At 34.7% G+C, this 70,462-nt stretch overlaps 9 protein-coding genes and 2 pseudogenes across 12 annotated transcripts; 7 read left to right on the top strand and 4 right to left on the bottom strand.

Moving 5' to 3' along the window:
• Nucleotides 1-3,290: 3,290 nt before the first annotated feature.
• Nucleotides 3,291-6,644, top strand: SK1 (shikimate kinase 1). 4 transcript variants are annotated; one of them, XM_048111143.2, is made up of 11 exons: nt 3,291-3,362; nt 3,873-4,211; nt 4,782-4,840; nt 4,991-5,045; nt 5,139-5,211; nt 5,363-5,450; nt 5,686-5,768; nt 5,846-5,975; nt 6,056-6,134; nt 6,223-6,287; nt 6,380-6,644. In XM_048111143.2, exons 2-11 carry the CDS (start codon nt 4,001-4,003, stop codon nt 6,413-6,415), a joined length of 879 nt encoding a protein of 292 aa, XP_047967100.1. In that variant the 5' UTR covers nt 3,291-3,362; nt 3,873-4,000; the 3' UTR covers nt 6,416-6,644. The 4 variants fall into 4 exon arrangements, with proteins under 4 accessions (XP_047967100.1, XP_047967102.1, XP_047967101.1 ...); XM_048111145.2 differs by having other exon boundaries at nt 3,308-3,366; XM_048111144.2 differs by having other exon boundaries at nt 3,326-3,466.
• Nucleotides 6,645-12,106: 5,462 nt separating this feature from the next.
• On the top strand, nt 12,107-14,837 carry LOC125212438 (uncharacterized). The gene is made up of 10 exons (XM_048112609.2): nt 12,107-12,323; nt 12,813-12,908; nt 13,061-13,135; nt 13,268-13,336; nt 13,507-13,583; nt 13,706-13,794; nt 13,925-14,054; nt 14,161-14,251; nt 14,356-14,421; nt 14,520-14,837. The coding sequence occupies exons 1-10, from the start codon at nt 12,177-12,179 to the stop codon at nt 14,637-14,639; spliced, it is 960 nt and encodes a 319-aa protein (XP_047968566.1). The 5' UTR covers nt 12,107-12,176; the 3' UTR covers nt 14,640-14,837.
• Nucleotides 14,838-17,002: 2,165 nt separating this feature from the next.
• Nucleotides 17,003-17,621, top strand: LOC125216371 (monothiol glutaredoxin-S1 pseudogene; annotated as a pseudogene).
• Nucleotides 17,622-18,580: 959 nt separating this feature from the next.
• LOC125209925 (MIZU-KUSSEI-like protein (Protein of unknown function, DUF617)) lies at nt 18,581-19,586 on the bottom strand. Its single transcript, XM_048109502.2, has one exon. The coding sequence runs from the start codon at nt 19,390-19,392 to the stop codon at nt 18,694-18,696; it is 699 nt and encodes a 232-aa protein (XP_047965459.1). The 5' UTR covers nt 19,393-19,586; the 3' UTR covers nt 18,581-18,693.
• Nucleotides 19,587-22,460: 2,874 nt separating this feature from the next.
• Nucleotides 22,461-23,197, bottom strand: LOC125210469 (uncharacterized). Its single transcript, XM_048110020.2, has one exon. The coding sequence runs from the start codon at nt 23,168-23,170 to the stop codon at nt 22,538-22,540; it is 633 nt and encodes a 210-aa protein (XP_047965977.1). The 5' UTR covers nt 23,171-23,197; the 3' UTR covers nt 22,461-22,537.
• A 6,389-nt stretch (nt 23,198-29,586) lies between these two features.
• Nucleotides 29,587-30,825, top strand: LOC125216550 (uncharacterized). Its single transcript, XM_048118293.2, has 2 exons — nt 29,587-29,953; nt 30,502-30,825. The coding sequence occupies exons 1-2, from the start codon at nt 29,744-29,746 to the stop codon at nt 30,727-30,729; spliced, it is 438 nt and encodes a 145-aa protein (XP_047974250.1). The 5' UTR covers nt 29,587-29,743; the 3' UTR covers nt 30,730-30,825.
• Nucleotides 30,826-30,935: 110 nt separating this feature from the next.
• Nucleotides 30,936-37,881, bottom strand: LOC125213329 (E3 ubiquitin-protein ligase RKP). Its single transcript, XM_048113812.2, has 11 exons — nt 37,594-37,881; nt 35,618-37,313; nt 34,418-35,248; nt 33,968-34,128; nt 33,425-33,563; nt 33,084-33,167; nt 32,443-32,724; nt 32,220-32,351; nt 31,935-32,134; nt 31,622-31,817; nt 30,936-31,539 (listed from the first exon to the last, which is right to left on the bottom strand). Exons 2-11 carry the CDS (start codon nt 37,118-37,120, stop codon nt 31,228-31,230), a joined length of 3,840 nt encoding a protein of 1,279 aa, XP_047969769.1. The 5' UTR covers nt 37,121-37,313; nt 37,594-37,881; the 3' UTR covers nt 30,936-31,227.
• Nucleotides 37,882-43,633: 5,752 nt separating this feature from the next.
• Nucleotides 43,634-44,696, top strand: LOC125216714 (acidic endochitinase-like). Its single transcript, XM_048118476.2, has one exon. The coding sequence runs from the start codon at nt 43,677-43,679 to the stop codon at nt 44,565-44,567; it is 891 nt and encodes a 296-aa protein (XP_047974433.1). The 5' UTR covers nt 43,634-43,676; the 3' UTR covers nt 44,568-44,696.
• A 10,079-nt stretch (nt 44,697-54,775) lies between these two features.
• On the top strand, nt 54,776-55,996 carry LOC125210470 (uncharacterized). Its single transcript, XM_089066737.1, has 2 exons — nt 54,776-55,112; nt 55,209-55,996. The coding sequence occupies exons 1-2, from the start codon at nt 54,776-54,778 to the stop codon at nt 55,994-55,996; spliced, it is 1,125 nt and encodes a 374-aa protein (XP_088922863.1).
• Nucleotides 55,997-62,633: 6,637 nt separating this feature from the next.
• LOC125211745 (cytochrome P450 71AU50-like) lies at nt 62,634-64,481 on the top strand. Its single transcript, XM_048111656.2, has 2 exons — nt 62,634-63,619; nt 63,739-64,481. Exons 1-2 carry the CDS (start codon nt 62,759-62,761, stop codon nt 64,348-64,350), a joined length of 1,473 nt encoding a protein of 490 aa, XP_047967613.2. The 5' UTR covers nt 62,634-62,758; the 3' UTR covers nt 64,351-64,481.
• A 3,630-nt stretch (nt 64,482-68,111) lies between these two features.
• On the bottom strand, nt 68,112-69,451 carry LOC125210471 (hypothetical protein At1g04090 pseudogene; annotated as a pseudogene).
• Between the last annotated feature and the right edge of the window lie 1,011 nt (nt 69,452-70,462).

Below are 70,462 nucleotides of genomic sequence, written 5' to 3' on the forward strand. Positions count from 1 at the left end.
CCCGTACCCCTTCGGTATCGTCCAAGATATGAATTCACCACACATAAACAACACACAATGAATGAAGGTCATTTAATAGCAAAAGATTGGGATAACCTACTTTGTTCACCTGACACTACCCTCAACATTGAGTTTTAAACCAACAAAACAATGTCAATACCAAGAAATTCGAAAATAAATTCACCAAAAAAAATAAGGTAATGAGTTCTAACACAAAATAATTAACAATTGAATTTGCATAAAAAAAATCATGAGTTTGAATAGAGAGAGAAAGAGGCACCTACCACCATCTGGGAAGCTTCGCAGTAATTTGGAAGAAGGTTGGATTGCTTCTTTTGAAAGGAGAGAGAACACTATTTGTTACGTACTTATTAAAGAGAGATTAATATGTACCAAAAGCTGCAAAATAACGACAACTATATTTCTCTTCTAGGAGGGAAGATGATTATAGTTTTGGGAGGAAGAGAGTAATTTAATTAATTTTATTTTGAATCTTATAAACGATCGTAAATGTCAGCAAAACTATGTGTTGACATTTTTAATACACTTCGTTGATGAGTTAGCAGATTTAACAACTTAAAAAAATTAGCAATTGATCACACTCTTGTGTAGATATATAAAGATATCTTTCGCTAAATCAAATTCTGCTAAAACAAATGCTAATGATATATATAGAACTAAACACAATAGGGCTGTGTACTTGTGTTAGTGTGCTATGTAGTTATAAATGATGTGGAATATAATCCATATTAGATAGAAGGAATTATGTTCAGCTTGTTTTTGAGCTAAAAATATGCTTTTTCTTTAAATGGATGATAATTTGTTGAATCTTGAAAATGGATGTAAATATGTTTTTTCTTTAAATGGATGATAATTTGTTGAATCTTGAAAATGGATGTGTACTTTTCCAGTTAAATGAATAGAAGCTTGAATAATTAGAATATGAATCTTTTAGTTAAAATGAGTTCTGAATGCATGGCTGTCCCACTTCATTTGTTAGCACTTAGCAACTTTGGAATGATTAACTTATAACAGTACCGGGGGAAATATATATTAAAATAGTATATCATCTATTTATCATTCTTGAAAGCGGAATATATCTTTCCAAAATTAATATATTTCAAAGAGAAAAAGGTATATGGAAAAGGTAAATCATTTTTCAAAATAAAAACTAAGTAGTACAAGAAATTGCATTCCCCAAATTACTACTGTCTACTGTAATGTAATACTAGTAGTACTATATAAATTATAAACAATATATTTAACAAACAATATAAAATGGTAAACACTATTTGAAACATAATTAGCTCAAAGTACTTGGCTTTGGGAGCAGAAGAAGTGAATTACGAGAGGAGTGGGGTGAGTTAATTTGGCGCTAGTTGTCTTTTCAATAGGCTTTTTCGGAGCAGAAGTAAATTTATTTCATCAGTGTTTGTTGTTGAGATTTTATTAAGATTTTGTGGTGTTTATTTCTCCCGCCAATAAAAACTGTTTTTTTATTTTTCATTTACCTTTTGTCCTCACTTGTTGAAGAATGATTTTTGATAAAAAAAAAAGGTAAAAATAACAATTATTATTCTTTATTAGTTAACTTCTTCATTTACCCATCTCCTTAGAAAAACTCTATAAGGGAATCTTGAACAAGGGAATGGATGTTTTGTTAGTTATAAAGGAGTCCATCTCACTTTATTTTCACAAAAAAAAAGTACTACATTCTTTGAGTTTCAAATGTGGCACTAATGTATTTCTCTAAGTAGAAGAATGAACCTCTCATTTCCCTGTTGTCCATTCACCTATTTGTTCAACTTCATTTGGCTAGTCGTTTGAGATCAATAAAATCGTGTCTAGTTTTATAGTAGTATTGGTTCTCCCACATCCCTAAAAATAATTCATTTTTGTCATTTTAGTCTGTCGTTTATAATAATAAATCCACTTTCATTTTTAGTCTATTTTTTATAGAATGGACTAATAATATTTTAATTATTTTTTTATATTATCAATTTAGTACTCCCTCCGTCCCATAAAAGTTGAGACAAAACTTTTAGGCACAGAGATTAAGAATTTATAATAAATAAATAGGAGAGATGAAAAAAGTAGGAAAGATAAGAGAGAGTAAAGTAAATGATGGAATAAAGTAAGAGTGATTAGATGTTTTGTTTTTTGTTAAAAAAGGAAATGACTCAACTTTATTGGGACGAACTAAAAAAGAATACGACTCAACTTTTATGTGACGGAAGGATTATTAAAATTCTTATCATTTCAACTTCTATATTGTTAAGGGACGATCCGATTAACTTTCACTTAACAAGTGAATATTTATTTTCATGGGATGCAAAAAAAATTATATACAAAAGAAAATGGAAATAAAGATACTTTTAACTCCCAACATTTACATTACTTTAGTAGTAGCTTCTAGTTGACATCTATTCACTATTGAAACTTAAAAATTACTTTTCCATAACACACTTTCTTTTTTCTTTATCCAATAAAAGATACTATCACATTTCTAGTTTCAGAAAAAAAAGTAAACTACCATTAATACATTTAACTATATTTTCTCTCTTTATATATGATTCTATTCAACAATATTTTGTAAATCTTGTGACAACTGAGTATATATACTCATGGAATAATCAACCTAATTATACTTTCTCTGTCCCCCAAATTTTGACACAGTTTATTATTTCTGTCCGTCCCTAAAAATTTGACACACTTTATTTTATTTTTTATTAGTAGTGTACCTCATATTCCACTAATTCATTCATACTCATATTTTATAATAAAACTAATAGTACTTTAAAAGTAGGACCTACATCCCACCAACTTTTTCAACTCACTTTCCATTACATTTATTAAAACTCGTATCGGGTCAAAGTGTGTCATAATTTGGTAGACGGAGGCAGTAATTATTACTCCCTCCGTCCCCCATATTTTGTCCCCTTTTGACCGGGCACGGGTTTTAAGAAAATGTGTTTGACTTTGTATTAAATGGAGATGTGTAGTGGAGTATGGGTCCCACATTGAAATTTAGGGGGAAAGTGAAGGGTATTTTGATAGTCTATTTTAGGTAAATTCCAAAGAGGACAAATTTTGTGCGGAAAAGGAAATAGGGGACAAATTTTCAGGGACGGAGGGAATAACTTAAAGAAATAGCACTACTGTACACGTTAAATAAATAATTAATTAAATTAAAGCATAATAATTTTAAATTGAGGAAAGAGCAAATGACACACGTGAGATTTGACTATTGATGGAGGAATATATAAATACAACTCCATTTAAAACATTTGATAAATTTTGTGATGCTACCTACCCCATTTCTCATCTCAAGATTCTCAACTACAACATCGTCTCATTTTCTGGTAGGTAAAACATTATTTTACACTCTTTTTTTCATCCCTTCTTCAATTCATTCACATTTATCTATTGTTTCTATTCATTCACCGCTATTTCAAGGAAAAAATTGGTAGGTGGCCTCTGTCTATTTTCGATTTCTGATGTAGTTTGTCATATGGGTTATAATAGTTGCCTCAAAATTTTGATTATATGAAGTTTTATGGTTTGTGTTGGGTGAATTTATTGAAATTGGATAGCATGGGATGCTAAAGGCTGGACCTTTTTTGGGGGTTTTAGGTTATGTATTACTTTAAGGTGAGATTTTCAGATTGAAGTTTATGTCATTTGCAGAAGATCATCTGAAACTTTGTTTTTTTAGGATTGAAGTTTATTTCATTTCGATTATATGAAGAGTTATGGTTTATTTTGCACAAATTTCTTGAAATTGGATGCTAGGGATTGGATTATTTTAGGATTTTTAGTTTAGGTATTTAAATTGAGGTGATATTTCTGATTTAAGTTTATGTCATTTGCAGTATATCAGCCGGAATTTTGTTTTCTAGGATTGAGCTTTTTATCATTTAAAGAATAGCTCAGATTTTGTTAGTGGCTTCATTTTCTTGGGACTGTGATTTGGTTGTTTTGGGAGAGGGAGTGATAGATCATGGAGGCTCGAGTTTCATCAGGCTTGCAATTACCCAATTGGGTAAGCGCGGAAAAGATTGCAAGAAAGCCGGCTGGCTCGTTGCAGCTCTTCCGAAAGTATGGGGGGCAACGGCTGTATCATGTGCCAGTTACTCGTTGTGCACGTGCTAAAGAACGATTCCATGGATTTGTGACTTTGAAGGTCTCGTGTGTTTCTGAAAACCATAAAGGTAGGTAGAAGTTCACTCTCTGATGGTTTAGTTTACATGTCTGCTGGTTCGTGTGGATTCGTATTGGTGGTTTTATTATGGGTTTAAGTGTAGAACTTAACTCTTTCGTGCCAAGATATTGTTATGATTCATTCAAGTATCTAATTAATAAAATTGTGATAACCAGTGATGGGTGTTCCCATTCGAACAACAAGAACCTAACGCCTTGGAAGTTCTGTTTAGCAACTTTTTAAATTTGAAAATTCATTGCACGACACCCCACTACAGGACTTTTCTGTATCCTTTTCTTCCCAACATAGATTACCTTTTTCGTACTATTGATTACAGATACGGATTGTTGAATCTGGGAAGAAGTATATTTGACTTATCATTCTATATATCCTCTCTCTCCATGTGTATAATATCCTCTCTCTAGTCTCTCTCCATTGTTGGAGTGCTCGTTTGACATTTCATAAGAAGTTCAGTGTCTTTTTCCATCGTTTAAATTATAAAAAGAAACAAAGAAATTAATTTCTGACTCCCTCATGCATTGACTGCGCACTAAAATCTTACAGTGTTCTCTGTCTTTAGCTTCGGTGCTGGAATCTAAAAGTTCTCCAGCTTTCCTTGAGGAATCAGAAATCATAAAGGCAAGTTCTTGCATTTCATTTACTAATGCCTGAATTCACGAAACCACTTTAGTGGAAAATCACTGCCTTGAGCTGTATGCAAATAGATTAAGCTTTGAAAATGTGGCGTTTTCTCGATACTTGGAACTTGAATTGGATATTGCTATGCAGAGTAAAGCCGAAGAGGTTGAACCAAATCTAGATGGACGTTCCTTATATCTTGTTGGTCGGTAAACACATCAGATACCTGACAAAAATATTTCAGCTTGTTTAGTTCATTTGCATTTGCATTTCAATTGAATTTTTTTCTATGTTACAGGAATGATGGGATCTGGGAAAACAACGGTGGGCAAGGTTTTGTCAGAAGCCCTTCGATATTCCTTTCTTGATTGGTTAGCTCCTCTTATCAGTTCCAAAATGAAAGGACACAGACACACAAACAGACACAAACATAGGAAACAATCATTTGTTGTCTTTTTCGGCAATCCTTACTGCAAATCTTGCCATACTTAATTCTGAACTTCAGTATTATTACTGTTTCAGTGATGCACTGATAGAGGATGCTGTTGGTGGAAGTACTGTGGCCGATATATTCAAGATACACGGGGAGAGCTTCTTTAGAGATAATGAGGTTAGCCAGCACTAAACCATTACTTTTTCCTATTATAAATTGGGTTGTTTCCAGGTCCTCATACAATAAAAAACTCGAGATTTTGTTTATTGTGTTCTTTCAACACTTTATAATGCATCTATACATTTCCCTGAGAATGCTCTCTCGTCTTGTGAATACACACATACAAACACACAAGTTAAGGGCTAAATCTTGTCCATTCTCACTAACTAATGGTTAAAATTTTGATTTTTAGACTGAAGTGCTGAAGAAGTTGTCTTCGATGCATCAATTAGTTGTTTCAACAGGCGGAGGTGCAGTTGTACGCCCAGTCAATTGGTAATAATACGTGAAGCTCTAGACTTTTTTTTTATTCTTGAATATGGTGTTAAATAGTCTTTGCTTCTTCATGCTAGGAGACACATGAGAAAGGGTATTAGCATTTGGCTGGACGTGCCTTTGGAAGCCTTAGCTCGAAGAATTGTAGCTGTTGGAACTGGTTCTCGTCCCCTGTTGAATCATGGAGATGGAGATCCTTACACTAAGGTAGGGTATCACTTTTGTCGATATCATAGAAAAGGGTCAATAACTGAAACGTGTCACAATCCACTCATGATTTCGTGTAGACCATGAAGCGACTATCTACCCTTTTCGAACAGAGGGGTGAAGCGTATGCCAATGCTGACGTGAGAGTCTCTCTTGAAAGTAAGCTCTCATGCCACACAGTTCTCGTTTGATATTTCATGTTCCATGAAATGTGCCAGATTTTTGACAACGTATGTGTTCTAAACAGACATGGCGGCCAAACTTGGATATGAAGATGTAACCGACATTTCTCCAACTGCAATTGCCATTGAGGTCTGCCCCACTTCTTCCTCTACTATATTTGCCCCGTCTTTATCTTGCTTGTTTGCTTAATGTGGCTAATATGAAGCGATGCTCGTTTACAGGCGCTTATACAAATCGAGCATTTCTTGACGGAATAATTGAGAAGTCATCGTGTTTGAATGTTGTTGTATATTATTATGTGAGGCAAATGTTGTGTCGATTTTTCAGCTGCTAGACATGGCATGAATAAATGGGGGAGACCTTTGGGCTCCATCAAGTAGAGTTTGGCTCATGTTTGTTGTAGTGAATTTTAACTTGATATTGTTTCCCTTTGTAATTGTTATCAACTTGTATTTTCATTAAATTTTGCAGAATTCTGATCTCAAATGTCAGTAAATTTCATGCAAATACAGCGTTAAAATAACTATTCGCAGAATATGAGCAATAACTAGAATTCATTCTCTTTTCCAATTTATACATCAAGAAACATGCTGGTGTGAAATACCATAATAAACACAACAAAAATTGGAAACTTTTTTTTTCATATGTTTAGCTTTGGTTCTTAGTCACTAACCTGCATCAAATCATACAAAACATCGGTACGGTAAGGTAACAAAGAACTTCAACACAAAAATAACGAGGAAAGGGGAAAATGGGATACGAAAAATTATACTCCATCTGTCCTATAGAAATATGTCATATTTTATTTTTCGTCCGTCTCATAGAAATACTTCATATCCATTTGTAGCAATCTTTTTCTCCATCTCTTATTTGCTTTTACTTTATTATTTATGGCCCCACTCTCCACTATATAATTTCGATTATTTTTTATTTTTTCTCTCTTACTTTACCAATTATGCATTAAAAATGTGTCAATCGTATGAATCATTTTCTCTGTCAACCCTAAATGGCATATTTATAGGGTCACTACTTTCCTATCAATCTTGGAGATGCAAAATAACTAATAGGTTTAATTAATTGAATTAATACAAAAACATGTATGTTGGATCCAGAAGCTCTGCTTTTTCTCCATATTTGACCAAATCCAAACGGTCTATTGCTTTGTTTATTACCGCTTTAGTTAGTCTTTTTAGAATTAGAAAAAACATCATTCTGTTATCTAGATGGCGAACAATTACTAATTTGAGGTATTCAATGCTAATTAGTCCCTATGGATACGATACTCTAGCTTGCTTTAACTACGATAGCTTTGTACACTTACGAAATTTTGTTTGCACAAATTTAAGCGAGTCAAGTAGCAACAATCAAATGACAAAGGTTGTGATCCTAACGCCCGGCAACTGCATGATCAATAAGTAAACTCTAATATGTCGATAAATAAGGAATTGAATGGAATATCCTACCACAACCAAGTAGTGCATTTATACCATAGTATGAAATTTCATAATTAAGTACAGTGACTTCAGTATACCCGTGATAGGTCAATATCAATCAACACCTATCAATGTGGGTCCTGGTATATATCTACCATCGCTTCATATAATGTTATTGTTCTTCAATTTAGTTCTCCATATGTAACTATCAAAATCTCTTATATCGATTCCTTTGACCCTCTTTTATTTTCGTGCGATTTTCCAATATATTAGTATAATAAAGTACGCCTAATCATAATCTGAACTATAAATTTGAATTTAAAAAAATTAAATCCAAATCCATTCATAATTGAAAAATCTAAAATCCTTGTAACCAACTATCAATTGAATAGAAAAATATGGAAAAAATTCCATAATTTAAATAAAATAATTGAACTACTATACAAATTCCATAAATTAAATTAGCAATATTCAAAAAATATTACTTGAATATAATTTTTTATTAATAATTTTTATTTTCAGTTTTACAAACTAGCTAGTCCCACTGTCCCTAAAAATTTATCACCTATTGACCCCACACGAGTTTAAATAAATGTAATAGAAAGTGAGTTAAAAAGTTAGTAGAATGTGGGTACAACTCTTATATTATATTAGTTTTATAATAAAATGTGGGTGAGAATGAGTTAGTAGAATTTGAGGTCTACTATAAAAAATGGTAAAAGTGAAATATGACAAATTTTTGCAATGGATGAAATGGAAATATGTGATAAATTTTTAGGGACGAAGGGAGTAAATATTAGCATAGCAAAATTCTTATTTTGATGAAAAATTATTCATACACATGCACATGAAAACTGGGTTGCTAACTCGACTAAGTTGATCTTGGATACTAACAGAGACGAAGCCAGAAATTTTACACTGGGGGGCCCAAAACACTATTATTAACTGGTAGATATTTTTCAGTCGGCATCAATATAGCCGAAAGCAGCTGCGACTTACAGTGCACGAGTAGGCAATAGATTAAGATGGCTATGAGAGGGAAAGAATTAGAGATAAAGTAGTAGAAAACAGTGATATGTATGTGTACTATCGTTAAAAGCAACATAAATATCAAAATAGCATATAATGTAATTAAAAAGCGGTTGTGACACCTTCAAAATTGCTATTAATAAACTACTAGTACTATATAATTCTCCCTCCGTCCATATAAAATGGTCCCTCTTTGTGGAAGACATGAGTTTAATGAGAAATTGGTAAAGTCAGAGAAAGGAGATAAAAAATCAACAAAGTAAGAGAGAGGAGAGAAAAAATCGATAAAGTAAGAGAGTGAAAGAGAAAAAAAGTAAGGGATAGAAGAGAAAAAAGTGGATAACCCTTTTTGAAATGAAATTATTTTTTAGAAACAACCTAAATGACAAAATGAAACTATTTTTTGGAGACGCAGTGAGTATATTTTTTTCACATATCTATAATTAACACATAAAGAATTCTATTAATGAATTAGTATTGTTTAAAATAAAATTTACTGATTTTTTTATAAAATAATTACTTGAGTATCATACAAATGTTATACTCCTATAGATATTCATTAAAATAATAAAAGAAATGAAAGTACAACAAACAGTGACTAACATTAAATTAATCAAGTTAGGTACCAATTATTTGATATAATTGTCTTATGAACATAATCCAAATTTAGAAATGGAAATATAATTAGTACTAATATGTAAATGAGAAGTCTTTTGGCTGGCAAAGTATGTGAAAAGTGTGGGGTAGTTAAAATATTTGAATTGTGCCAAAGGAAAGAACACGCAAAAAATACCGACTTGTGCCTTTTGTGGGATTCAAACACTGAACAACAGAGAGAGACCGCAAGCCAAACCAACTACGCTAAGGTCCAATCATGCTAATGGTATCAATTTATTATATATATAGGTAAAATTTGAATAGCTGGGGGGCCCAGTGGCCCCCCAAGCCCCAATGTGGCTTCGTCCCTGGATACTAAGGTCGTTGCTGGTTAGATCTACGAACAACTTCATCGCTACAACAAACATTGTCAATGAGTAAGTTTTGAGAGAGAAAAGCTCACATGACGTCCAAAGTCTTCTTAAAAAGAGACTACTAAAAATATCCGCAATGTAGCACGCATATTGTAGAAGGTCGTAGCTGTTGCAAATATATAAACCTATCCTTCCTATAGTTGAATCAGATTTGTTTTGCACCTCCTCGAATAACCGAGTGCAATGATGCAGTTCCAGCACATTGACGATAATGCCGAAACACTAAAAAGTTGGTTGTTAGGAAATTTACAAGAAATTCGCACGGGGCTTGCAAAATTGACCGAAGAATTGTGGGACACCAAGTTCCAAGCTTGCATTCTCAAGAACATCCACATTGTTGGTCTTTGTCCGTTGTGACTTTGATGGATATTTCGATTGCACCAATCAACATTGCAGATGATGAGGCTAACCAACTATAGGCTAGTGTTGTAAAGCTCATTGTGAAAACACAAGACAGAAACAAGGAGTCGAAAAGTATATTCCATTCACATTCTTATAATTAAGAAACTCAGGAATATACTTTGTGTTAACTTACTCTCTTTACTAAAGTAATAATAACAAGTTAGTTTCTGACCACTTATTATTATTACCTATATACATTAATTTATTTACAATTTATACCAATATAGTTCACCATTACAATTCATTGAACACTAATAATAATGTGAGTACACTATCCATAATACTATTTTTAATTATTATTCTTCTCCCCTTCTTATCATTTTAAATGCAGATATCTTTTTAGGACAATGGAGTATAATTTAAAATCATAATAAAGCCAACCATTTTCTTTACATATTTCTCCACCAATTGGATCGACTAATCGTTCAACAACAATATATATCAACTCTGTAACACCCTTTACTCATATTATTAAAACTGAATAAGTAGTGTTTGCGAAACATATATCAACTCTGTAACTTTGCACATATATCAACTCTATAACTTGAAATTCGCGCAATGTTAACGAAACCATCTGAGGAATCATCGGACATTGTTTAAAAGGAAAAATCATAATTTTGTTATTTTTCAGACTTCTTATAAATTATTTCGTGATTTTGTTTTATTTTCTTTTGAGCCTCTAGGATTTCCAAATCACCTATAAACAGTGGATATTTTTTTTCAATAAGTGGAACATTGTTAATATTAAGAAACTAAGATTTTTGTGTTTGCCATATCTATTATGTCATTCTTGTGACACTTTTGCATTATCAAAGTTGTTATGTATTGTATAATTATTCTAGTCTTCATAGAATCCAAAGATTTCATGAAATGATTTACATAACATACACATGAAAACAAGGCTACTAAGTTGCCTATGTTTATCTTGGGTGCTAAGATCATTATTGGTTAGATCTACGAGCAACTCCATTGCCACAACTAATATTGTCAACGATCGAGCGAGTGTTGTGAGAGAAAAACTTACATGGCGTCAAAAGTTATTTTCGCAAGACACCATTGAATATATTAGCAACGATAGCAAGAATGCAAAAGTTTCTTTGCACCTCCTTGAATAAACGGGAGCAGTACTGATGCGTCCCAGCACATGATGCCGACGACGCCGAAAACATTGGCTGTTTTGGAATGATTTGAAATTGGCATAGTACTTATAAAACATACTAAGGTGCGAAACTATCATTTTATTATTCTTTGGAATTTTAAAAAATTCCAAAATATTTTTTTTTATTTCATCTTAAGTCTCGAGGTCTGTAAACCACTTATAAACATTGTAATGCATCATTTTTCATTTTGTCTTAATCATAATTTATATATTTACTATTCAAGAAACTATAGTTTCTGTGTTTTCCATATCAGTTCAGTCATTCTTATTTCACGTTTGCCTCAATAAAGTGGTCATGTTTTGTAGTACAATTTCTCTATCCTCCATGAATCCCTAGGATTTCATGAAATGATTTATATACATGCACATGCAAATTGGGCTTCTAGCCCGGTTATGTAGATCTATGTTTGTTTATACTCCCTCCATCCTAATATATTAAACCCACATCTTTTGAGCACAGGAATATAGGAGGTGGTGTTTCGTGGTGTGGAGTTGATAGTAAAGTAAATTTTTACCATAAATAGAAATGACTCAAATATGTTAGGACATCCCAAAATGATATACGAATCTAATATCTTAGGACAGAGGGAGTATATTTTTTCCGTCTTATTATGTGATGCGTAACTTTTTTGGGACGTCACATTTTTTTATGACAAAAAAATAATATTTTATATTTCTATTACTCTATTATTTCTCCTACCTTCTATCTCTATATTACTTACTCCTATTTTAGTCTCTGTTCATTTAATCACTAAACACACTTACCTAAAAATTTGTGCCCAAAATAAATGGGACGGAGGGATTACACGAATGAAAATTAAATTTTTAGTTAATGTGATAAATATGAATTTGATAGAAGTGATGTAAATTACGCCAACGGTACAGCAAACTGGCGCCAAGGCTTATCTGTTAGTATAACTGGATTTGATTTGAGTGATACAGAGAGAGAGAGAGAGCAGCAGCCATGTCCCATTCTCTCTCATCCTTCGCAATCTCTCTCTACAAATTCAATCCGGAATCGCTGTCCAGATCCGGTCGATTTCTATTCCGAGCTTCCTCCTCAACTGCTCCTGGCATCGATTTTTCCTCTCTCGAATCCGCCATTGCTAAGGTTCCTTTCCTTTTCCTTCTCTGTTGCCTTTTGATAACACACACTGATTCCAATTTGTGTATGGGCTGGTTGATTGCTGGAATCTCCAATTTCAAATTCTTTGATTTCTCGAAAAGCATTTTGCCTTTACGTCTAGGTTTAAGTGCCAAGCGTTTACACACATTACTCGAATTCAAACTTAGTAGATTGAAATTAGTAGTAATTGAAAGTTGATGATAGGTTAGTAGAAAGGTAATGGACAAAATTATTGTTTAGGCGATATAAAAAATGTTAATTAAATTATGAAATCAATATCTGTGGATCAATAGTCATATAGAGATTGATTGTACTGGCAGATTTTCGTTTTCAATGATTGAGCAATGTGTTTATGATACTCTTCCTAACATTTACAGAACAACATTGAAAGGCCAAGGTGAAAAATTTCTGTGTGAGTTTATACATGTATGGCTTATTGAATATTTTGTAATATAATGGTGTGGTTCATGGCAGAAAGATAGTGATGGAGTGAGAGAGGCACTTGATCAGTTGAGGGAAGTCGGTTGGGCCAAAAAATGGAGTTCTCAGCCATATATATCGCGTCGTACAGTGAGTCTCTAACACCAACCTCACTAATTGGTTTTGATTTTCCTGCTTAAAAATAGCATAGGGACGAGCAAATTGATGGTCGGACTATTGATGGCATTGTTAATGTTCATATCATGGACAAGAGTTTTACCGGCTTAACATTTTCATTATAGACATCTCTGCGCGAGTTGACAACTTTAGGACTGAAGAATGCAGAAAATCTTGCCATACCTAGCACCAGAAACGACGTAAGTTCAATGGAACTTGTGCCTTGTTCTGTTTTTTGAAGTATAACCATTTAATTGGTTTCTGTCTCAATTATCAAAGCTCGGAATGGACTTTCTACATGTATCTTGAGTTGATTTTGTTCAGTGATGCAGGCGGCTTTTCTCTTTACTGTCGTTGGTACAACTGGATTTTTGGGTATTCTTGCTGGCCAGCTTCCTGGGGTAGCTTCTACTAACCTTCCCATACAACTAATATTTTTGTTCATTTTTCGTTTGTGTTTCTCGGGTATGGCATGATCTGCTGATCATATGCGTAGGAGATTAAACATTTTAATCATAACTTTGAGGTTTGTTGACATTTTTGGTATGCAACTGACTCACTTGATTCTTAGGATTGGGGCTTCTTTGTGCCATACTTGGTCGGGAGCATTTCTTTGGTAGTTCTTGCGATAGGGAGTATCTCCCCGGGGTAGGTAGTCGAACATCTTGCTATTTCACAAGATTATACAGATCATATTAAACTGTGAAATGAAGAAGCTTTGCGAAAGGTTTTGCCAAGTCTTTACTTTCATCTTCGTCGTGTTTACATAGGCTGCTTCAGGCTGCAATCGGAGGATTTTCTTCGTTCTTCCCAGATTACAAGGAGAGGATTGCTAGACATGAAGCAGCTCATTTCTTAGGTAACAAACATTTTGCTGAATCCAAAAATTCGTAGACACGACACACAAACATACAGAGACATTGACAGCATTCGCATTTATGAGTTCAGCTGTGACTTCATCGATTTAAGACGGGCTTTCGTATGTGCAGTTGCATACTTACTCGGTCTTCCCATCCTCGGGTATTCTCTGGACATCGGGAAAGAGAATGTCAATCTCATCAATGAGAAGCTTGAAAAGCTCATTTACAGTGGACAGCTCGATGCCAAGGAACTAGACAGGTAACCTATTTTCTACATTCCTCTACTCATTTCTGATGTCTTATTTCTCAAACCTATCATGTTTAAAACTTGACAAGAATCTACATTTTGTTCCACTCCTCTTAAGGTTGGCCGTAGTAGCAATGGCCGGACTGGCTGCAGAAGGTCTGCAATACGACAAAGTGGTCGGACAGTCAGCTGATCTTTTCTCCCTGCAGGTTCGACACCACCACACAAAACAAAAGATACAAACGAATCACACTACGCCAAAATCTACCTAACGCATTTTCAATGGTCTGTTTTTTGGTTTTTGCTCCGGCAGAGATTTATAAACAGGACTAAACCACCGCTGAGCCGAGATCAACAGCAAAACCTCACCCGATGGGCGGTAATGTCCCCTCTTCATCGACACTTTATAACATATACGTTATAATTTCCCATTGAATTTCTCTCTTGAGTAGATTTAATTATATGAATATTGTGCAGGTTTTGTTTGCTGCGTCATTGATAAAAAACAATGGAGCTCTGCATGAAGCTCTGATGGCAGCAATGTCGAAAAACGCAACGGTTATTGAATGCATTGAAGCAATTGAGAAGGCTGGCTGAGTGAATTCAGCCATATATATGCATGAGTTTTTTTTTATCAAAGGCAAAAAATTTGGCTAATGTAAATATCATATGATCCAACTACAGTTTTGTCGGATCACGCGTGTCTGAACTGACCCGACCCGCACCCGGTTTCGTGTATCTTCTGTTTGGTGGTTGAAATGTCGATGGAATCGAATCTTGTTGGAAAATTCTTCATATCTTGCAAATTTGCCGTCCAATTCTTGAAGGTAAGAAGATATGCTGTCAATTGATTTTATAAATTCCGTACAAGGGAATATATCTCTTTCATCGCATATGTCTCTTCACAACCCCAAAGGTCAAGGAAATTTGTTTGAGATGATCTCACACATAATTTTTTTTTTAAAAATAGTAACAATAAAAAAAAATTCATTTGCGTTAACATTTCACGAAAATAATGAACTACTCAAATAAAAAAAGCTAAAACAATTATGAATGTGTTATATAAACTACACATGCATTTGAAGTAAAAATAAATATTGGTATCACAAAACTAATTTGGAAAATTTGAAAGAGTCATATTAGTAGTATAAAGTACGTACGCACGGAAATGCTATTTCTTGTTTTTCGATTTGCCAAGAGTCATATTTGAAAGAATATAATGAGAGTCATTTCATTTTCCGAATTTTCTGTGTTTATTCGAGTATAAATTTCATTGGATGTCAACAAAATAAGATAAACCTTAGCAGCACACTTTTTCGATCTGTTTGTTTTTACTTTTGTAGTTGCTTCTTAGTATCGAATGATAAGGGATATAAGTATCTATTAAATTTAAATCAAATATATAGTAGTAGTATATTCACTAAAAAAAACTTAAAAAACTTAATCTTTAAGAATACAAGAATTAAGACGCAATTATTTTCATTGAAATTTTTTTAAATTAATATCATATGATGCAAAAAAAGCATCACTAAATTAAAGACAAATTAATTTAATCTTTTTTTTTTTTTGGACGTTTTCATTTGTGTCCTCTAATTTTAGTTGGGTCATCAACAATAACGATATTTTTTAAAGTATTGATGATATATTTGGAAACACAAATTAATATGTTTAATTGTATTAAAAAAAGTCCTTAATGGGTTTTTTGTTTTGTTGTACTCCATCTGTCCCTGAAAATTTGTCACATATTTTTTTTTCGTTCGTCTCTAAAAATTTGTCACCTATCACTTTTACCATTTTTGGTAGTGGACCCTACATTCCACTAACTCTTTTACACTCACATTTTATTATAAAACTAATATATAAAAGTAGGACCCACATGCCACTAATTTTTTTAACTCACTTTCTATCACGTTTCTTAAAACCCGTGCTCGGTCAAATGGTGATGAATTATTAGGGACGGAGGGAGTAGTTAATTAATGTATTGTATCCATTGAAAAATTGGCAGTATCAGCTGGTATTGTTCGATATCAAGACGTTTTGATGTTGAGTTCGGATGTTATTGCGGATATTGGATTTGATACTATCAAGTTGTGTTCAATTCAGCTACATATGTATTTTGTAATTAAAGGTTTATTCCCCAGTGTGGTGGACTTTTATTTTGGTTAATATGTTCTAGTACACTTGTTGCGTCTATTGTTTTGTTCAGTGATCGCAAAATTAAATTAAATATTATGATAATACATGGTTTATGATTTAAAGACTCGTTTTGATTCAATATGAGATATTATAAAAATGTTTAACTTTATGAAAAGATTAGTGGAACGCATTCTATTTTTATACAGTGGAGTATTAATTTTATAAATAGTGATTTAGTAGAATGTGAGTTCACTATTTGCTAAAAATTGAAAAAAAAAAATTTGTAAATTGCAGACGTCCCAAAATAGAAAACTAAGTCATTATTTCATGAACAGATAAAGTAATAAATTCATGATATATCACCGCTAAAAAAACTCATGAACGATCCCAATTAAATATATTAATGCATATAGTTTATTAATGGAATGCAGCATACATAGCATGTACGTTTAAAACCTAGAAACATGAATTATAAGAATTTAATTCTATTCCAAAGCTAATGACATTTTTCACAACTTATTTTTTCCTAATCATAATGCAATTTTGGGACAAGACATAAAAACATTATTCTCAACGAGAGGGTCTTGTTCAATATTAAGGACACGTGTCGTAATCAATAACAAAAGCAGAAAAAGTGATAAAATATTCCAAAGAATAGGAAAAAGGAAATTTTATCTCATGTGCTATCTCAAAACAAATCCAACTTTATCATGTAAAGATATCAAAGGGAAAAATCGCAGCATATTTCATGAATTCTCTGGATTGGACATCAACTTTTTAAATCTTTATCTCTTCCTCTATATATATAGCACCCTAAGCAACATCAAATGTAGCTCAACTTCAAATCAAACTTCAAATACATTATAAAAGGTGTTATTTTGCAAGAAATGGATACCATTGTTAAGTTGGGAAGTGAAAGTCCAGTGGTGATATTCAGCAAGAGCAATTGCTGCATGTCGCATACGATTGATACGTTGATACGTGGCTACGGGGCGAACCCTAGGGTTTATGAGCTCGACCGGATGGATGAGGGGGAAAAAATGGAAAAGGAATTGGTGGCATTGGGGTGCAATCCCAGCGTGCCGGCTGTGTTCATAAACAAGGAGTTCGTAGGTGGCTCGAATGAGGTCATGAGCCTCAAAATTAGAGGCAAGCTCAAGCCCTTGCTCATCAAGGCCAATGCTATTTGGGTATAGATGGAAGTAATTAGGGTAAGAGAGTAGTTAATAAAAGAATACATAAGTTAAATTTTGAGCATCTTTATATATCATGTTATAGAGTTAGTGTGTGAGGCCCTTGTCCATTTAACATGAGTAGATATCTGTGTGGTTCATATGTAGACACAAAGATGTATGAAGTGGGTTATTAATAGATCATTTACTATGTCTCTCTTTTTAATTTGTAACTATGGATATATGTGACAACAGCTTTTTGATTGTTATATGATCTTTTATTCACATGTATGATATTTATATACTCCCTCGGTCCCAAGATAAGTGACCTACTTCTTTTGGGCACCGGGTTTAAGGAATGGTATTTAAATAAGTTAAAGTGGAGATAGTAAAGTATGAGAGAGAGAAAAGTAGAGGAGAGAAGAGAGAATAAAGTAGGTGGAGAATAAAGTAAGAGAGATGACTTTTTGCTAAAAATGGAAATAGGTCACTTATAGTGGGACACCCTAAAAAGGAATACTAGTCACTTATCTTGGAACGGAGGGAGTATAACCATACGTTAAATATATCTCATGAGCAGAGTTTAAAGTGCAAATCCTATATCGTATAGGATGCTACTACTATTCCGTGGTATCATAAAATACGAGGAATGACGCCACAATTTATTTGATATATGACAATGGTTGAAGTAGCAATATTTAAATATGACGAATTTATATATGACATATATTTAAGAGTACTTAATTAATTAATACCAAAACTGATGCCATAAACGATTTCATATAGCATGACATTTGATGAAGTGTGACAATTAAAGAAAATGTTTCGAATTGTAACGTTAGAAGTTGTGGACTCTTCTCATGATCATACACTATTTATGTAGTCCTAGTATCAATCGGAATTAAGATGATCATAAGAAGGCTAAGCTCAAAACATAGCTCGGAGAGGCCCACTACCATAAACAAAGAAGTAGAAATTGCCTTACAAAAAATCAATTTTTATTATTACGAGTATGTTTTTTCATTAAGAAGTGTCTCTTAATATACCATTTACCTAATTATAGATATATGTAAAATTCGGTATTCCGAAAATTAATTAATTTCATCTTGCATGAATGGGAAATAAAAGGAAAACGTGTACGTCTTATTGATTAGATAAAATTTTATTTTCTTGAATTTCAAAATCCTACTATTTTGAGTTCCAAAAAAAGTAAAGTAAAAAACAAAAAAGTGTAAAGATATTTAAAGGTAGTATATAAAGAATAATTAACCTTAAGATACCAAACTATACACATTAATGAATTATTGATGAATTGGTATGCAATGTATATGTATAGATCATGATCATCCAAGCCTGACAAAGAAGATACTAAGCTCGGGCCCCGTATTCCCATCCGGGCTGACCATGTACAGCGTCTCCGAGTCCTTGGACCCAACAACCCGTTCGAAATGGGCCCTCATGTAGGCCATCTCCCCGTCGGGCCCCTCCTCCTGGGAGCGGCCCGGCAGGACCCCGGCCCCCATGGAGACCGCCCTGAGGAGCTCCATCACCTGGAGGTCCTCATCCGCGGCCTCCCTCTTAACGGCATAACCGCTCTTCTTCCCGTTGCAGAACATCGTCCACAGCGGCTCCTCCAGCAGCTCGTCCTCGTCCGCTCTCGTCCGCTTCTCGCACTCCAGCGCGATCCTCACCATCCCGGCCCCCATCTCCCTCTGCAGCGCCTGCGTCTGCATCGCCAGCTCCACCACCGCCGTCGGCAGCGTCTGCGGGTTCTCCTGGATGGAGAAGACCACGCGCCCCTTCCGGTACCCGAACAGCGTCCCCGTCACGCGGCTCCCGCCCGTGATCCGCAGGTCCGGGAGCCCCGCGCCGCTCCCCGGCCCCAGGGCCGGGAAGCGGCACGCGGGGACGATGATTGGGAACGAGCGGAAGACGTTGCGGAAGACGCGGAGGACTCGGCCGGGCTTGCTTTTCTTCTTGCCCGAGGGCTGCAGGAGCGAGATCAGCGGCGGCGGCGGCGGCGGCGCGGTGGGGTCCTCCATGGATCAGCGAGATGGGGATGCCATATGACTTGGAGAATGAGGGAAGTTTGGGAGAATGAATTTGGATTTTGGGTGTTTTTATGTTACCATCAATTAATATGTTCCATTCTAAATGCACATAGGAATGTTTACATTACGTGTGGGATAGTGAAGTAATACACGTGACTTGGGAAAAACATACGAGAATAGGAAATGAAGTAATGTTTGGAAGGGAATGATTTTGAGGAAGGAGTCTTCCAATGTATTCGGATCAACAAACTATATATGGGAAGACTAGTACTACTACTATATATATTTATGATTTCATGTGTTTTCATGGTTGGGATTAATGATCCCATTTTTTATTGCAACGAGTAATGATGATATGATCATAGGCTAAAAATAACACATGAGTTCCAACTAGTATATGCTAGGAAAATATATTCAACCCAAGTGATTCACATTATACTCCCTCATTGTCCGGATATGACTCGGTGCGAATTTTATGAAATGTGAAGAAAAATGGGTTGAAAAAGTAAGTGAAATGTAGGTCTCACATTTATATACTCCCTCCGTCCCGCTTTAGCAGTCCCATTGACTTTTCTGCACTCATTTTGTAAAAAAGATAATAAATAATTAAAGTGGAGAAATAATAAAGTAAAAAAGAGAATAACATAGAGAAGAGTCTTATCTACATTATTCTCTTTTTTACTTTATTATTTCTCCACTTTAACTATTTATTATCATTTTTACAAAACGAGTGCAGAAAAGTCAATGGGACTGCTAAAGCGGGACGGAGGGAATATTAGTTTTATAATAGAATGTGAGTGTAATGAGTTAATGTAATGTGGGTCCATTTACCATAAATAGGAAAAAAAATGGAATAACATTTAGCGGACGGACCGAAATAACAAAACTGGACAATATTTCACGAACGAATAAAGTAATAAATAGAACCAAATCCAAATTGTATTGCAGTAACACTCCCATATTTCCAAAAACAGGCACTATTTTTATTTTCGTGCGTACAATAGTTCATTTCTATTTTTGATATTTTTTTCTATTTAATAAGGCAGAACCTGTTGCTCACTAAAAATACTTCATTTACTTTTTAGTTAGCCCATTTCGCCCTCTTATCGCTGATCTCTGTAAGTCATAACTAAAATTTTCTTTTTACAATACAAAAGAGTTTTTCATTAAATCCAATGGTATTAGGTAATTATATAAAAGTTCTTTTCACATATTATGGAAACTTGAATCTGATTGATTTTAATTAGATTTTGTAGGACATAGATAGTCAAATTTTATATTAGGTCGATTGGATAATGACACGATAATTTATCAATGGGTTGTAGCGCAGTTGACAGCACGGAACTGTGGTGATCTTGAGGTCTTAGGTTCAAATCCCGCCACTCACTAGGAGACTTTCGGCCTTTATCCGTAACTCCAATCGAGCATGATTAGTCGGATTCCGCGGTACACCTATAATCAAACAAAAAAAAAGACACAATAATTTTGGAATGAGTTTAGGTCGGGTTCAGATAACCCATTAATAATTAACATTATTATTATAATTTCTTATTTTCTCTTTTATTACTTCATTAGAGTTTAAATTAAGTTATTGTATCAGATTCATGCCATTATTGTATCAGGGTTCGTATTGTTGCCTTATTATCACGTCATGTTAACATAAATCTGATTGTATCGCTAACTTGTGTTTGGATTTGAATATAGCAGGTAGAGTTCATGTTTGGATTTAGGGTTTTCTTAACCGATTGGTTGTTATAAGCTGATTCGATAACAACTCAATTCGCACGATTTATCCGCCTAAAACGATACATTCTCGTGAGAGACAAAAGTTAAATAGTAGTATAATTTGGTCCAATAACGTGCACTATTCCTACTTATGACAATTTTAGTAGTAACTCAATGCTCTTAGTCAGTGGATGACAATTACTAGCCTCCCGAACTAGTTATGTTCAAGAATGGAAATGATCACCTAAAGTATATCTATATATTTGAATCTTCCTGCATTCATTCTTAAATCTAGACGATTTCTTATTCGTTGGCTATTATAAAGTCATGACAAGCCGCTATAGTCATGACAAGCCGCTATGGTGGAATATAAAATCGACTAATGAATACTTCATCTATCCTAAAAAGTTTGTCACATTTTTCCATTTCTGAATGTTTCATAAAATTTGTCACATTTCACTTTTTATTATAAAACTAATAGTACTTCCTCTGTCTCAATGAAGATGGTCACTTTTCTTTTAAGTTAGATGACTCATTACTAAAAGTAAAAATATCTTTATTTTCACTTTATTCCCTCTTTCTTACTTTACTTTCTCCATTTAACACACAAAATAAAGTTATGTAAAATCTCGTATTATCTAAAGTAAAGGTTATCTTCTTTGGGGCAGAGGAAATATCTCGTAAAATCCCATGCCATTATCTAAATATGTCATCTATTATAGAACAGAAGGGAGTAGTACTTCTTCAAAATGTGAATTCATCTTAATATGAAACCTCGTTGAATATAAAATCAGCATTCTCCCGTTCAATTACGGTTGAATTAAATTAATTAGTTTCTGTTTTATTAGGATTGAATTAAATTAATTGGTTTAAGTAGTTTTGATACGCCAGTATGGCCACCCCGAAAAGACAAACAAATATGGTTTTCTGTTTTCACATAATGTCGTTGCACCCATTAATTAATTATACCAAGAGTACAACTCTTGTTTAACTCTTGTTTGACACACTTGCTAGTTTTAATTTATATGTATAGTTTGATTCTAATATATTAAAAAATTATTATTTTATAAAATTTATAAAATTTAAAGTTTGATTTGTTATTTTATTAATTTATTTAAATTAAGAAAAGGAGCTAATCAAATTTTAATTTTTATAAATATTATGAAATTAAATATTTCAATAACACTTTTTAATATATTTAAATCAAATTAAATATATAATTCGTTAGTCATATCAACTTTGTTCGCATATTTGTGAAATCATTAGGTGTTCGCATGAGATAAAGATAATAAAATTTCAACAAAATTAAAACAACTTAAAATCACAAAATTCATAACTGCAATTATAATCTTTAATATAATTTTTTGATAAATTTTAATGGTAGAGGCTTAAGCTCCTCGACCGCCTCGCCCTAGTCGGCCGTGGCCGTGGGCATCTCGAACTGGCAAAGCGGACAGTAATGACTCTTCCCGAGCCAGCCCTGAATGCACTCGGTGTGAAACACATTCCAACAGCACGGCATCTTCAGCTTCTCATCCACGTCAGCATCCAACTCATCATCCAAGCAGATGCAGCACCACCCGAGATCCTCCTCATCGTTGCACTTCACCAGCCGCCGCAGCGCCGCCGGAGCCGCCGGCCTGTCGTTCCAGATCCCGACCCGTATCTCCATGTCCACGTCCAACCGGAAGAACGCTCCGATCTCCTCCGCCCGCCGCTGCTGGAAAACCCTCCGCACGTGCCGCCACGCGAACCTGATCGCGCGGCCGATCTCGTGGCCGCGGAGGCGCTCGCGGAGCTCCTCTCCGAGCGCCTCCTCCACGAAGTCGTACGACAGGTTGCCGCGGACGGCGGCGAAGACGGTCTCGATGTCCGGGTGATTTTCGGCGGTAGGAGTAGGGTGTAGAATTGCGGCGGTTGCGGAGTACCGAATGTGGTGGTATTGGGTGCGGAAGAAGAGGTAGAATCGGATCTGGTGATGAGGGAGATTGGTGCGGCAGAGACCGTGTTGGGATGTCACTTTGAACATCACGCTGCGCTCCATGTTTCAGCAAATTCAATTGGAAAATTTTGGGGGAAATGGGTGATGTTTTAGGGTTTATTTATAGATGTAAAGTTAGCATTAGGAAACATTACAGTTGGATTAATTACTACGCGTCGATTTTTTTTATAATCGTTTTAATTTGGGGTAATTTTCCATGTATACAACTATCTTTCACTGTATAAAATTGAAAATTTTAATACATTCATGATGATTAATTAGTTTATAGTATAGCACATAGATTAAATTTCTTAATTAAATAACTACAGATTTAGGAAAGTATGCTTTATGTATCTTAAAGCTGCATAACTGTAGCTAGATCAAAACTAAATAGTGGATTCATCACAATATTTAATCATCCAACTAATTAAGTATGATTATTTTGATTTATTTATAATAAAAAATAAACTAAAACCATAATAGTTATTCAAAACCAACTATTTCATTGTTGAATGGAATAATAATGAAATTATATACGGAGTATTATAAACTATAAATACTATTTGCAAATATACTTAATTAATTAGTGTTTTCACTCGACTAATTAAATATTATTACGTCGATTTTATTGAATATTGTACATTTTGAGTCGAAAATTATGAAATGAATATAAAACAATAGAACATAAATTAAAACAATAACAATCATATATATTAAAACTTGTATCGTTCCAAAAATATCTATTTTTATAAGAAAATGTTATGTTGTCATTATAGAATTGAAAAAAATGAGAGAATGGATTAATGGAGAGTGGAGATGGATTCTTCATTGGATTTGTGAATCACATAAGGTTGAAGGAAAATACGAGAGATGTGAAAGTGTGGTCATACGACAAGTCAGTTTCATTCTCGGTCTGTAACTTAGTTTTGCAGGTTACCATGCTTATGGAGTGTGTGAATCTTTTGAGCGAGCAGGGGCGACTTGCATGGAGGAACCTCGCCCCTCCAAGGGCACAACTTCATACGTGGTTCATTCTTCAAGGTAGGCTGAATACCAGGGAGAGACTTTTCAGATATAGAGCTAACAAAATCGAAGATGATCATTGCGCATTATGCAAGGATGAAGCGGAAACCATTGAGCACCTTTTCTTCAGTTGTAAGCTCAGTAGCATCTTTTGGTTTTTTTGCTGCGAAAGGTGGAACTTATCCACCTGTCTACCTAAGGAACCAAGAATGTGCTATCTTTCTTGGATGGGGGCTCCATTCCGACAGTTTGATAGAAATTGTGGATGTCAATGTTCTTTGTTGTCTCGTGGTCTATTTGGGATATAAGAAACAAGGTCGTGTTTCATGATTTCAAGCCTAATTGGGATTTCGCAAGGCGAGGCTCTTCTGGCGGCTTGGTCCGTGGATACGCGGATGGTATTGGGACTTTCCATTCTCTCCCAAACATGTAATGGGACAATCTACACAGCATCAGAGGATGGGTTGAACCGAAGAGTGCATGGAAAAGAAATTTCATTTTCTCACAGAGAGTGGCACGGAGTGGAAGGCGCATTGAGAGCTAGACTACGATGTCCACATGGGGTTAGTTTTCTTCCTTTTCCTTTTTTACAAGTGGTTTGCGGTTGTTGTGGGTTGTGGTGTTTGTGCTAGTGTAAGGTTGGCTAGGAGTTGTTTCTTTGTCTCCACTGTCTTTGCTTGGTGTGCGTAGTGCTCCAAGTGACTGTGGTTTGTTGTTTTGTTTTCTTTGTGTTTGTTTTCTCTCTCTCTGCTCGCCTCTAGCCGGGGGTTTGAGCATTTGGTGTATCTTATGCACGTATTGAAAAAAGAAAGCCCATGTTGCCCTATTATCGCTTATGTCTACATGTCATAATTAAAATTTTCTTTTTACGGTAGAAAGAATTTTTTCATTAAATCCAATAATATTGGGTAATTATATGAAAGTTCTTTTCACATATTACGGAAACTTGAATCTGATTGGTTTTAATTAGATTTTGTAGGACATAGATAGTCAAACTCTATTATTAATTACCTACTTTGTCTTTTATTATTTTATTAGGTTAAAATTAGGTTATCGTGTCAGGTTTACGCCATTATCGTGCCAGGGATCGTGTCGTTTTCTTGCCATCATGTCATGTCAACATGAATCGGATTGTGTCGGCTATCACTAGTGGTGTAATACCCCGCTCAAATTAACGTCATTAAACGTTTATAGAGTATATAATTATATTAAAGCAAGTAGTATTTTAAACTCCTATGTTTCGTTGTATTAAAATTCTTGATGAGTTTTAATTGATAGTTAAGCGCCAATGTAAAACTAATTTTGATCAAGGACTTTGATGTGCAAGAAGACACATGAAGCGATAAAATAATTGTCCATGTATATTTACAAATCAGATGGATATTAAATGCCCATTTACAAAATATAGTCATTTCTCTTCAAATGAGAAATGTACTAATTATACTTAATTTATGATGTTAAAAAAACGAGTTAAAGCTTCTTCACAAAGCTAGTATTCTATCTTCAGGAAACCCTAACTTCCTACAAACGATGGGACAAGTCAGAAACGACAGTGCAATAATAATACAGTAACAAAAATAACATATGAATAATGCGGCACTATTCACTGAAAACGACCCGAAGTCCTCACATATGTATATATGTTACGTTTTATAATTAATGTATATATGTGTGTGTGTGTGTGTGTGTGTGTGTGTGTGTGTGTGTGAAGGTGAATTATTTCTGCGAAATCTACATACGAGAATTGAACTCAAGGGAGACATATCCCTAAAATCATGAAGCGCATTGAGTTAAAAGATTTCATCAGCCATTCAATTATTTTCGTTTCACGCGGGTGTAGGCAGAAATTAGTATAAGGAAGGAGAGTTGTAAAGTGTTTAGTTTCATAACTTCTCCAACACATAGCTTTACTACACATACCAAAATCCAGTTTCACACTTCTTCGACGCACTCTCAGCTTTTTATTTTCTACCAAGATCCTACATACCTAAAATCTCTTTTCACCCAAAATTTTAAGCAAGTAGACAGAAAAAGTTTTTCACCTTTTCTAGCAAGTTTTCAAGCAAGCATTCTTCAAGAAGGAGAATTTCAAGCAGGAGCACATTTAAATAAATCTTTATCATTCTTTTGAGGTAATGATTCTCAACCCACAAGTTAAATCTTTTCAAGTTTTTATAAGTATGTCATGTTAGCATGAATTTATATAGAACATAGAATCACAACTAAACATGTTTTATAAACAATCTTTCAACTCTTTCTTTCAAATCCATGTATGAACCCACTTTATTCTATGCTGAGCCTAATTTACATACAACATATGCAAACTCTTAGAATCAATAAAATGATTAGAAAGTCGGAAAAACTCTTAAAATTTTTTCTCTTGGAAGATAAGCACCTTCGGTCAAAGTGAAGTTAGGAGAGTTGTTTACCTTCCTTTAAAATTTCAGAACGATCAGACAATGTTTGAACCTCAGATCGTGTACAAAACCAACGCTGGTACTGTAGAAAACGTCAGCCACTTCCGAAATTATTACTGGAAGATCTAACCGTTAAAATTTGATCTCCTTCGATAAGAATGATGCTTTATGAGTCTTCTTCCTTCGGTTAAGATTTCGGGACGATCGGATATTATTTGGACTCTCGATGGTGAAGAAATCCGGGGCTATATCTTGTTTGGCGAAAAAAGAAAAAAAAAAGGAGAGAGAGAGAGTTAGAAAAAAATGTTGAGCAGATGTCGCGTATAGTTCTGAGGATGGAAGCCTATGTTGACTTATTTAAGTACTTGGACTAATATTTTAGTTCCTTTGTCGTCGGGCCATTTCAAGCATATAATTGTTTAGGCCTATTATAGTAATTAAAGTAACAAAGCCCAAATCTTTTAATGTGCTCGTGGACTGGACAGTATAATTTAATTAGACCAAGATAATAACTATAGCTACAATTAAGTTTGAATTGAATGAATTAATTACTTGGGCTAAAGTTCCCTTGAATTAATATTATCGAGATCTTGCAAATTTTATTCAAGTTAAAATACTTGAATTTATCGAGTTAATTAATCTCTTGATTAAATAATGTCAATAATTAAATCTTTGGGTTTAATTAAAGTGAATGAGTTATGAAAGAGGGAAGGAAAATATGATGCATATCCTAAGAGCATATCATCCGCTATTGTTATTTCCTTGAAGCTAAATAGTTTATTATCTTTTATTGGACAATGTTCATTGCAAGGAATTTAAGTCCAAGTGAGTTAATATTGTTTTACGGAGTTCGGAAGCATACGAGGTGAACTTTTCTATCCTACATACAAATGTGGATTAAAAATATGAAGTATAGTTGAGATAATATTTATCTATCCAAATAATGTTGTCTTACCATAAAGGATGTTATTTTATGTAATGATGTCTATCTGTTTGGTTATACCGAATGTGCTATGCCAAATAAAGTAAGAAATCAAATTCGGGTTCCAGCAAGGGGAGAGTCCCTACTCGGACTAGTGTACACGTGGACCGTGTGTCATTGAGAGGGTTGGCCGGTCCGGTGCTCGTGGGTTCGGGTCCCAGCAAGGGGAGAGTCCCTACTCGGACTAGTGTACACGTGGACCGTGTGTCATCGAAAGGGTTGGTCGGTCCGGTGCTTGTGGAAAGTGGCCACTTTCCCGGCACATGAATGTTAAGGTGACCGAAGGAGAACACCATCTCTACGGCACAAGATGTTCAGATATGGCAAAGAACAGAAAGAACTTAGACTGTGCAGTCGAAAAATAATTTTTAGTAAGTTCGGGTCTTTTTAATAAAACCCCTGAATGTTACTGCGATAATGACTTGGCAATATTTTTAAATGTATTATTGTATTTTTCGGCAATGTGTTCACTGAGTATCTTTGTACTCAGTCCTGCACGTATTTCTAAATGTGCAGGTTGAGCTGTGATAGAGTGAAGGGTGCTAATTAAAACAGACCTACTTATATTTCAATTCAATGCTCTCGGAGGTTCGTGTCTTCATACATGGAACCGCGTTCAGTTCCTTCCACCGTGCATTGAAGCAATTGAAATCCTTTATGTCTCTAAAGACTCTGATAACTAGCCAGTATATTATATGGTCCCCGACTCGAGTCACTGTGATCGAGCCATTCTATTCATGTATTCACCGTTTATACTCTACTGACAGAAAGTTCAACCATTAAATCCTTCTTTTCGTACTCAATCCACATTCTTAATATCCACCCTAGTTACGGTATATCGAACCTTGTTATAATTAGCAAAGTTGGGTCTTGACAAGTGGTTTGTGTCATGTGTGAGTTGTGTTCGAATTTAAATGTAGCAGGTCGAGTTCATTTTCAGATTTGGGATTTTCTTAATAGGGTTGGTTGCTATAAGCTGACTCGATAACAACACAATTCGCACAATTTACTGGCCTTAAAAAATATATTCTCGTGAGAGACAAAAGTTCAATAGTACTACATCCGTTTCGTGTTATTTTGATCATTTTTTTATATTTTAGGACGTTTCATGGTAGTTGAGTAAAAAGTAGTAACGCATTTTCTCATTCTTACTTTATTTTCTCTTTTTCCTTTCTTTTACTTTATTGCTCCCTCCATCTCATAAGAGTATGTACTATTTTCTTTTTAGTCCATCCTACAAGAGTATGTATTTTTTAATTTTAGAAAAAAAGAATTCTATAATGAGGACGAATCCATTCTCCACCAATAAGTCTTCAATTCCTTATTCTTTCAACCCCTCTCTTACTTTTCCAATTGCGAATTAAAACATATGCTCAACTAAAAATGCATACTCTTAGGTGTTCGGTTTCCTAAATAAAATAGTACCAAGATATAATCTTGAAATGAATTGTGAGATTATTTTAGTTGGAGGGAGTTAACTATGACTAACTATCTCATGATTATCTATCTAGGATTGAGTTGTGATATTGAATCTCATGAACCAAACACACTACATATTTAATCTGAAAATACAATCTTGCATACCGAACACCCTCTTACAAGATAAGAGAGGAGGGAGTATTTTATTTATTTAATATTATACATCTCTTTCTTGATCTCCGTAAAAAAAAGAAAATAATTCTACCGCATAAATGGAGGAAGGAGTATAATTGGCCCAATAAACGTGCCCTATTACTACTTATGATTACAATATTTAGTAACTCAATCCCGAACTTGTTTCATTCACTGGTTTTGTTCAATTTGATCATACAAAAATAAAACAAAGATGGAAATGATCCCCTATAATATATCCATACATCAATATGAAATCGACAAATGAATACCTTAAAGCACCAAGTAGGGGGTTTAACTCTAAGGCATTCATTTTAGTATTTTTTGTAAACAATTAAAAACGTCTCTACCATCACAATTAAATATAAAATAATTTTTATTTCAAAATTTATTATAACCTCCCTGCAAAATAAATTGGATTAGGTAGAAATACAAAATAGTGGCGGAAAAGCAATTTTCATTTTGTATTGAAGTTAACGGCCCCTTTTTTGGTACTCGCCTTTCTTCTTCTTCTTCAACAGACCAACTGTTTAATTCTCATCAATTCATTTCCCTTCCTCTCTCGATTGATTGAAGATTATAATTTATAAGTAGAAGAAAGAAATGGTGGATTTTAGGGAGGATTTGATAATTGAGAGCTACCAAATCCCATGGCTAATTTGGATCCAACTTCTAATTACGATTCTTCTCCTTCTTCTCCTCTTTTTCGGCTTCGCCGCCTTTACTTACGAGGCCCCTACTAGCTCTGCCGCCGCCGCAGCGCCGATATCTGCTGCAACAAACAACTCCGCCTCTCCCGATGGAATAATTACGGTTGGTTGGTTTAATTTTCCGGCTAATTTTGTTCTTCTTTATTGATTTAATTACACAATTCGATCTAGAGTTTAATTAGCAATTTGACCTTCCTGATTTTCGCAATTGGGATTTTTGAACTTCTTCTGCTTCAGTAGGATTATTGGGCTTTGCATTGGGTTCGAATTGATGTAATTGAAACAATTAAAGGAAAAAAAAAGTGCATTTTCAATTGATTTATTTATTATATGACCATTTCTTGGAATGTACTTTTAAAAAAAAAAAATCTGTATATATTGATTCGAGGGGAAATTGTGCCCCTACATTATTCTTTTACTCTCTTATTTGGCCTGAGAAGGTGAAAAGGGGCTGGAGTTTTATCAAATATTGGATGGAAAATATAGTAAATAGTGCCCCTACATTTTATTTTTACAAAACTATTTTAAGAGGATTAATAATATTTCTCTTTTTACTCCAAGTTACACTTGACGATTGTGAATGTATTGCCATAGGATATCAATTTGTAACGTTAATGTTTTAGGTTTGTATCTAACTCGTTGTCCGGGCAGGTGGAAGACGAGAGAGCTGGAGACAGCACAGAAAGTAGTCGAGGGTCAGGCAGAGAAGAGGAGGATGATTCATCTGAAAAAGATACCACCATGTTTCTTAGCATTTTCCGGCATCCAAATCACCCTTGCAGCTATTTTGGGCTGGCTAAACAAGCGCTTTTCAAGTGCTTCGGGTTAGATTCTAGCTCGGAGAACTCTGTAAGTCGACAGCATGAGAAACGCGATTGATAGCTCCTTTCTTCGTTCGCATAGAAATGTACAGCTCAAATATCTCACGCTAAATTACTAGTGACCTTTTGTTCATAACTTATGTTGCTTCTATCATTTTTTTAGCATGTCTGCTAGATTCAATTATTTTTTTGCTGAAGAGAACATTCCATGAAATTAAATTCGCAAATTAAATTTCTTAAATACATAAAAAAGTAAAGAGAGACTAAACTTGGAAAGATTTACTTATTTCCATCTCAAAAATTTACAAAATAGAGGGGCTCCAGCCCCATCCCGGCTACAAAAAATTTCAAATCCCATGAACGTTTTATTGCACATTTGCAAACCCATAATATGTACACTATAATATAATATAGTAGCACCTAATAAAATACAAAACCTAATAAATATAATAAAATTTTCTTCCCTTTCCTGTTTCTTCCTCATCCAATTCAATTTACTCCAGACTTATCTTTAAGGTCGTCTAATAGTCTAAACAACGAGCAGACGGCAAGACCTTCAGGCAGAATCATCGCTGCCGTCTTGCTTGGTGACTTCCACGACAGTTGCATTGCAGAAGAAGCATCTTTGGCAGTTGAGAAGGTGCCTGGATATGCAGCTATAACAAGAAACATGGGAGCAAGGCGAAAATCGAGCATCTGCTTGATTCGTATAGCATATGCAGCAGATTGTGCAGTCATCAGTTTCTTGCTCTGCTCCCCTCACGCTCTTCTCGAGGGCTTGCAGCTCAGTCTGACAGATTAAGAGGCTCGAGAATTTCTCTAGCTTTGTCAGTTGGTCGTTGTAATCGTCCCCCTTGATTGAGCCAACCTACAGAAGCACCGTCAGAAATCAATAACAAGTACTACCGTTAGACTGAGAAATGAACAGGCGGAGAGTAGAGATCACAAACCCAGTTGTACTCGAGGAGGTACTGGAATCCGTAGAGGATGGTATCTGCGCAGTCCATGCTAGCAAAGATTGCGACTATATCATTGTTGTCAGTTTCTCTACTTACATCCAGCAAATTTAGAATGATGCCGGCTAGTGGTGCTAAAATCATGCCACTGTTAAGCTTCTCAGAGGACTGCCCCGGTCGTCTGAGTGATCTGCAGAAGATAACACGACAGGATGAGATGAGGAGGTACATGAACAATATCTCGCAATGAACCAGACACTCGGGCTAGCAAGAATAAAGAGACGACATTGAATCAACCCCTACTTACTGATCAAGAACTTCTGGATCAATTGCTCCGATTAAGTGGGTCAATATGAAGACGATCAATTCAGACAACCTTCTCAAATTCGTATCCATTCCAGACACAAAAGCTTGAGGAATTTCTCGAGTACAAAATTCCAATACCCTTGCAAGGTTGCAGGAAAGGTCAAATATCACGCTGCATTTCCTTTGCTGGATCTCCATCAGCTGAATATAATGCAAAAATTATCTTCAATAAACACAAATAAAAAGGAAAGATGTGTATAATGTTTCTTACAAAAACATAACATACCTTAAAATTTTCTTGCATTTCCCGTATCGAGACAGAGAATTCAGTCATGGCCCAGCTTAAAGTATTAAACAAACGATTGAGAAAAGCCGAGAATAATTCCTCTTCACTGATGCAAGCTTCCCGCAGCAATTGCTTTAAAAAGACAAAATAACATTAAATACAAAAGGTTGAAGCAACAGGCAGCATTGAATTTGGTAGCAATAGAACAAGAAATAGTAGTCACCTGAAATAGTAAAGATGAGGATGATGACTCTCCACGATTTGAAATTCCAAAACCAGAACCCTTGCACAATCTAAGAAGTATATTGGTTACTGGAATCCAGGATCTATTATCAAATGCAGACAATAAAGCTTTTGGCATCCTCTGTCTAGCAGCTTCATTGCATTCAAAAGCAGCCAAAAACTCTCTCTCCTGCACCAGCACTGATATAGACTGAAGAAGAAGATCCCTTAGCTCCGCACTAGATATTCTAGGATCATTGAAGTGGGTAACAACAAAAGTGACCTAATAAAAAAAGAACTTCATTATTCTCCACAAAATAGCCATGATTAACCAACCATAATACACCCGAATTCTATAGGCCAAAGTGGAAAACCTATTTCAGGTATTAGGATCACAAAAACATCTGCCCAACCCTTCCACAACTCCTCAAAATAAATTAAAAGAATTATGGAAATAAGACCAAGGAAAAAATATGATATGATATCATCAGATACTGCAGTGATTGATATAAATTTGAATTCCAGTTTCAACATGCTGCAATAACCAAGTATAGGAAGTAATGCAGCATTTTATGAGGTCAAACTGAATACCGAAACAACATAAACAATCAAACAGAAAGTGTATAGGAGTTGATGCCATACAAAAGATGCAAGCCCTTGCTTGATGAAAATTGTAGCTGGGACGAATGGAGGATCGCTCTTCCGCAGGACATGAAAGCAATCAACCTGCCAGGGACAACAAAATAACATTAACAAAACAAAACAAAGTAAGTTTTTGTGGCAAAAAATGTTATATGAACTACATCTAGAGGTAAAACATATCCACAAAATCTATGTTTCAATTCTTATTTAGAAAGTTTGTCAAAGCTCCTAATACGTATATATGATAACATCTTCTACTCATAATAGAAGCTTTTAGACTGGTCCGGTGAATGAAAAAGAATAGATGTTCCATTACACATGTAGAAAGATGGGAGCAGTACCAGAGTTTCAAGATAAAATTCAGGAATGTAGATGAAAATAGGGTCCACTTTGCTAAGAACAAGAAGCAATTGCACAATCCACATGCATGTTGCATACATTCCCCTCTGTTTCCAACGAGAGAAGAGAGAAAGGCGATACCTGTTAAATAAGATCAGATTTTCATGTTGAGTACAACTTGAAACTGAGCACACCAGGGCATAAAAAGAAATACAGCTACTAAGAAATACTCCCTATCCCAACAAGTGTCTCCCTGACTCATTAATGGGAATGTTGAAACAATTACATGAGGACAAGTTTAACATATGGAATAAGATACTACACAGGTAATAATAGAGCATCGAGATTGCATAGCATACTACTTGCATCCAGAAGAGTAACATATTATTGATGATGAAAGGAAAAATAAACTGGAGCTTGGGCCATAGCTATTCACGACTTTAAGAGCATGAATAACATTAGAAAAGAGGCATAAAAGCAAGAAAAACAAAGCAAAAAGACTAATAAGATATTATATTCATTAACAGCCATGAACGAAACAGTACCAGGCACAATGTCTAACACAATCCATAACCTCTTCTCGATAAACATTACGAGCCTCCTTCACGCGCTTCACTTGATCCCCATAAATGCTATCTCTAAGTTGTCTATCTGACTCCTCCAAGAGAGAAATGGATTGTGATTGACGAGACATGAAAGATGATACCTGATATACAATAAATTGAAAGAAATGTCATGTTAGTCTTTTGGCAGGTGTAACAGACAATAAATTTATGCAATCTAAACTCCTAGCATCTTTAATTCCTTAGGGTGGGAAAAATGACAGATAGTAGACATTTAAAACCACACCCACATGCAGAGATTCTAATCAATTAGGTTTGTTACCTTCACTAAGGAAGTTGATCAAAAACATTCTAATTTGTTACCAAACATCAAATTTTCATGTGTCAATCCCCTTTGTGGGGAGGGTAGTGGAAAAGCATATTGTTGCTAACCTGCTTAAAATGTGGTGCAAGACCCAAGTGATACAGCAAAAGCATAGCATCTAAAAGCTCCTCCTCTTTCAATGAAGCTGAAGACATTGCGCTAGTGCTTGGTAATATCCTCAAGAGTTGCATTGGTCGAAAAGCAAGCTCGGGATCAGAGTGATCACTGGTGCTGGGTTTGTCAGCCATCTCATCACTAAGATTGCTTGCACTACATTCAGATGTAACATGAGAAGATCTGTCTGGAATCGAGCAGCCACTTCCACGAGATCCTTTCGCCAAATATCTTACAGGATATTTAGAAAAGTTTGATAATTTGGCATCATAACTAGAACAACAACATGGCTTCTGTCCACTCAAATGTGTTACTCTATTTTCACCATCATCCATGCACCCTTCTTCCCACCGAATAGTTTCCTCTTCCTCATCACCATTTACAGGATTACACTTGGACAAATGATCATAAGATCCTCCAAGCCTTGGTATATCAACCCGATGAGGATCATTCTTCAAAAACAGGCCAGCAGGAAAAGTTTGCTGGCCACCCCTGTGAAGGAAACCAACATGAGCTCCAGAATCAGCCCCAGATCCCTTAATCCAGCCATAGATGTCTCTTTCAGCAAAACCTTCAGACAGAAAATGGAGGATGACAGTAAATAAAGAAACAAGGACTGAATTGTTTGAAACTCCGGCCGGTGGCATGTTATGCTCTGCACCCCTGTTCTTCAGTAAAATATTCTGTAAGAATGCCCTGAAAACTGAGCCAGGCAACTGCAGGGGTGCTACAGGTGGTATGAATTGCATAACCAAACGACAGAGATCCCTTTGCTTCTCCTCAATCTGAAGTATCATTAGCCACGTCAAAATAATAAAATAGTAACCAGAAAAATTATGATAGATCCATCTTATGTAAGTTAAATGAAGAAGAAAGTGACACTTCACAACCATCATTGTAAGTTCAGCTTAGAACAGTAAATCTAGTAAAACTGAGAGCAATAGAGAGTTAGGAAAGGGATTAATGATAAAATTCCATCACATAATTCATGGTCTCATGGAGGATAGGTATAAAGGCCTCCTCTTTCCTGCAGAACTTTTTCACATATATAAAAGTGGTAGTCACAGATGACAAAAGGCTCCCACTCCAAAAATCTAAAACAACTACAGTATCCAAGCAAATAAAGGAACTTCCCAATATGCAAAAAAGCATACCATATTTACTGCTTCAGATAAAGCCGTAGTCGTCAGCGCCATGCTATTCTCATTGGAAAAATCCTCACATGAGCCAGGCCACCAGACAGAAGGTATGAGATATTGAAGATCCTGTTTGTTTGGGCTCTTCCTTGAAAGTAACCCCTCAAATAAGAACTCAAAATCTGAAGACATCCACCAGAGAGTCATTAGCTCTTCTCTCCTCAGTAAGTGGCATGCCATAGCAAGATAACTGTATGACCCAGAATAAGGGCATTCTGTAAGAACCAAGGGTGCTGTTTTACATCCTGATGAAAGTGCCTCAAATACATGCTCGAATAGAACTTTTGACACATCGAATCCAAGAATTGAATCAAGTACTCTATCCAGAGTTGAATAATCATGCGGTGGATGTACCCTGAAGACTTCCATCAAAAACGAAAAGAAAGGGCCACGTCCAATATACTCTCCACTGCCACTTTCATAATTTAAAACAGAGAGTAGCTCTTCGCAGATTCCCTGAGAGACAGGCCGCCACAATTCTTCAAATGGAGCAAACCGCTTTAGTCTGCTCAGCTTTGCAACAGTTTTGGTTTCTGCCTTCTCCACACACTGCAATTGCAACAGCCGTGAAAAGCAGCCCAAAAGATTACTTGCAAGTGCTTCTATAGGTGGAGGAGCTTGAATTGGAAGAAATTCTTTGACTGGATACTTGAAAGGAACTCCCCCAAAATTCAACTCACAGCGTTCACCTTGAGATAGAGAAATGGCAGGGTGGTAACCCAATCCAGGCACCATCTTTCGAATTCCACAAAATGCTACCCCAAGTGAGATGCCGTTCCTGTAAAATGAAATCTCATCAGAATCCAGATCTATACAGCATCCAATCACATCACCAACGACCCATGATTGACCATAAGTCTCAGCTTCCTTATTCCATTTCCTGACCCTTTTTCCATCATATGCATAGGAATCATCTGCATCTCCCACACCCTTATGATCAGTAAATGGACAAACAACAGTAGCCCAACCAATCTGCTGTACACCAGAAGTTTCAAGAGTAACTTCATACATCCACTTTCCTTTCCAAACACATGCATTGGCCCTTGCGCTACTAAATAAAGCATGACTCTCCACAAGTGAAGGCTTTTTTACTATCCGAATGTCACCACAGATGCTACACTTATCAAGCTCAACAATCCGGAGTTGTGAATCTTCATAACTTGTAGATACCCCATCATCATTTCTAGAAACAACAGTTCTTAATTCCGGATGGTGCTCATAAAATTCATTCTTTATTATTGAACGAACTGCACTAGTATCAACTGGGAAATTCAACTGATTAACCGTACGGTAAGGAAGACCAAAAATATGTTCAAGTGTCCTCTCCACAGATTGGTCTCCAAAGCCCTCGCAGTATGAAACAAGATGAGATTTCCCTGAACCCTCCTTCTTATCCTCACAGTTCAATACAACAGCTAGTCCTGAAGGAATCCCACCAAGACGTAGGCCGTCATCGGCCATCGCTCAATCTCCCACCTCTACTAGAGATCAGAACCAAAGATATTTCCTCAACAAACTTGACTACAGCAATCAATTGCTCTCTTGAACTTGGAAAACAGAATCCACAGCAATCTATTACTACTCTTTTGATATCACCAGCACACCGCCCTTCAACAAACACTAGCTAGAGGTCTTTAACAATCGGCTCTCAACACTATAAAAGGAAATAAAAATAAACTCATGTGATCTATCACAATAAACCACATAATCCACTACTAAGCTGCCTACACGTTGTTATAGTATAAAATCCAATAACTCTCACAACACCAAACTTCAAATCCAATCAAAAATTTCCTCTAACCAATTGCAGCCACTATCGGCAAAATAAACACCGAATCCCCAAAATCCAGCAACAAAAACTTTATAAACAAATAATCATCCAATTCACATACAATCATGCTATATCAATTGAAATTGAGCTCGGAAGCACTTACAGGCGTTGCGTCAGCGAATTTTACACATAACAGAAACAGAAGCTAGGATATAATTGACAAGTGGTAGCAGGAATCTTCTTCGCTGGAACAGAAACGGCGGCGGCGGCTGAATACTAGGGTTCTGCCATTACTAGAAATGAAGGAAAAGGACAGAGAGAGAAACAAAGCTAAATTCAGAGAAATGGAGAAATAGAGATGAAGGGTTGAATTTCAATTTTGATTTTGATAATTTTTTTAATAATTATTTTTGAGAGTGTTTTTCTTTTGTCTTTAATTTTCCTGTTCGCAAGAACTTTGGAGAAAGTGCAATCATAAAACGAAATGCGAACAAAAATCAACGATTTTCACGGGGTCGGACTCACATTCCTCTCCGGTGCCAATTTCCTGCTGCTCCGTACAATTCTATGCATAATTGAAAGTCGCGTTATGTGAAGGTTCTTCGCTACTTTAAGTTTTGCTTCAGTAAAATTACATTTGACTTTATATTAATAGATCTTCTATTATTAATAAAATTTAGATGCTGTGTTAATACCTAATATAGAAATACTGAACATTTAACAATATAAAACGAAAATGTTTTTATTTTTTTTATTTAATGGTCCAGTTATGTGTTACACACTATTAAATCATTTATGAAATTAACAATTTTTTATCAGAGAAGATAAATAAGGGTAGATGTCAAAATTTTCATGTAATTATTATTGATGCATGTGAAAAATATATAATTTCATTATATAGTGTAAAAGTTGAAACAAACTAATATTCTGTGGACAAAAAAACATAGCACAAAAAGGGAAATTTATCCAGGCTATATTTATAAACTGCCCAACAAGCTTCCAAATTTAGTTAATAACATGTGTTTAGGTGTGTGGCCTTGAAACAAACAAGTTTCAATAGATAACAAGTTCCCTTCAATATACTCCAATTAGGACCATGATTTAATGAGTTGTGTTTAGACCAAAGGGAATAAAGCGGCTCAGTTCATAAACAACATAACTCAAGGAAGGGAAGCCCCGAGTGAGCGAAATACGATTTTCTTTACACGTACGTGTTGACTTCATAGAGTTAGACCCACACGTGCCCGATGGAAAGTATTAGGAGCAATTAAATGGGGAATGGGTGATTGGGTATGTCCGGTGATCAACATGATAACAGGCCATTGTTATTGTTTTTTTTTTTGTTTTTTTTTTTATATAGGACTAAGTATTGATCTAACATTTGCTAAATGAACTTAATCGATAATTCTGACCAAGGAAAATAATTCCCAATTGCCCCTGATTTTTTTGATAATATCAATTCTAAGATCTCACTCTACCAATTAAATTATGCATATCTTCTTTACAATAAGTTTTGAGGTACTGTGGCATGTATTATTTTACAATATTTAATGTTCCTTAATATGATTATATGCGAGTGCGATATGTGTATGGTACATTGATAAGTACTCCCTCTGTCCCATTAAAAATGCAACGTTTTCCTTTTTTGGTTGTCCCATTAAAAATGAAACGTTTCCTAAAATGGAAACAACTCTATCTCTACTTTTTCATCTCTCTTACTTTATTCTCTCTTCATTAACTCACAAAACAACACTACATAAAATCTCGTGCCGATCTCCAAATGTTGCATTTTAAGTGGGACGGAGGGAGTATATAATTTGTGTATGCCATCACGCTACAAAAGATAGCCAACCAGTGCAAATTCATTAAATGGGGTTTAAGGTTTAAACATTTGTGCTATTAGGAATTGATTAAATGATAAATCAATGTTCCTAAGATTATCACTAACTCATATTCATTCCTACGTTCCTTATATGGCATTTAGTTGGGTTCCACGTCATTTTCCCTTATCCTTTATTACAATATTCCAATTACCATTCCATCACATCTCTTCCATTATTTACGGACATTAATTCTTATTTTTTTAATTCTTTCTCAATTTAAACCTGGCTATATCATAATTAAATTCATGTATGAATAATTGATGCAAATTTTATTAAATTAATAATTTTTAAATAATTGAAATAAAAAATTGCAATATTTGAATAAAAATTACCCAATTGATTTTTTACATAAGTAATAAAAATAAATGCTAATCATGAGGTAGAATTAAATCAAATTCTTTAACTAAATCATTTTAGAGTTGGCAAGAGCATTGTGATTGCGCACTGACTTAAGGCGATTTTGATATTCTCGGAATGTATATGGCGGTCCTTAATTTGGGGATCACTTGCGATCGAGGAGTTTTGAGGCATTGATTGTGTCTTCGTCTACCCAATAAGGGGTTTCATTTTTTTCGTCCTCGATAATCATGTTGTGCAAACTATAATGTACACATACATGGTGAACAATGCCACATAACTTTGATGATCTTAAATTGTGTTTTGAGAATGTTGAATTCTCGTTCCAAAATTTTACGCATCACTTATGTTTCTGCGTAAAACTAGCTCTTCGGGGGCAATTTTAGTGACAAAAAGGACTTGACAAACGTTGAACCTTTAGGATAAATGTCCTGATCCAAACTACGACCCATTTCATGGAGATGATCGTTCTCCGTGAAGCGTAACATCAGTGCCCTTCCATGCAACGTGTCGGTCAAGACCTTGATGTGGTTAAGGACGTTTATGCCATTTACTCGTTGCTAGATCTAGGGGCACCAAGAAGCGCATACCTCTGTTGTCGGAGACTAGTTCTGGTACGATGGTCATATGAGAGGCTTTGTGGCCAACGATCAGTGGCGGAGCCAGGATTTTAATCCTGGGGGGCCCAAATTACTATATTAAAATTTGTTGAGTGTTTCCGTCTCAACGACACGGAAATAGCTTTGACATAAATAGTGCGTTGCGCACTAGAGATAGAAAATGAGTAAATAATTAGTGGATAAGTAATAGAAAATTTGGAGATACGATAACAATGTTGACATCGAAAAAAGTTAAAAAATAATATTTTTATAATAAAGATCATAGTACTATTAAAACTGGTATTACCAATAATATATAGTATTTATATTTGTGAAATTAAAGAATTACTTTGTTCTATTCTAGATTTTTTATAATTATAAATAAAATTATTTATACAAAATTAATAGCTATAAGTTTATACTAGAGAAAATTAATATGAAAAAATTGTTTACAACATAAAATAAAATTATTAGATTATATAAAATTGCTAGAGAAATTAGTCCAAAAGAGGCATAGAAAACAACTCAAAATCATAATAATGCTGTGAGAAGGATTCGAACCCAGCCCAATTGTGTGAATGCCTGAAATACAAGCCAACTGCACTACTACTTTATTTTTAAGTTTTCTATACAGATAATATATATAGGATAATTCAAATGGTTGGGGGGGCCTTGGGCCCCCCAGGCCCCACCGTGGCTCCGCCAGTGCCAACGATATAGGCTTTCTTCTAGTTCCATGCTATATTTCCAGGTCTAATTCATGCCGTCGATGTTATAAAGCATTCTAGTAAAGTCGTGTCATGTCTCGTGCATATGGAGCAGTTGCTAACAACCTTGGGTACAACGCCCTCAATATTCTAGGTTGAATGCATCTTGGATGGCCTTGTAGAAATGCCTCAATCATTCTCTCATTGTCAATTTGGCAGCATGCAAGTAATCATAAAAATATTGGAATTTTCACTTATCGAGAGTTTTCAGATCGTCAATGTAAAATTTTGGAGCGTTGTAAAGCCTTGCTGATAGAGACCGTATGTTGACAATCTTTGTCGTTGCCACATTGAACATTACATCAAATAAAAACTGGGAATACATATTAAGTACTACATAAAGTTAATACTCCATCTGTACCACAATAAGAGTATTGTTTTGCCATTTCTGTCCGTCCCATAATAAGAGTCATGTTTCACTTTTACCATAAATTGTAAGTAGGCCTCACATTCCACCAACTTATTCCACTCACATTTTGATATAAAACTAATATATATAAGTAGGATCCATATTCCACTAACTTATTCAACTCACTTTTCTTTATATTTCTTAAAACTCATGCCATAACTAAATAGGACTCGTACCGAGACGGATGGAGTACTTATTTAGAAATAACTTAACAGTAACCAATTAGATACAATTATCTTTTCACCAAAGAGATTTATGAAATCAACCATGAAGTTGTTTGAACTGTACTACCTACTTGCATTTTTCTTTATCGACGCATATCAAACTATTTGCACTATTTCTATTTTAAGTAAAAATTATAATATTTAATTAAGATATTAAAATTAATTAATTATTTTTAATTATACTTAAAATACTAATTTAATTATATTATTATTTTATTTACTCAATCTTTAATTTACGACCAAGAAAGAAAAATGCGCGTAGCAAGGGACTAATGAATTATGATTATACCTAGGAGTTACATCGTGTACCAATTAATAAACATTTCATCCTCAATATAACATATAGAAAATGAATATAGAGCCACAACCTGTGGTGATTTAAAAATCCAATTGAGTTGGAAAGGTAATTGACTTTCATGTGATGAAAAGAATTATAACAAACAAAATAATGAAAAACAACAACTACAAGTTCAACACTCGTGATTGTTTCTCGAATGCATCAAAGCTTTTCATCAAAATTAAGCATCAATCACTATCAAACTTTAAATCTAATTTCTCCAAGTTTTCCAGAAAATGCTTCCTTAGATAATAGAAGAGGCCAAAATGGAAAGGTCAACCTACTTTTTCTACCACGCATGTCTTTTATTACACCTCACGAGCTAAGAGCAAAGTGTTTGACTATGCTATTTTATAGTGCATCAATCGTTAATTAATTCAATTTGGAATAAAACTAATTTCATATCATCCATCTCAGTGATCTCACTACAATTAGGTATATTAAAATAGTGCCTACGGGGCGAGTTCATGGTGATTGGGTATAATATATTAGGTCAATTAATTATATGCAATATTTGTTAGGTTTCAAGTATATACCTGTACTTTTCAGTATCTTAGTTATGATTTAAAAAATCATTAGAATTTAATAATGTTCATACTTTTCAAAGACGGAAGGAATAGATAATTTTAAAAAAATCGTAATATTTAATATTTGAGACCCAAAATCTAATTGGAAAAAGGTTGATATAGAGATAGATGGTGGAATGAACAACATGTGAGTCATAAAGCACAGTGTGAGAGTGGTGTATAAAGTGAAATAGGTTTATTCCATTTAGGCTGCCAAATGCCACTGAAAGTGAAGCTCATTCAATGGCCATTCTTCAATGTGAGTTGGGTCCAGAGAGAGAGATATATATCTATATCAGCTGTACATGAATTAGTTTTAATTATAATGGGAAGTTTAGAAGACCTATTTGAAAATGAAATTTGATTTATGTATAATACTAAATCACAAAATAATGTACAAGAGACAAGTCACTTGTGTTTTTATGAATTCAAACTCAATGGGCTCGAGTAATTACTAACCCAATCCATTCTTGCAAGGCCCAATATCATTAGTTGTTCTTCACTGATTTTAATTGTTAACTAATCAACCCCTTTCAGGCCTTTCTAAGTTTAAGTTTTTTCATAGAAATCAATTTCATAATAGGTGATTTTTAACTTCAATTTATATAAAAAATTTATGAATTAAAATTTTCACAAGAATAGAAAATTGGGATTCGTGGCTCTGCCACTGCTTTATACTAGAGGTGAAAACTATATTGGCTGTCATCATTTATAAAAGAATGTATGCACCATTATAGTTGTGTACAAATTAGTGATCCAAAATGAAATAGGGGCTGTCACATTGCAATTAATAATATTTTTTGGTCATTTAGTTGAATGCTCTATCCTACTTAGTTCATTGTATATCTAACACTATATGAGACAAATCACATTTCTTGATCAAACAAAATAGAAATTAAGGTGATTCCGACGTATATTACAAAACTGGATTTGGGTCAAGGTTAAACACTAATTAAGAGCTGCCGTAACGCCAAATCGTTTCAATCTTGACTTATAAATTGTCCAAGTTTAGAAATATCACCTTCTATATAAGGCTTCATAACCATGAATCAAAAAATCAAACAACCAACAAGCTCGACTGAAATCAAAATCAAAATTAAAATCATGGCTTATCAATCACCAATTTCACTAGCATTTCTTGTTATTTCCATGTGCCTATTTTTCTCACTCTCTCGTGCCGGGGAAATAGCCATCTATTGGGGCCAAAATGGGAATGAGGGCACGTTAGCACAAACTTGTGCCTCCGGAAATTACAAATTTGTCAATTTAGCTTTTCTTGCAACATTTGGCAATGGTCAAACCCCGGTGATCAATCTCGCCGGCCACTGCGATCCCACTGCCGGTGGCTGCACCGGCCTCAGCTCCGACATCAAGTCGTGTCAAGATAAAGGCGTCAAAGTCCTTCTCTCGATAGGCGGAGCGGCCGGTAGCTACTACCTGGCATCTGCTCAGGATGCCAGGCAAGTAGCCACCTACTTGTGGAACAACTTTCTAGGTGGAAGTTCGTCCACTAGACCACTAGGAGACGCGGTTTTAGATGGCATTGACTTTGACATCGAGGGAGGGACCAATCAACATTGGGATGACCTGGCGCGATACCTCTCTGCTTATAGCAAGAAGGGGAAAAAAGTGCACCTAAGTGCTGCCCCTCAGTGCCCTTTCCCCGATGCTTGGATCGGGGAGGCCCTTCAGACGGGCCTTTTTGACTATGTTTGGGTACAATTTTACAACAATCCGCCATGCCAGTATTCTTCTGGCATGACGAATCTTGAGGCGGCGTGGAAGCAGTGGACCTCCATTAAGGGCTCTCAGATCTTCCTTGGCTTGCCGGCTTCGTCTTCTGCTGCTGGCAGCGGATTTATCCCGGCCAACGATCTTACTTCGCAGGTGCTTCCAGCGATAAAGGGTTCGGCTAAGTATGGAGGTGTGATGTTATGGGATAAGTACCATGATGGTCAGAGTGGATACAGTTCTTCCATTAAGAACAATGTTTGAGTGTTTGAGGAGTGATTTGTGTTGTGGTGTATGTTATGTGTTTGGTTGTGTATGACTTTGATGTTTTATTTCATTGTGAACTTATGTGTATCATTGTCATATGTGAATAGAAACTGTGTTTGAATATTATCTCTTTTATTTTCTTTTTTAAGTTACTATTATAGAAATTTATGATAATTTGATAATCAATAAAACATGGACTAAAAGCATGTTTGTTCTGTACAATGTTGCAGTGATTAAAATGATTGTAATAATAAATTCCCATTATTTTTAAACTAAATTTCACTCTGAAGTTACAAACCAAATGCCATATAATGGTAACTTATTTCTCTCCAAAATTTGAAATTATCATCACAATAGATTCCAAACATGCAATATGTCTTCGTGGATGTGAAATCAGATCTTCAACTATCAATTTCTAACACTTTTTAAAAGAGTTCGCGGCAATGATATGAAGTAAAGTATTTAACTTTGATGTTCTTAATTCCAGACACACATATATAGAATATACAAAATGTTAATAAATATTATTTTCATGTATATATTGATAAAAAAGTAGTAATATGTTTATCGAAAACTTCTTCTTAATTACCATAATTACTAGAATAGACAATTGAAATTTGGCCTCATCGCCAAATTGTTAAAGAAGTTGGGTATATATTTATATAAATGGTGGATATTTTAGCATGTGTCTGCTTAGTTAAAAGACATCTTTGCCCTTTAGAACAAGAAAGATGTCCAAGTATGTTCATGATAAAAAAAGAAAGAAAAGAAAAAGGATGGTGAGTGCTTTTCGTGTCACCTTGATTCGTTGGTCAATAAATTTGCATAAGGCTAGGAAGCTCACCATTTAGTATTATTATAGTAGTATGAAAATATGATAGTTTATGTAATAATTTTATTCTGACTTTTAGACTCAAAATGCATATATATGCTTTGAAAGTCAACATATTTACTCTTCTTTTTAAATTAGTAAAGATATTTCTTTTGATATACTAAGAACTTGATATTGATAATTAAAGTAGAATATAAGGGGAAAAAAGAGTAAATAGGTGAGAGCATAAAGTTTTTTATCCTAAAAATGACTAAACTCCATCGAAACTGTTTGCAAAGGAATACGATTCCATATTGAAATAAAGGAAGTACTAATTTTATTACAAACTTTCAGGTTCAGGCCAATGTAAAAATTTATTTTGATTAAGAGGCTAGATATTTCTAATATTAAATCTGTAATTTCAACATAATAATTTTTCATATATTTCATTATGACGATAGAGATTCTTTTACTATGATTTACAAAAATTTAATGGATGTTATATATGTAAAAGAATACTTAATTGGTTAACTTAGTAAAGTCTTCAACTCATTTTCGCCTCTTACGCTAACTTCCTCTTACTCTAAGGGCACGTTTGATAAGTTAGTAATGCCTAGATATAGATACTTATATGACTATTTCTAAGTGTTTGATATCATAGTTAACATATTATGTCAGCCCGTGGTTTTCTCTATGGCCCATCCAAGTCCGCAAATTTTCCTTAAAATACAAAGATATGTATCTCACAAATTTGGTCGGATAACATTTCTAACTCATTTATTATGATTTATTAATACAAAATCTAGATAATTTCTTTTCTATCAAACAACAACGAAAAAACCTTCATCCGAGCTTATCTTGACACGAAGTCCGCATTTCTTATCTTATTTAACAAATCTTGTTATATCTCATCTTTCTTATCAAACGAGCCCTAACTATAGAGTCTAGACTACAAGTGCACTCACTAGTAAATAAATGTGCATGCAAGGAAGATTACCATAGAAGCAACTCCCCAAAGTTATTACTCCCCCTTTACACAAAATAAATATTTCAATTTTCTATTTTAAGACGTTGATAATTTAAATTTAATTTTTCTTTCATTTTAGATAGTAAATTTCACATTCATTTATATTCTTTATTCACATTCTACTATAAATTTAGTAATATCATACGAATAAGGGATATTGACATCCAATATCATAAAACTTTCAAAAGGTTGGATTTTTCCCATGAACTTTAAAATTGACAAATAATATCACGAACTTTACCCCGAGTTTGTTTTTTCCTACGAATGAAAAAACTCCCACAAATAATATTATGATACGGATTTTTTTTCTTAATTTCTCAACAACAATTTTGAGAGTTTCAAGTTTTTCAATCTTTGAAAATAGTTTTTCTTGAAGCACACCCTCCAAAATTGTTTTCAATCTATTAAAATAAACAAACCCGGGGTAAAGTTCGTGATATTATTTGCCAATTTTAAAGTTCGTGGGAAAATCCCAACTTTTTGAAAATTTTGTGATATTAGATGGCAATATCCCTTTATTTAATAATTTTATTCCCGTCTTTAAGACTCAATTTGTTTTATGAAATTTATTTAATAAGTAATTTTTATCAATTGAAAATAATAAATAAATTATGTAAATAGACACGTGGCAATTTTTTCTAGAAAATTTAGCAATTTGTATGGTCTATTTTTTTCCCCAACATCAATATTTTCACCTTAATGAGCATAAATTCATTCTATTGGCCTCAAAAACAATACAACCATGCACCTCCTTTCCCCAAATCCAAAGATTAGAGGAAAACAAATTGAAAAAAAAAAAAAACCATAAACATTCCTCTGATTAATTTACTTGCGAGTAGCGTCAAGATTTTCTATTGCATTTCTAAGGATATTCAATATTGGCTTGTACAACTGTATATATAATTTATCATAGCTCTTAGGCCTTAGCCATTTGTTTTGATACCTAATTATCCTTCAACGTTTTATTTGCATTCCTTTTTATAATCGGACATGCACACATAAAACTAGATTACTTGAACTTCCGACCATGACCTTTCTTGAATGATTGCTAATTGATTAAATAATGAGTGTCAAAACGTCGTATAATATATATATACTCCTATTACGTAATGGGTTAATATATGGCTATCAAACTATATTTACTATTTATAAAAAATTGATTACTATACTTAAATTTGTTTTAAAATAAGTGTATTAAACTTTATATTTTATATTATTTTGAGAGTTTATTTAATTATTTTATTCTAAATAAAAATTAAATGCCACCTAATTATTTCTATTTAAGTTAAATTTATTGCTACTAGTTTTGCCATGTCAAGTTATAAATCACCAAACTCAGCTTTCTACATTCACAAATACTAGATCTTCAAAGAATTGTCGATTGGTTGCGTCTTCTCCACTTGAAGATCTTCAAACTAGACCATGAATCTTTTAACTAGTTCCCGAACTGTATTTCGATATCAGAGTGGACTGATCTTATCAAAATACTAGGACTTGAATAAAGAAGAGACAGAAATCCCACGGATTGTGAGAGAAGAAATCCGTGCCGCTCACTGTAGAGAGGGGGCGAATTCTGCAGTCAATTAATTGTCTCTCATTTATTCTTCTATTTATTAAAAGGTTATTTCTCGCGCTTAAGATATAAATGTCCATTAATTAATTAATGTCTGCTATGAGCTTAATTAATTAATATCTACTCCAAGAGTGGACTCAGCAAGAAACACTTATTTATTATTCATGGAATAAAATTTCAACTGGTCAGTTTCCGAATAATAAAACATTATTTCGAGCTCCTCTTGATGACATTATCAAACCAGACTCAACAGACGCACGATTCAACATAAAAGCAATCCTAACACTACTAGATAGTATTAATTACCACTACCCAAGATATCAAGATTATTAGTTTCGAAAAACCCGCATCATTTGATAAGTCAAAGTAATGCATAATTAATAATGTGTGCTCAAAGCTAAATATATTGATTAAGAAATGGTAGTTTATCAATACCTAGTCTTTCAGGAGATAGCATAAAGGCAAATCTTGCTGCTAGATCCATTCAGTGTCATACCACACCAATGTCATCTTATTTCAGTAAGACTTAGAAATATGCAGACTGACATTGCAACCTTTCGTGATAGGTAGCCAAAGCCTATCTGGATTGTGAAATACTGTTTTTCCTTTGTTCAGAACTGATCATGTTAGTTTAAAGTGAACGACGCCCATAACCTGTCTACTAAAGCAAAGACTTCGACTTGTTCGCTCATACATTTAAATGTTGGAAAAACATCTTATAAATGCATAAGCAAACACAATGTAATAATAATACTGACTCTATTAGGAATGAAAATTGTAGTACTTCTTTTCTTGTTTTTAGAATTTTAATTATTTTCTTTGTTTAACTAAAAATAAAAATAAACAATGAGTTCTAAAAATTAAAGAATTAGATTACCTTTATACCTATGATTATAAAATAGATTTAAATAAAATTGCAAATTATAGTCAGTTTGGACTGGAGGACCCATTTCATGATTTAATTAATTAAGCGTAGGAAGTGATGAGGTTGTCCTATTTCTAACACAAAAAGTCATACTAGAAATTCCAATATATTAAGTCGGCATATGAAGAAAATTCTAAGAGAAGCTGAATTATGTAGTAATAAAATGTCTACATTACCTCTATACATGCATATTAAATACTGTTTAAATGTGCCACCACCCAACGTAGATCTTTTCATCAACAACTTGGTACATGAGTATGGTTAAATGCTGTGAAGGAGAATACTAATTCATTATAACAATAGGCCCCAAAGACTTTTTAGTCCATCATGCTATTGTTCTAGGTTTACATACAACTACATTGATCTTAGTAAAAAGTGCTTTAGATTCACAGGGTACCAAATGCCAGATAAAAACGATTTCGGTTAGTCTTAGTTTAATTTATCCGTTGTTTGTATATATCCCGACCTTCTCTAATTCAAAATCGCAACAAAAAAAATGGATTGGATATGTGTAACGGCAATAGCAGCAATCACATTCCTCTACCTAATTCACGTTCACCAGCAATGGCGGCTGAGGAGCAAGAAGAAACTCCCTCCCAGCCCGATCAGGCTTCCGGTCATCAGCCATTTCCATCTCCTAAGCAAGAATCCGCAAGATAAATTTTTTAAAATGTAGTCAATGAATCACAAGATAAAGCTACCACCCTTAAGGCCTTGTGGCTCATAATAATCCAACTAATGGATTTTGTCCAATCAATCTTACAAATATAAAGAAACTATTTGTAAATAAATAATACAACTTTACAATTAGTTACTATAATGGTGTTCGGTTTGCAAGATAAAATAATACCAAGATACAATTTAGAATTGAGTTGTGATATTATTTTAGTCATAGGGAGTTAGCTATGACTAATTATCCCATGATTATCCATCTAGATTGAGTTGTAGGGTTAAATCTCATGAACCAAACACACTACAAATTTAATTTCGGATACAATCTTGCAAACCGAACACCCCCTTAATTGTCTTGTCCTATCATAATAAGTCTAAGATAAAGAAGTTATATGACTATGTGCTTCTTGCAAATCTGTTCCTCTAGAACCAACTGTGCTGCATGACTCTATGCTTCATTCCCACTCCAGTTATTTTTGACCTTGGGTCCTGTTGGGCCCTTTGTCCCATAAACTTCATCAATCACCTTAACCAATGTATCCAATAGTTTCTTCAATTTTCCCAGCAAAAAGTTCAATTTTCAAACTTCAGAAAAAATAAATCAAATTCATGTATTTAGATTCAATAATAAAAGGAAGAGAATTTATAGGTAAATAACCTCTGACTATTTTATTTTTTTAAAATTCACACTATTTTTTCATTTTTTAGTTCAACCTCTTCTACATTTAACTCCAAAATTAATTGTTTTTATCCATTCAATACAGACTACATCTTTGAGATTCCAAAATACATGATTTACGATTTTGAAATAGAGGCTTCATTAAGTAATTAACAAAGCATTGGCATTGTCTGCAAATAATTGGTGATTTTGAGAGAGTTCCATTATGACTAATTTAAAAATAGGGAAATGATTTTTTGATATTATGGCATTGCCATAATAGGGTTTAAATAGGAATTTTACATTTTATTTTATTTTTAAATTTATGTTTTTTATATATACATTATTGCCCATGCATACAAAATTATCTATATACAGGAAGATTAATTAATATCATGACTTGATTATTGGAAATAAATATGGAAGCAGCGGGCCCACACCTTTTAGAACTTTTATCACTTCTCCTCTAAATTCAATCTACCATTTTATAATGTGTTTGAAAAATAATAGAATGAATATATAAGAAAAAAGTTGATTGATTTCACCATTTTTCTATAATAATGAAAAATATTAAAACAAACAATTGAAAAAGAATTGAATGCTTCAATAATTTTTGAAATATATACTTCGTCCATTTTTAAAACTTTTGAGAGTGCATGTTTTTTTATTTTTTATTTTTGATTTGACCACATGTGTATCGAATCCGCCTTTGGCAGATTCCAACTAATCCTATTTGACCAAGTTTGCGGATTAATACCGAAAGTCTCTCAGCTGGTAGCGGGGTTTGATTCCATGACCACAAGGTCACCATAGCTCCGTGTTGCCAGCTTAACTGGCTGTGGCCCGTTGGTAGAGTACAAAATTTTAAACAAATACTACTAATCCTACACCTCATTAAATGTCTCACAATCCACTAACACTACCACCATATATTTTCTCCATCCTTCTTACTTTACCAATTATGCATTAAAACTCGTTTTATTTATAATTTTTCTATCTTTTTTACCTCCTTTTTAACGGAGGTAGTACATAGTATTAGTAAAACTAATAAAGATATAGTCTAAAAAAATGATTTAAGTGTTGTTAATGAAGTAATGGATTTCTTATCAAATTTTGTGTTCATAAATTTTAGTTTAAAATTTGTAATCTTATTTAATAAAATGTAAACAATCAGATTTAAAATATATATCTAAAAAATTATTTATAATTATATTTTATTTTTTAATATTGATAAACTAGTTCTTTTATGAGTTTTTATTCACAATTTTGTTATATGAATAATTAGAGTTTTTAGCTCAAATTCATATAACATGCAATAAATTGAAATTTGATATAAGAGGTATTAATACTAATTGAGTTTACGATTTTTATTTTAACAAAGTCATAATTTTGTTTTTAATTCTTTAATTTTTTTAAATTCTTATTTTTTGGAATGTTACAGCTGAACCCAGATTAAAAAAATAACACATGTTCTTAACTCTTCTATTTAATATTTTGAAGATGTATATATTTATTATTTTCTTTGTTTCTTTATAAACTACTAATGTTCTTAGCTCAACTCACGATAACATGCAACAAATTAATATTTCATTATATTAGTAGTAATTGTGTTTATGGGTTTTGATCCTAACTGTTTACTTACCGAAATACTATTTATTAAAAGTTATTAATTTATATAACGTTACGTTGAACCTCAATCATTAAAATAATCACGTATTTTTTATTCATCTATTTAATTGTATGTAAAGCTATATAGTTAATAATTTCCCTCTTTTCATTCCAAAATATTAGAGTTATACTAAAACAAATGAATATTTGATGATATATTATGTTTATAGTTTTGATTTTAAGAATTTCATAATTTTAATTTTTTACTTTCCAAAATAATAATTTCTTTATATTCATAATTTTCGTAACTATATAGTTGAACCTCGATAAAAAACAATCGCATATTCTTTACTAATATATTTAATACTTTAAAGATATATATTAATATTTTCTTTATTTCTAAATAAAATATTTTTAGCTCAATTCACATATAACTTGCAACAAATTAGAATTTCTTACTAGTAACATATCACTTGTTGTGTTTATGGTTTTGATTTAAAAATTATTAAAATTTTGATTTTAGTTCTTTACCATCCAATATATTAATTTCCAAATTCTTGTATCGTCACATCGAACCTCAATACTCCCCCCGTCCCACAAGAATATGCGTTCTTTTCTTTTTAGTCCGCCCCATAAAAATATGTATTTTATAATTTTGGAAATTATTTTCTCTTTATTGAGGTGGGACCTCTTCTCTACTGACAATACTTTAATCACTTTTTGTCTCAACCAGTCACTTGTTTTACCAATTTTGCATTAAAATCCGTGCCGAACTCAAAGTGCATATTCTTTAGGGACGGAGTGAGTAAAAAATAATATTCTCTCCGTCCCAGCTCAAGTGATTGCTTTCTTTTTGGCTGTTGTTTTGCGAAGATGATAATAAATAGTTAAAGTGAATAGAAAGTAAAGTAAGACAACGAATAATATAGAAGAGAGTCGTATCTAACTTATTCTCTTACTTATTTTACTTTCTCTCTATTTTACATATTTATCATTTTTCCAAACATGTGCCGAAAAATAGTTAATCACTTGAGATGGGACGAAGAGAGTAGTAAAAATAGTCAGTACTTACTAAATTTCTTTAAATTTTCAAATTTTAAAATCTTACGTTGAAAGTTAAAATAACCGTCCCACTTAAGATGTCCACATTCTTGAGTTTCTCGAGATTTAAGTAGGAGTGTTTGGTGGATTAAGTAGAGAGAAAAAAAATACTGTATTTTAATGAGTGAGGAGAGAGAGATTCATTTTCAAATATAGAAAGAGTGGACATATTAAGGAAGACAGAGAGTAAATGATAATTTAGAAGAAAGTTGAAAAATACTCTACTATTTGAAAATTAGTTGATATTTGTTTATTAAAAATTAAATTATAAATTTTGTATTCCTAAATCAAATTTGAAAATTAACATTATAGTTTTTGAAGCAAAACTTCTAATTGAAAGAATACGCTACGCAGTCATAAAGTGATAGTACCATTCAAAAAATATTATATAATACTACTCCAACTAATACTTACATCCGCTTTCTCTTTAATTAATCATATTTATCAAAAACTCCTAAAATCTCATGCTCACTAAGAAATGTGTCACCTTAGCTGGGAAGAAAGAAGTAATATTTACACAAATAAAAAATAAAACAAAAGCTATACTCTTTCTGTCCCTCTATAGTAGAAGCGTTTATTTTTGCACTAGATTTTAGAAATTGTGTTAAAAGTGATTAAGTCAAGGGAGAATAAAATAGTAAAGGAAAAATGTAAAGAGATGATCCTTCCGTTCCATAGTAATTGAGACATTTCCTTGGGCACGGAGATTAAGAAAATGATGTGTAATGTATTAAATAAAAAGATAATAAAGTAAGACAGAGGAAAAAGTGGAGAAAACAATACCCGTGCATATTTTGTTTATATTCTTAGTATATACTCTTATATTTTTCTAATCTTATGTAATGGTAATGTCACTTATTTTATTTTATATTATTTATTTATAATATAATATCAAAATAATAGTACAAAAATATTCTAAATCGCACATAGCGCGTGGGTTAACACTAGAAAACAATAATATTTATTTGATAATAGTATCAACACAGGTCGTTCACCTCCCGTCTTTCGATTGCATGGGCAAAATTATCACTTAATTGGTAGTTTATTGCCTTCAGATGGTTGCGATCCAAAGTTTGCTCAATTGTACATCTATGATACTGAGAAGGAGGTCAATAATAGAGTAAAGTCTGTTGGGTATGTTTTTGTGGGAGCTACTCTTAAATTTGAAGTTATTAAATTAAGACTTTTTGTCATTATTTGATTCAATAATATCTCGATTTTTCAGGAGGAGTATTGCCGACAATGATCTTCATTCAGAAATAGTTGGCGATATTCAGAATATGTTGGATGAAAACAATGTTTTGGTACAATCATTCCGAATGGTCAAAGAAAAGATTAATCAAGAAAATCAACCCAATGTAAGTTTAAGGTTGCTCGGTAAGAGAACTAGGGATGGAAGAACTTATAACCTACCTTCTGTCTTTGGGGTTGCTGTTCTTGTGGTGGGTTCTTGTGGTGGGTGATTTTGATGAAGCCTTGGGTGATAGAGATATTATTGTTGAGACTCAATCAAGGCAACTGCAGCGTATTAGTGAACTTCATCCTTCTTATCTTGGTCTTCAATATCCACTTCTTTTCGCTTATGGCGAGGATGGTTATAAAGAAGATATTGGTTTTTCCAATTGTAGAAATTCTTCCTCGACCCGTAGAAAGAAAGTTAGCCCAAAAGAATATTTTTCGTATCGGTTGCATGAGAGAATTGGTGAGTGTAACATTATTTTGTACTCTCGGCGATTATTTCAACAATTTATCGTGGATGCCTATACGATGATCGAGTGTGGACGACTAAGATTCATTCGATCTAACCAGAAAAAAAATCTACGGGCTGAAATGTATAATGGTTTGGCTGAGGCTGTTCTTCGAGGGGAGACAGATGGCTCCAATCATGGTAAACGAGTGATCTTGCCTTCCAGTTTTGTTGGTGGTGCACGCTATATGATTCAGAATTACCAGGATGCCATGTCAATTTGTAGATGGTTTGGGTATCCAAATTTGTTTATTACATTTACATGTAATCCTAAGTGGCCTGAGATAGTTAGATTTGTTGAATCCAAGGGGCTGAAGTCGGAGCATCGACCAGATATTGTTTGCAGGATTTTTAAAGTAAAGTTGGATAATATGATAAGAGATCTTAAGACAAAAAAAAATTTTGGTGCTGTCAAAGCAGGTTTAGTTACATTTTTTATAATTCTATATTTGCATCGTTTAATTACGTTTCTTATTTTCTCTGATGACTAATATGTTGTTTAAATTTTTCTCGCAGTTGTCTATACTGTTGAATTTCAGAAGCGTGGATTGCCCCATGCTCATATCCTACTTTTTCTAAGCAATGAGGACAAACAACCTCATCCTCGACGCATTGATGAGATTATTTCTGCTGAACTCCCTGATCCAGTAACTGATCCCCTGTATTATGATAATGTCAAAGAATTCATGATGCATGGGCCATGTGGTGTTATTCGAAAATCGTCTCCGTGCATGGTTAATGGTCGATGTTCCAAATATTTTCCAAAGAAATATATTGCGTCCACGTCGTTTGACGATGATGGTTATCCTGTTTACAAACGTAGTGATAATGGTCGTGTTGTTTTGAAGGATGGTGTGCCATTAGATAATAGATACGTTGTTCCTCACAATCGGTTTCTCCTAATGAAATATCGTGGTCATATCAATGTTGAGTGGTGCAATCAATCACAATCTATCAAATATTTATTTAAATACATAAATAAGGGATATGATCGTGTGACAACATCCTTTTTTCAATCTGGTGCCGAGGGTGCTGAACCAAATTTGGATGAAGTCAGTTTGTATTACGATTGCAGATATATATCGTCATGTGAAGCTGCTTGGAGAATTCTTGGATTTGAGATTCAATATAAGGATCCTTCTGTTGAAAGATTGAGTTTTCATCTTCCAAATGAGCAACATGTTATTTTTGAGGAATCTGAGGATTTGGATGATGTTTTGAATCGTAAAACAATTCATGAAAGCAAGTTTTTGGCATGGATGCAAGCAAATAAGAAATATCCTGAAGGTAGAGATCTTACTTAGAGTGAATATCCAACCAAATTTGTTTGGAAAACGGATCACTGGCAGCCTAGACAACAACGATTTTCTATTGGGAGGCTGTTTTATGTTGCTCCTGGTTCTGGTGATCTGTATTACTTGAGGTGTTTGTTGAATATTGTCAAGGGAGCTACATCATTTGAAGACATTAGATTTGTAAATGGTGTTCAATATGATTCATTTCGGGATGCTTGCTTTGCATTGGGGTTGTTGGATGACGATAAAGAGTATGTTGATGGCATTGTGGAGGCTTCTTTTTGGGCATCTGCGCATTCCCTAAGACTATTGTTTGTTAGTTTGTTGACCTCCGAATCTATTTCACGCCCTGATGTAGTTTGGCAAAGTTGTTGGAAATATTTGTCTGATGATGTTCTCTATAACCAACGAAAACTTTCAAATCATTCAGGTAACTTATAAGTGAAATCAATTTTGTTTTTGTTATTTATGTTAGGGATTTTTTTATTTATATCGTGAATTTAATTTACTATTTTTTCGGTATTTGTAGCTTTGATGCTCAATGATGATCAAATTCAGAGTTTCGCTTTGGCCGAGGTTGAGAAATTGTTGGCCAATGTTGGCAAAAGTTTGCGTAACTTCAGCTGTATGCCGTATCCAAATTCAGAGTATTTTGAAACTCCTGACAATAGATTGATCAGTGATGAGTTATGTTATGATCGTGAAGCTTTAGCAAGAGAACATTTGGAATTTGTATCCAAGTTCACTGATGAACAACTTCATGTGTATGATACAATAATGTCAAGTGTTGATTTAAATGCTGGGAGAATGTTTTTTGTATATGGCTATGGAGGTACTGGTAAAACTTTCATATGGAAGACATTGTCTGCAGGGATTCGTTCGAAGGGTGATATTGTTTTGAATGTCGCTTCCAGTGGAATAGCTTCTTTATTATTGCCCGGTGGTAGAACGGCCCATTCCCGCTTTAAGATTCCTATCAATGTGAATGAAGATTCGATGTGCAATATAAAACCAGGGAGTGCACTTGCTGAGCTCATTTTGAGAGCTAAACTTATTATATGGGATGAAGCTCCAATGATCCATAAACATTGTATAGAAGCCGTGGATAGGAGTTTCAGAGATATTATGCGTGGATGTAATGAGTTTAGTATGGACCAACCTTTTGGTGGAAAAACTGTAGTTTTTGGTGGTGACTTTAGACAAATTTTACTAGTTATTCCTAATGGTACAAGGCAAGACGTTGTCAATGCTACCGTTAACTCTTCTTATCTTTGGAGGAGTTGTACAGTTTTGAGGTTGACAAAAAACATGAGACTATTGAGTGTTCAATATGGTGATGAAGCCTCCAAGTTAGAGGCTTTTTCCTCTTGGGTTGCCTCTATTGGAGATGGGGTTATTGGTGGTCCAAATGATGGTGAAGTATCTATTCATCTTCCTTCTGACATTGTTTTGTCTAATTCTGGAGATCCTCTTAAAACCATTATTTCCAACATATATCCTTCGTATATGAATCCCCATGAGTTAAGTAATTTTTTGCATGGTCGTGCAATACTTGCTCCTACTTTAGAGGTAGTTGATGAGGTTAATCAATTCATGATTTCATTGGATCAGTCTCAAGGTCGAGTTTATTTGAGCTCTGATAGTATATCAAACTCTGATTTGACATCAAATGGCTTTGCTGAGATTCATACAGTTGAATTTTTGAATAATTTGAAATGTTCAGGTACTCCTAATCATGAATTGTTGCTGAAAGTTGGTACTCCAGTGATGTTGTTAAGGAACATAGATCCTTCTAATGGTTTGTGTAATGGCACCCGATTGATTATTACACGTTTAGGTGACTATGTTTTGGAGGGACAAGTATTGGCTGGTTATAATGTTGGTCTTAAGGTGTTGATTCCTCGAATGACTTTAATACCATCTGATCCATCGTTGCCATTCAAATTCCAACGACGAAAATTTCCATTAACTTTGTCTTATGCAATGACTATTAACAAAAGTCAAGGTCAATCGCTTTCACATGTTGGATTGTTTCTGAAAAAGCCCGTCTTCAGTCATGGACAACTGTATGTTGCTGTATCAAGAGTCACAAGTCGTGATGGTTTGAAGATATTAGTTTGTAAAGATGATATTGATAGGAGTGAAGATTCTACTATTAATGTCGTTTACAAAGAAGTTTTTCAAAATTTATAAACTCATGGTTGTTGTTGTTACTATTGTACTTTCTATTTTTCTATTTTTGTGGTTTTTGTTGTGGAAACTTATGATCTATTTATTTAGTTAAATGGTTAACTACTATTTTGTAATTCTGATTTTATTATATTGTAATTGTGTAAGATTAGCCCTCAAAATTCATTTTAGTTGCACATTTCCTTATATACATTTTAATCAACGGACAGATAGTTTACTTCGCGGACAGAGATTGATATTTTTCTCCATATTGTATTTATATTTATTTTAAATTTTAAACTACTTACCAATTATCTTCATTATTGAAATTCCTATGACCCGTGCATAGCACGGGTGTTAACACTAGTAAAAAATAAAACAAAAGCTATACTCTTTCTGTCCCTCTATAGTAGAAGCGTTTATTTTTGCACTAGATTTTAGAAATTGTGTTAAAAGTGATTAAGTCAAGGGAGAATAAAATAGTAAAGGAAAAATGTAAAGAGATGATCCTTCCGTTCCATAGTAATTGAGACATTTCCTTGGGCACGGAGATTAAGAAAATGATGTGTAATGTATTAAATAAAAAGATAATAAAGTAAGAGAGAGGAAAAAGTGGAGAAAATAAAGTAAGAGAGATGGAAAAGTAGGTGAGAAGAAGTATGTTGACTTTTATTAAAAAGATAGATGACTCCACTACTATAGAACGTAACAAAATGACAAAATGACTCCACTACTATGGAACGAAGTGAGTAAGAGAGAAGAAATATGTTTGCTTTTTACCATAAAAAGAAACGACTCAGTGTCTTGACCGAATTTTACTAAGAATAGTAAAACCCGATTAACCATGACTATGGGTGGAAATTAAGAAGAGGCATATGGACAATTCATATGATTACGAAGCATCTCAAATGCAATACTTGAATAGGATACGCTCGATCATAAAGATTCGAGTTAATTTTTTTTTTTTTTTTAAAAGATTCGAGTTAAAGGTTCATACAATAATGTTTGTTATTTGTCAGTCATGAGGGAATAAAGTACTCCCTCCGTCCCGGCTAAGATGACACATTGCTTAGCAGCACGGGATTTTAGGAGTTATTGGTTAAAGTGTTTAATTGGAGAGAGAGAAGGTGAGTGTAAGTATTAAAGTAGAGAGATAAAGAAAGATGAATATTTTAATAGGAGTGAGAAAAAGTGGTTGAGTATATTAATTGGAGAGAGAAAGTTACCAGAAAAAGAAATGTGTCATCTTAATTGGGACAAACTAAAAAGGAAAACGTGTCATCTTAAGCGAAAGGAGAGAGTATATAACTTGCTTAAATAGTATAACGGAAACAATTAAACGAGGTTCCATGTATGAAGACATGAACCTCTGAGGGTACTGTATAGACATAGGAGTAAGCCTCACTTGGATCAGCACCCTCCACTCCATCATAGTTCAACCTGCATATTTAGAAATACATGCAGGGCTGAGTACAAAGGTACTCAGTGAACACATTGCCAAAAGATACTATTATATGTTTAAAATATTGTCAAGTTATCAATCACAGTAATACTCATTGGTTTTCATAAAAGCCCGAGCTTACCAAAGTTTCATACTTAAAAGTTCAATTGTGCAATCTAAGTTCTTTCTGTAATTCGTCGTATCTGAAACATCTTGTGACAGGAAAGTGGCCACTTACCACGGTCGCCGGACCGGCCAACCCTTTCGATGAAACATAGTCCACGTGTACACTAGTCCGAGTAGGGACTCTCCCCTTGATTGACTCGAATTCAATTTATAAATGTTGGCATAGCACATTTGGTATAGCCAAAAACGACAGCATCGTACATAAAACAAATCATTATGGCAAGACAATAAAATTTGCATAAATAATATTATCTCAAATATACTTCAATTTTTATCCACATTTGTATGTACGATAGAAAAGTTCACCTTGTACGCTTCCGACTCATTGTAACAATATTAACTCACTTGGAGTTTAATTCCGTGCGATGGACCTTGTCCAATAAAAGATAATAATCTATTTAGCTTCGTGAAATAAATACAAGCGGGTGATATGCACCTATGATATGCATCTTATCTTCTCGTTCTTTCAAACGTTAACTATTTCACTTTAATTAAATCCGGAGATTTAATTATTGACATTAATTAATCTCGATTAATTAATTTAGTAAATCCGAGGATTTAATTGAATCAAATCATGCAAGCTCACTTATTTAAATTAGTCGAAAGAAACTTAAGTCCAAGTAATTAATTAATGACACGGGCTCACATGTTATCTTATTGTAGCCCAAGCTTTATATAGTTGTAGTCCAACAATTAATTCATCCAAGCCCACTGCAAAATAATTATACGAGTATATCAATAAAAAAAGTAAAGAGTGTGCGCTAATGCTCATGCTTCCATCTTCTTATTTCTCATTCTCTCTGAACATATCCGGATATCCCCCCCCCCCTCTCTCTCTCTCTCGTGCACATTGCATGTTCCAAAGTCCTACTTGTGAGTGAATGCAAGGTCAATCCAATAAGTTTTGAGGACTTGTGTGGGTCGGCGTGATGTGAGAAGAATGATCATAGAGGTCTAGAGAGTGTTTTGTATTGATTTGCTCGGGACGAGCAAGGTTTAATTTTGAGGGTATTTGATGTGAATCAAATTGTAGTCCTTTGTTGCATTATCTTAACATGACAAAGGACCAAGCTCAAAGAGAGAGGGGAGAAAGGAAAATGTCCGAATCTGAACAGTAATCAGTCCTTCAATTTTAATTTAAAATGCTTCTACAAGGCCACCATTGCATTCACCTTCGAAAGAGCTTCGTGTGGATACCTCGCACGCCTCAATCTGAGTCCAGATGAAGAAGATATGACTGTTTTACGATGATTGCGCAATACATTGAAAAACGCGCGGGTGGGCGAAAAACGCCCGACCGGGCAAATTTGACTGGGCCTATTTTTTCAGCCCAAACTATTTAAAAAGCTAGGACACAACTTCTAATGGCACTTTTGGCGACTGGAACGATTTCGGAGAGAATTGGAGCTTGGAAGCCATACTTGAAGAGGGAGAGCAAGATTGAAGCTTCATCCACCCAAGCCTTTGTCCCCCATGGTATCTTTAGCTTATTTCCTTGTTATTGTGACCACCATGGGTGGCTAGAGCTTGGGATTACTCCTAATTTGTCGTAGGGTTATTGAACATGAACTTCTTAAATTGAATTTTTATGATTTCCTTTGCTTTTTAGTTCTTATCTTTGGTGTTTATTCTTATCCTTGTTAAGTTGAGCATGTAAACTTAACTTGAGAATTGCCTTAATCATAATGTCTCTTTAACTTAGAATAAGAAGCAAACAAAGATAAGGAACCTTCGAGTTAGAACCGATTAGGTGATAAACCGGGGGTGGATCCTTTGTGTTGAATCGTGTTAGAAGCTAATCCCAAGCTTACTATGCGACTGTAGGAGTGAGGGGTTGGTGAGTAGAGCCTAGGAGACGTGATCAACCTATCCTAGGTGTACAATCCTCGATCAGTGCCAGCTGCGAGTGAGTGTAAAATCAACACAATCCCTAAAAGCATTAAAAAAATAATAATTATGAAATAGAAGTCATGTGAAAAAACAACCCGAACCAAATTAGGAGTAGTTCTTCCCCTTTATTGTTTTCAGAGAGAGCAATGAAGTGAGGAATGAAAACAGATTAAAACTACTGGTCAGACCGGTTCCCGGTTGAACCGCCCAGTTTTTCCGGTTCAAAACGGTCGAACTGTCAACTGGTTTTGTAGGGTGAATCGGACCGGAGAGGTCACCGGTTCGCGGCCGAATCGGTCCAACCGGCCGGTCCAAACCGGTTTTTAAAACACTGGTAAAAAATGAAGTGTGTCAAATTTTCAGGAACAGACCGAAATAGTAAACTGTGTCAAAATTTGGGGGACGGAGGTAGTATTTATTTAATTAATTAAACACAAAAAGTCATGCTACTAGAAAATCCAATATACTCTCTCCGTCCCAGTTTTCCATTTCAGTCCGTCCCACATAATTTTGTCCCATTTCACTTTTACCATTTTTGGCAGTGGATCTCATATTTCACTAACTCATTCCTACTCACGTTTTATTATAAAACTAAGATATAAATGTAAGACCCACTTTCCATCAACCTTTTCAACCCACTTTTCATTACAATTCTTAAAATCCGTGTCTGGTCAAAGTGACCCGAATTATTCGGGACGGAGGGAGTATTAAGTTGGCATATGAATTAAATAGTCATTTGGAGTTTGGTGGACTCATTTCATGATTAAATTAATTAAGCATAGGAAGTGATAAGGTTGTTCTATTTCTAACACAAAAAAGTCATACTAGAAATTCCAAAATATTAAGTCGGCATCTGAAGAAAATTCTAAGAAAGAATCTTAATTATGCAGCAATAAAATAGTCTACATTACCACTATACATGCATGTTAAATACTCTTTAAATGTGCCACCGCCCAACTAGATGTTTTCATCAACGACTTGCTTTATGTAGCAAGTTTACTTTAAGTTTATCCAAAACAATAATGCGTTGTTGTTTGTATATAGATTCCGACCTTCTCTAATTCAAAATCGCAACCAAAAGGAAAATGGATTGGATTTGCGTAACGGCAATCGCAGTAATCACATTCCTCTACCTAATTCAATGGCGGCGGCGGAGCAAGAAGAAACTCCCTCCCGGCCCGATCGGGCTGCCGATCATCGGCCATTTCCATCTCCTAAGCAAGAACCCTCACCGAGACCTCCACCGCCTGGCCCGAAAACACGGCCCGATCATGCTCACCCGCTTCGGCTCCATCCCGACCATCGTCGTCTCCTCCCCTTCCGCCGCCGAGCTCTTCCTCAAAACCCACGACCTCGTCTTCGCCAACCGGCCCCACCACGAGGCAGCCTTCCACCTCGGCTACGAGCAGCGCAACGTCGTCTTCGGCCGCTACGGCCCCTACTGGCGGAACATGCGCAAGCTCTGCGTGCTCGAGCTCCTCAGCCCCCTCAAGATCGCCCGGTTCCGCCCCATGAGGGAGGCGGAGCTGGGGCTTATGGTGGCGGAGCTGAGGGAGGCGCGTGGGGCGGCCGCGGTGGACTTGAGTGCTCGGGTGATGTCGCTCAGCGCGGATATGACGTGCTTGATGGTGTTCGGGAGGAAGTTCTCGGACGGGGAGTTCGACGAGAGGGGGTTTAAGGAGGTGATGGCGGAGACCATGGCTGAGGCGGCCGCGTTCAATCTCGGCGACTATTTCCCCTACCTTAGGTGGATGGATCTTCAGGGCTCGGCGCGGCGGCTCAGGAGGCTTAGTGCGATTTTCGATCGGTTTCTTGAGAGGATTATTGATGATCATGTTGGCAAGGACGAGAGGAGTCATGATTTCGTCGATACCATCATGGCCATTCTTGACTCGGGCGAGGCCGGATTTGACTTTGACCGCCGCCATGTCAAGGCCATTCTTCTGGTAATCCTTTTTATCTCATATGATAAATTGGTGATCTTGACTCGCTGATAATTATTACTAATATTTTTTATTTAATTTGGGAAAGAAGAGTTTAGTGACTTGTCAAATTAATTGGACAGGATATGTTGCTAGCTGGAATGGACACTTCTGCAGCAGCGGTAGAATGGGCCATGTCTGAAGTGATTAGACATCCAAGAGTAATGAAGAAACTCCAGAAAGAAGTTGAAGAAAAGGTGGGGCGAAATCAAATGGTGGAAGAATCTCATCTCTCCAGCCTCAAGTATCTTGATTGTGTCATCAAGGAATCTATGAGGCTCCACCCCGTCGGGCCGTTGCTCATACACGAGGCCATGGAAGAGTGCGAGATCAACGGGTTTCACATTCCTAATAAAGTACGAGTTCTTGTGAATGTATGGGCCATCGGGAGGGATCCCGAAGCCTGGACTGACCCTGATAAATTTGATCCAGAGAGATTCCAAGGGAGCAATATTGAGCTTTTGGGCCGAGATTTTAAGCTCATACCATTCGGGTCGGGGAGAAGGGGCTGCCCTGGGCTACAATTGGGGCTAACCGTGGTTAGTTTGATAGTCGCGCAATTGGTTCATTGCTTCGATTGGGAGCTCCCTGATGGAACAAAACCACATGATTTGGACATGTCCGAGCATTTTGGTTTGGTCACTTCTAGGGCTAAGCATCTAATGGCTCTTCCAAATTATAGGTTGCATGTTTGAATGAGTTATCGAATTCTCTATTAATATTTCACGTATGCATAGTGATATGTATTGTGCAAGGAGATCTAGTGCAATAGCCATTACTAATAATTATATTATGATAATAGTAAGTAGTGAAAAGTTATTACCAATTTTGCGCATTATTGTTAATAGTATTTATTTCCTTAAATATTTTTATTAGTCTTTTGACAATCTTATACATAGATTTCTTGAGGTTTGAGAGTACTTTTGACAAATAGATAAAAGAATGAGTCAAATGTATGTATTCTAACATCATTTAGGACGATATTTTTCCCTCTTAATTCATACTTATTGTTTACCTCTGCATTTTCACATGACTCCGACACACCTCGTAAATACTTCTAAACCATTTGTGCATACCAGACATGCTTACCACTTCTTAATTATAGATGCTCTGTAAAATGATGCAGTGGTTACAATGTAATTTTGATAATAAAAATTCGTTGTTTTCTAGCTATAAATTCACTTTGATATTATGAACCAAGTAACAATAACATACTTATCTCTCATTTTACCATTTTCATGCACTTAATCACCATTAGTTAATTGCCCAAAATTTGCGATTATCATCACAGTAGATTCTAGTCATACAATATGATTTCTTTGATGTGAAATCAGATTTAAAATATCATTGTTAAATGCACTCCAAAAGAGTTCATAACAAACATATGAACCAAGCTATTTAACCTTGATATTCTTGATTCCAGGCATACATAAAAAGAATATAGTATGAGATACCCATAGGTTATTCATCTTTCATGTATATATTGAAAATATGAAAAGTAATACGGCCTCTGTCCGTCATTAGATATCCCATTTTTTACTGGCTCGATTTTTAAGATATTATTTGACTTTATAAAAAAAAATCAGTGGAATATAGGACTCACTTTTATATATTGGTTTTTATAACAAAATGTGATGTGGCTGAGTTAGTGGAATGTGGGTCTCTTTGCCAAATGTAGATATGAAATGAAACATTATTGGTGGATGGAAATAAAGAAAAGAAAAATGAGACATTTAATGACGGACGGAGGGAGTGCAATACTAGTCCTATAGTAAGAGAATTCATGCATTGTAATCAGTAATGAATGAAAAATATTAAAATGCTAGTACTAGCTTACATACATTACTTGTAATTGGCTCTTCTCTATCTCTGTTTCTATGTCTCTATCACTTCCCTTCCATCTCTCATATAAGAGCACAATTAACAACACATTTAGTGCACGTTTTAAGTTGTGCACACCAGCAGCCAAAGAGGAGGATATCTAATCGCCGATACTCACTCTTGATGATATGTGCATCCCTCGCGTGTTGAGCTTAGTCACCTTAAATCATCAACTCATTCAGTTATGACGATGTCTCGATCTTAAAAATCCTATTGTAGAATGGCTAAACCATATACGCGTTTAGATTCTTTAGGAGCTAAATTTGTTATAGTTGACAACCTATGCAGTTTAGGATTTTGGTTTTAATTATTTTTAGCTTTCATTTTTATGCTTATTTCTATATTCGTAGTATTGTTTTGATTTCGTTATTGAACCTTCTCATTTCACTGTTTAAAGCTGTCATGGGTTCATTTTTCTTTGATAGACGAGCGACTAATGCACAAAATTGTTCATTTCTATTTTTTTGGTTTTTGTAATTTTTTTTTGATAGAATGTTTATCATAGTACTCCCTCCGTTTCACTATAGTTGAGTCATTTTATTATTTTGGGAAGTTTCTTCATAGTTGAGTCATTTTCTTATATGGTAACTTTTTCCTCTTTCTTACTTTATTCTCTCTACATTATTCACTTTATATATACTTTTTCCTCTCTACCTTTTCCTCTCGCTTTCTTTTTTATCTATTTATTTAACACACCCAACATTACTTTCTAAAACTCCGTGCCGAAAAGTTTCGCCTCAACTATAGTGAAACGGAGGGAGTAACTTTTGTTGTTATTTATATTACAAAATGCTTCTTTGTGTTGCTTGCATGTAGACCTGCCCACGGTTCATGAACCGGCGGTTTCGGTTCGGAACCGCCGGTTCCGGTTTTGGGAAATATGGAACCGGAACCGAACCGTGAGGCCGTTTCACGGTTTCGGTTTCGGTTCGAAAACCGGCGGTTTCGGTTTCGGTTTGGAACCGCCGGTTTTTGGACGGTTCGTAGCGGTTTAGGTTCGGTTTCACGGTTTTTTCCGTTAATTTTTTTTTGCCATACAGTTTGAAATTATAAAATAAATTGGAACAAGGAAATTGATAGTTTAAATTGAGTTGTTAACACTAAAATGAGGTGAGTGTAAGTAAGGATAGAGAGAAGTATTTAATATAGATAAAAATAGAGAGAAATGAGATCCAATTTGAATTTAAAATCAACATTTAAGAATAAATAAATAAATAAATAAATAAAAATACAAGAAATGGTGTTTTATGCAATCAATTTTGAATAGTGCAGCCATCGCCCACCGTCAACCAATCAATTTTGAAGACTCAACTAATCAATTTTGAAGACTACAACATTAACCAATGTTAATTTATTATACTTTATTTAAAGTAATCAATTCTTCTAAGTTTATTTTAAAATGTTGGATAAATATTTATTAATAATTATCCATACTCCATAGATTCCATACGTAAAAAAATGTGTTAATTAATAAAATCGGAAATAGTATTATAAAGTTATTACCATAAACCATACAACATAGACTCCATCTTGTAATTTAGTTATTTTTATTTTATTATCTTTTATCTTATGTTTTTACCATCCAATTTTACCAAATAGTATTATAAAGTTATTTTTGCTACAAAATTTTGTCCCACATTATTGTTTCTACGGATATTACCAAATCTAAAAATGAAGTTATTTATATAAGAGTATAAAACTCATAAACCGGATCATTCAGCAATGTTTTATTTAATGGAGTATAGTTTTAATATAAGGATTAACTATGTTTAAATTTATCATTGCGTTGGCGGTTCGGAACCGTCCGGAACCGGCGGTTCGGTCGCGGTTTCGGTTCGAAAATTTTGGAACCTGAACCGAACCACGGTTCTAAAATTCACGGTTTCGGTTTGGCGTATTTTTCGCGGTTTCAGTTCGGAACCATAACCGCCGGTTACGGTTTCGGTTTTAACCGCTGGTTCGATAAACCTTGGGCAGCTCTACTTGCATGTCATCTTTTTAGTTTCAGCATTTGTATCGTATTAAAAAAAGGTAACTGGAAATTTTCTTTTTGTCTTGAAAAGAAGGCAAGAGAGAGGGATTGGTACCGGTATTTGTTACATTAAACAAGAAAATTCCAATTTGATGAATAAAGGCATATATGATACTATATATCTCAAACAAGTTCGAACGAAATAATTATAGCATGACAACATTGATTGAACTATTATCGAAAAATACGTATGTACTTACTGTAATCGGATGGGCACATTCCCAACACTTACAGTCATTTTTAATAAATAGTAAGAATGTGTTCGTAGTATTAAAACTAAAATCGAATATAAGGTCATGTATCATGATCTGAAAAATGAAAGAGCTATTTTATAAAAATATAGTGAATGAATCACAAGATAAAGCCACCAACCTTAGGGCTTATGGCTTTTAACAGTCCAAATGATGGATTTTGTCAATCAATCTTACAAATATAAAGAAAACTATTTGTAAAACAAACAGTAGCAAGTTTACAATTAGTTAGTAGTACAATTAATTATCTTGTACTATCTTAATAAGTCTAAGATATAGAACTTGTGTGACTCTATGCTTCATTGCCACTCCAGTTATATTTGACCTTGGGTCCAGTGGGCCCATCTGTCCCATAAACTTCATCAATCACCTTCACTAAATTATCCAATAGTTTCTTCAATTTTCCCAGCAGAAACTTCCTCACCCTCCTCACTTCCGAAGCCGTATCATACTCCTTGGTGGGCCCCCACTTGCTCTCATAACTCAACCACGGCGGCTCGGCCACGGCCTCCGCCTCCCCCTCGGACGCCACCACCACGAACCTCGCCCCCGTATCCACCACCTTGTTGCTCCACGCCCAATCATTCCTTATCCCGAACCCATTCCCGCCCTGCAGATACAGCCCCGGCTCGTTGTTCCCAGCGTGCCCGTTCCTCGAAGCATACCATGCGAACCTATTCCCATTTACAAACTGCAGCAGAGAAGCATCGACCCATTTCCCCCCGCTGTGCTGAGAGAAATACACCTTGTCAAGAACCCCATCCCCATTTCTCACTCTCAGCGTCACGTGCTCCCAGTCGCTCACATGCTCCCCGACTCTCCCCAACGACACTCTCTTAATAAACCCTATTTTTGCAGTCGCGTGGCCGTTGAAAGGATAAAATATCCACACCTGAACAATGGCAGACGCAGATAAAAAAAAAATCAGCTAATATTATTAAGTTTATAATTTCATAAGGACTAACACATTTTTTTTTAAAAATTATTCACTACATCTACGATAAATTGACATGAGTTAACCTGACAAAGGTTTTAAGAAATGTAGTGAAAATTATGTGTAGAAAGTTAAGTAGAATGTTATGTCCATTACCATGAGTAGTAAAAAGCGAACGAGACAATTATTCATGGAAGAAGAGGGAATTAAGTTAAAAGAAAAAATTTAAATAGTAATGGCTTAGATCCTTAGTGGCTCCTCCCATGCACCTGAATATCCGTGAACATCCCGTTCTCAACGCCCGGTTTAAAGTGAACGTACGCCTCAGCACTCGCTAAATCCCCGTGGCTAACCCTATCCCGGCCTCCCTTGTCTGCCGGGAGGTTCAACCAGTACAAGCCAGCCGGATCACCTCCCTTAGGGAGGTTTGCGCCACCTGGCTCGATCGGTACTGGCCTTGACTCCTCCCCTCTCTTATACAGCAATGCGCCGTTGCTGAAAAACCAATCGACCGAAGAGGGGAGGTATTCTTCGGCGGGGTGGAGATAAAGATACGGAGCGTAGGCTCGGAACAAGTCTTCCATTTGGGTTCGGGTTAGCGGCGTGTTGATTGGGAGAGCATTGGAAGTTGCTCCACTCAATAATATAAACACATATGTAAGAAGAAGCATTGGCAATGCAAATGGATCCTTTGTCATGATCATACTTCAATAATTGTCTACGTTTTTGTTTACTAATCAACCTCATTAACATTAGTATTTATATCTTTGATACTAAGAAGAGGAGTTATGATTGTGAAATTTGGTTTCAATGATTCTAGATCTTAAAATCTATTACAAACTCCTTTATTTAATTTTTCCCAACATTGTAATCAGACTCCTCTTACTCAAACATACATCAAAAGATCTGAAGTTGTGATTATGAACTTAGCCAAATTTTAATATTTTAGTTATTTACTTGGAAATATAAATAGATTCTTAATAATTGTATTAGATGGGACATTAAAATTTAGCTGATCCATCTGATAAAAATGGTAATTTATCAATTTGACATGAAAAATAAGATCATGTTAGACGGATTTAGCATTTATGATACTATAAAGAAATTTTCAGAAATTTATGTATTTGCTAAAATATATTAATTATATAGTTTATGGCCCAAATTGTGGAAACGAAAAAGAGGATCATGTTAGACGGAGGGAGCATTTATGATTAACATAAAGAAATTTTCAGAAAATTTACAATTTATCTAAAATATTTTAATTATAGTTTATGCCCAAATTTTGGAACAATTTGTAAAAGGACGTGGTGTTCAAGTTTGATAGTTCCATCAATTTTAGCCCATTAATGCAAACTTGTGGTCATGTCTAGGGCTGGGGAAAAATACCGAATAAAGATATATCGCTCGTATCGTATTGAAAATTATCGAATTTTTGGTATATCGTAATTTTTGATACGATACGGTATCGTATCGTAAGTTTTCGATACGATAACGATATGAATTTCCTTATATCGCGATATATCGTTTTATATCGAATATACGATATTTATCGATATTTTCGATATATCGTTATATATCGAAAATATCGATATATATCGTATAAATCGAAACATATTGAAATTCAATACATATTGATGTTTAAAATTATAAATATATATAAATCGATTTAATTCATTAATATATTTAGAAAATATATATATGAAACCCTA

This window comes from Salvia hispanica, chromosome 3 (assembly GCF_029641045.1).
Source record: "Salvia hispanica isolate PSC_SH4W2 chromosome 3, Shi_PSC_v1, whole genome shotgun sequence".
Taxonomy (NCBI): Eukaryota; Viridiplantae; Streptophyta; class Magnoliopsida; order Lamiales; family Lamiaceae; genus Salvia; species Salvia hispanica.

What these genes read in the sequence shown, in the direction of transcription:
- LOC125216714 (XM_048118476.2), top strand. Translation starts at nt 43,677, where the DNA reads ATGGCTTATCAATCACCAATTTCACTAGCATTTCTTGTTATTTCCATG.
- LOC125210469 (XM_048110020.2), bottom strand. Translation starts at nt 23,170, where the DNA reads ATGGAGCGCAGCGTGATGTTCAAAGTGACATCCCAACACGGTCTCTGC.
- LOC125209925 (XM_048109502.2), bottom strand. Translation starts at nt 19,392, where the DNA reads ATGGAGGACCCCACCGCGCCGCCGCCGCCGCCGCCGCTGATCTCGCTC.
- LOC125210470 (XM_089066737.1), top strand. Translation starts at nt 54,776, where the DNA reads ATGTATAATGGTTTGGCTGAGGCTGTTCTTCGAGGGGAGACAGATGGC. An exon ending in TTTTGGTGCTGTCAAAGCAG is followed by an intron (nt 55,113 to 55,208) that starts GTTTAGTTACAT and finishes TTTTTCTCGCAG; the next exon opens with TTGTCTATACTGTTGAATTT.
- LOC125216550 (XM_048118293.2), top strand. Translation starts at nt 29,744, where the DNA reads ATGGTGGATTTTAGGGAGGATTTGATAATTGAGAGCTACCAAATCCCA. An exon ending in CTCCCGATGGAATAATTACG is followed by an intron (nt 29,954 to 30,501) that starts GTTGGTTGGTTT and finishes TTGTCCGGGCAG; the next exon opens with GTGGAAGACGAGAGAGCTGG.
- LOC125213329 (XM_048113812.2), bottom strand. Translation starts at nt 37,120, where the DNA reads ATGGCCGATGACGGCCTACGTCTTGGTGGGATTCCTTCAGGACTAGCT. An exon ending in TTGCACCACATTTTAAGCAG is followed by an intron (nt 34,129 to 34,417) that starts GTTAGCAACAAT and finishes ATTGTATATCAG; the next exon opens with GTATCATCTTTCATGTCTCG. An exon ending in AGCAAGGGCTTGCATCTTTT is followed by an intron (nt 32,725 to 33,083) that starts GTATGGCATCAA and finishes TTTTTTTATTAG; the next exon opens with GTCACTTTTGTTGTTACCCA.
- LOC125211745 (XM_048111656.2), top strand. Translation starts at nt 62,759, where the DNA reads ATGGATTGGATTTGCGTAACGGCAATCGCAGTAATCACATTCCTCTAC. An exon ending in ATGTCAAGGCCATTCTTCTG is followed by an intron (nt 63,620 to 63,738) that starts GTAATCCTTTTT and finishes TTAATTGGACAG; the next exon opens with GATATGTTGCTAGCTGGAAT.
- SK1 (XM_048111143.2), top strand. Translation starts at nt 4,001, where the DNA reads ATGGAGGCTCGAGTTTCATCAGGCTTGCAATTACCCAATTGGGTAAGC. An exon ending in ACGTTCCTTATATCTTGTTG is followed by an intron (nt 5,046 to 5,138) that starts GTCGGTAAACAC and finishes TCTATGTTACAG; the next exon opens with GAATGATGGGATCTGGGAAA. An exon ending in ATGGAGATCCTTACACTAAG is followed by an intron (nt 5,976 to 6,055) that starts GTAGGGTATCAC and finishes GATTTCGTGTAG; the next exon opens with ACCATGAAGCGACTATCTAC.
- LOC125212438 (XM_048112609.2), top strand. Translation starts at nt 12,177, where the DNA reads ATGTCCCATTCTCTCTCATCCTTCGCAATCTCTCTCTACAAATTCAAT. An exon ending in TACCTAGCACCAGAAACGAC is followed by an intron (nt 13,136 to 13,267) that starts GTAAGTTCAATG and finishes TCAGTGATGCAG; the next exon opens with GCGGCTTTTCTCTTTACTGT. An exon ending in AAAACCTCACCCGATGGGCG is followed by an intron (nt 14,422 to 14,519) that starts GTAATGTCCCCT and finishes AATATTGTGCAG; the next exon opens with GTTTTGTTTGCTGCGTCATT.